This window comes from Triplophysa rosa, unplaced genomic scaffold (assembly GCF_024868665.1).
Source record: "Triplophysa rosa unplaced genomic scaffold, Trosa_1v2 scaffold211_ERROPOS451241, whole genome shotgun sequence".
Taxonomy (NCBI): domain Eukaryota; kingdom Metazoa; phylum Chordata; class Actinopteri; order Cypriniformes; family Nemacheilidae; genus Triplophysa; species Triplophysa rosa.
In genome coordinates, this window is record NW_026634228.1 from 1 (window position 1) to 72,089 (window position 72,089).

Below are 72,089 nucleotides of genomic sequence, written 5' to 3' on the forward strand. Positions count from 1 at the left end.
AAGCTACAGTTGTCATCACATTATGATTAATGCTTCGCCATATAAAATGAATCTTTTCTGAATAGAGCTTAAGTAAGCAGTGTTCACGTGTGTACTCACATTGCTGAGAAGTTCAAAGGCTTCTGTCAGTGCAACATCCAGCAGACCTATACCTTTAGCAACCAGCTTTTCCAGACGTCCACGGAGATGCTGTTGAGAAGCAGACACAGTACTGATGTTAAGTGTGTGTGGACATGATTTTAGAGTAACTTCATCATCTTTAAACACAGTACACCATCATGCAGTCTCATCCAACGACTGCCATTACTCATCACCTACACTCGTACAGTACTATCACTGGTTTGCACATTCATTCACATAATTCAACAAAACAACACATTAGTCATTATTATAGTAATACTAATGGACATTTGTTATGTCTTTGTCCTTCAAATGCTCTTGTAAACAGATTTATCACATCTCAAGCCTCCGTTGATACATTCTCACTCATGTAATGTTTGCACATTATGTAATAGTTGATGATGTGTATGAGTGCCTCAGTTGTCTTAAGTATGAAAACGTTCATCTCAACATCATGTAGTCACTGTCGAGAAGAGTATTGCTATTACTTCCCATTTTACACAACTGCGCTGAGCAGACATAATCCTCCGAAAGACTTGTGTTTATTGTGTTTCGTCTGTGTGCTCGGAGGCGCGTGTAATATATAATGATTCAATCTGTGACCCTGTCTGGGAAAACCAGGCTAAAGTCTCAAATTCTAATTTTGAAATAAGGAGCATCAAAGTTTGATCTCAAGCCTTAATTTTCTGATATGCAGAGCCGATCCTGACCTCCCTGGGACCCTAAGCAAAATTCTGCTAAGTGAAAAGTGAAAGTGACCTATTTGTCAGGTATGGTGACCCATACCCGAAATGTGACCTCTGCATTTAACCCATCCAGAGAGTAGTGATTACACGCACAGCAAGTTGTGAACACACGTACACCCGGAGCAGTGGGCAGCACCTCCTACCTGACCCATGAGCCATGTAAACCATTCATTCCTCTCTCCTTTAAACGAAAGAGTTTGCTCATCTGTCAGTCAAAGAATAAGTCGAACAATACAAAACGGAATGAAGTATACACAAATATTGATTGAATGGAATATTTTTAACCTTAAGTTGAATATTAACAAGTGAATATGAACGTCAATGTGAATAAGCAGAAATAATAAAATAACAAAATAAATCTCAAATATATAATAAAATAAAATAATTTGGCAGCATTTGCAATGACGAGGTTTAGAGTACGTGCTCCACATGGGACGAACACGGCTCTAGGATCTGTCTTTTTCTCCTTGGTGCTTGCCCTCTTCAAATGGAATCTTCAGCTCGTTCAGTTTATCTAAGATGACAGTGGACAGGTTCAAGCCTGTTGTGACCTCAACATCATGATCAGATCATCCTTGATCTCTGGCTTTCCCTTTAAAGCCACGCTTCTCAGAATAATGGACATTTGCTCCTAGTGACTAAGGTGAGGTGTACAGTCCAAGATAATGCAGAAGTACTTTGAGTCTCTTACTGTTTCAACAATTTTGTCACTCACAATCTGCTGTCCAAGGTAATGAGCATCTTTAATTCGGCTGAGATTGTTTTTCCTAATGGGGTTAGTAATTTGTGAGGTTGTGAGGTTTCTATCCATTATCTGGTTGGAAGAGTTTGTCTGAGGTTTCTTTCAGTCAGAGACTGGGCAATTCTTCTTAAACGTGGAAGGACATGGCGCCATCTCTTTCTGTCTTCCACCAAAATTGTCATTTGAACCTGGTCAAGAGTCTGTCCCCGACTTAGGCGCAGATCGAGTTTTCTCCACTGTAGCGGTTTTAGCTAACGTTATTATATTGATGAGCAAAGCTCACCAAATATGGTTCTCCACCAGATCTTTAAAGATCATATCCATGAAATGAGTTATTTAAAACATCAATTTCAGTCAAGGAATTAGTTTAGCTCAAAGGAAAATACGTATAATAATCGTGATCAAACATACGTGATCAAACATACATATTTTACGGTCTCTGATTAGTAATAGAAAGCATAACAATACTTGTATGCATTTGTCCAGCGAATGCATCACTGATATTATATACTTCACATTATCTCATGGCCATAAGTAACGTGACTTTACCAAACAGGATTTAGAGCAAAGGTAGCGTAAATCGAAACACAGTAAAAGGGACCAGGCTTGTGAGCGTGAATACAGAAAACCCATCACAAATGAATATAGTATATGGTTGTTTATTAAACTCTACTCTACGTGGTAAACAAAACAATGACGAGCGCATAAAAAACAAATAACGTTACATGAAACACAAATGTGCTAGGAAGCGCTGAGAGAGAAAAAAGAGAGAGAGAGAGAGAGAGAGAGAGAGAGAGAGGGCATGGCAGCGATTTCTGAACACTAATAAAATCATCTTTAACAAAGAGGCACAGACTTAACTTAGAAATGGATACTTGCAAGCTCTGTGCTGGACCGATATCCGTATGCGCGTGTAGAGATGCAGTTGTTCAAAAGGTTTCAGAAGGCAAGTCCTGCCGACAGTTGTGGGCCTCGTGATCGGCAGAGCCACGTGGCAGCAGAGTCCATTGTTCCTTCTTCTCCCCCATTGGGGGGGAGAGGGCAGTCTCCGAAGAGACGCCACGAAGCAAGTTTTAGCGCAGAAGAGAAGAGAGGAAGAAGAGCCGAATAGAGTGTCTTTCAGAGCAGGCTCTATATTTAACCTCATGAGAGGGCATGCCCAACTGAGTTTGAAGTGGCAGAGAAGAGGTTCTTTGTCCACTCAACAGCTAATTTGCATCTTTATGAGATATCATTCCAATTATAACATAATGAAAAGAAAGTGTTCTATGGTCACACAATGTATATAAACAAGGAGGAATTGTAAAGACAAACATTTATATATCAAATATGCTAAGGTTTGAAGTGCATAAAGACACGATTCATTCGGCGGTACGAATACAAACAAAGCCTGAATTAACTTGCCTATTTAACAATTACAGATTATTTAAAAATGGCAAGAGCGACAACATATAACCTAGATATTTAGATATATTTATAGAAAAGGACAGTTGAATCACACAAGTTCCTATTTGTCAGAGAAGTTTCTCTGGTTAGCCTCAGATGTTAAGTTTCAAATGAGACAGAGAGACTTCTCACTTCTGCTTTGAAGTTTAGGAGTCGTAAAATATCCAACAGAGAAAAAGGTTATCAATGAGGTTACCTCTCAGTGAGAGGTTTTGACTCTGGTCTTTTGATAATCGTATCAAGAAACCAGGAGAAAGGGGAGTGAAGGGGGTTGATGGCTCTTCTTTCAATGACTCCGACCATTTGGCTTATGCTAAATTCTCTACACCACTTAATCATATTGTTTGTATGCTCAGGGCTACCCTCATGGTGTCCCTGCATATGCTGGTTAGGTAGGATTCTAAGCATTGTAGCTGGGCATGAGCTGGTTTAAGCTGATCCTTAGCTGGTTTAAACTGGTCCTAAACCAGTTTATGACCAGCTTAAACCAGCACAAACCAGCTACCATGCTTCAAAACCTACCTAACCAGCATATGCTGGGTTTTTTTCATCAGGGATTTCAGACTGCCATTGATATTTGACCAGTCATTCACATCTTCCGTGATTATTTTGTAGTCTTTTGTAGAAAAGAGCTTATAGCTAAAACATTACGCAGCATTCTGACATTCAGAGTATGACAGCCAGCTCCTGGGAATCTTTTCCCCATTGGACAGCTGTCTCTGTAATAAGCCTGAATGAAACCCTCTTCTAGACTTGTCTTTAGGGTAAGAAAAATCCCGTCCTGGTTTGAATGGACCTCTGAGCACTACCTTAGTCTATTAAGACTGGGGGCCAATCTGCTGAGTCATTTGTTGGAGCAGCAACTGTTCTATTAGGGTCTGAGCTGCTTGTATCTGATGCTAGCTGTACGTCTCCTGTACTTCACCTGGGTCTGTGTTAGTACTTGTTGTAGACGGCTGTGCTGATTCTGTGCTAGTACTGGCTGATGATTTATCAGCCAATGACTTAAGCATAGCACCCAACTGCTATTAAACCATGGTCTGTCTGAATACTCAATTCAGTCAGTTTGATTACATTTGATATTAACTGACAAAATAACTGTCATTTTCACCTGTTTGATTTAAAATTACACTGTTAACATCAATAAAAGCTTTAACTTGGCAAATGACCATGGGATAAGTGGGATAATCCACAGGGATATCCCTTACTTAATGCACAGGTAGTTCTAGTCAGTTTAATCACAATTTTAATTTAATGCGCTGCCTATAATGTAGGCTAATCATATTACACAGACGCATACTGTAAACACAGATCGGACATTGATTACACTGCCAGTGCTCACTGAAACAGCATCCAAAATGTTAATGTTGCCCAGGACTGAAACTAAAAATTGGCCCTGGACATCTTTGCCAAAAGTTGCAATCTGTCAGTTTTGTCCGTTGGCGATTGTGTTCCGGCTGGATCCTCTTACGTTCATTCTTCTTCTTTCCTTTGAATGGGGGATTGTTGTCCTGAGATCATGCTGCCACCTACTGCTCTTCATAAATCCATTAAAGAATTGCTTTATTCTTCAGCAATGAGGGAGTACATCACGATTTTTGTTTTTGATCTGGACTCTCGCAGCTTCACTATCCAGAGACACGCACAGTGCAGGTAATTCACACATATCTCTCTTTCTCGTTCTTTCGCTCTCTAGCTCTCGCACCTGTTCCCTCTTGATTTGTTCCCTTTATAAGGCCCCTGTGTTTTCTGTCCTGTGCTGTTCTGAGCTTTAATCTATAATTCTCACATTTGTAATAATTTGGTCAGTTAATAATACTACTTTATGTAGTTTAATATTATTTATTTGAATGAATTAAAATAGCTGTTTCATGTCTATGTTTGAATCACTTAACTTATCAAGGTTGATATAGGATACAGAAAGTAATTAGTAATAAATAATTAAATATTTTTGGAGACAGTAATTCGCACAGTAATCTAATTACACTATTGAATATGTAATTAGTAACTAGTAATTAATTACTTTTCAGAGTAACTTGTCCAACACTGGAACTAATGAGCCGTAACTGACAAAAATAACTGTCAATTTCACCCGTCTGATAAAAGATTATTCTGTTAACATCAATAACAGCTTTATCTTGTTTTAAACTTGGCAAATGGCCATGGTATAAGCGGGATAATCCATGGCTATCCGTGCATTAAAGGATTTTAATGCACGACGTGGAGGCGAAGAACTGGTGGTCACGAGTGGTGAGGCTGAAGAACCCAAATGCAGGCAGGCAGTGATTAAGGGGTTAACAGAGGTTTTATTAAACAAAACGCAAAACAAACACCCTCAATTGGGAAAACGGAACTAAGAAATATATATAAAACAAAAGACTTCCCACGTGGGGGCAAAACGAAAACAAGAACAGCAAAACACGACCAAACGTCTCACACCACAACACGACACGACAGGACACGACACGACACGACACGACACGACACGACAGGGTAGAACACAAAACTCACAGAACATGGGCAAGGCTGGGAACAGGAACACTGGACGAGGTACATAGCACATAAACAGTACAATCCACGAGCACAAGACAAAGAAACATGAGGGCATTTATAGGCAAGACAAACGAGGGATAATTATACAGGGCAGGTGAGGAACATTAGACACGAGAGGGAAGCAATACATGAAACGAGAGGGGCGGGGCCAATGACGAGACACGAGAAAACACATGAGATGTAAAACATACACAACTCATGGATTTCTCACATAAAACCTAAGGGCTCCGTCCCGATCCTGCCACATGACTAGAAATTCATAAACAAGAAGGTAGGACCTTTACAGCCTCTGCTAACTGTGATTTTATGTAGAAAATCGCAAAAACTGGCGTTAGCTGGGTTTTCACAGACTGGGTGACATATTATTTATAAAAAGGCAACTTCCAGTTCTCCTACGGCAGACACTCCCCTTTTCCTTATTCGCCGCCAGTTTATCAGAAAATTACGATTTTGCCTGTTTGACCCACTGGATGGAAACAGTGCTCTATTCACATATGTTTTATGTGATACATTACAGCACGTACGTTAAATTCATAAAATGAAATTCACACACTTGCAAACATGATGTGCACTTACATTTTTGTTGCTGATGTCAGCTTGAACCAGAGTTCCATTCAGACAGGGTTCCACATACTGCAGCTCTTCATTATACTGTCACATAAACACACAAACATCTGCAGTCATACATTTTAAGATGACAGACATACACCAGTCTGATGAGAAGTTAAACACAAAACATGAGTCATAAAGTTTAGCTTTATAGCTTTATGCTAGTGCAGATGCTCACATGACCTGCTTTCGGAAACACGTGAATAATAAACACTTCCTAGCAACCAACCTGTAGTGCAGTGCTTCTGAATTCAGTCCTGAACATCACTTTCTAATGTATTTTCTGCCTGACTATTAAGTGTTTACAGTGACAAAATGTTGCCGACTTCTGGCTTTATAGAGGCAGGGATGGACTTACAGCAATAATGTTAAAGAAGTCATCATCACCGAGTGTATCCAGTATGGAGGAGACAGTCTGCCTGGCTATAGTCAGTCTCAACCCCTTCATACTGCCGCTCACATCCACTAAAATCACCACATCTTTAGGTGATGTCGCTGCCTGGATATACCTGTACACAACCACATACAGTATTGGATCTTCAGAAATGATCATTTACCCACCCTCATGCCATTCCAACTGGAGCTGACTTACTATTATATTAAAATATAATATCCTAATCATTTGTTTTAACAAATAATCACTGTCTTCTTTATAAAGAGATGCTGTAAATGTCAAGTGCTGTATGCCTTATATCCAGGGCCGGGTTATCCTAATGGACAACATGGGCTGCAGCCCAAGGCCCCGAACACTAGGGGGCCCCCGAGACGATTTTCTTTTGAGTTTGAAAACATGTTTTGATCGAGGCAATTATGCGAACGTTACGTAGAGAGAGCATCGTTGTCACACACCCAAATCAAGAGTCAAATTGGACACACAGTACATAAAGGACATCGTCGTCACCTGTCGAACGAAAATGTATGAAAATATGAAAGCATACGAAGAAACCTGCCGCTACTGGGGCTTTTTAACCCTCCTAAAAGGCATGCCCAATGAAGAGATGGACGCGGCCTGTCAGAGTCTCGTTAGAAAATATTTTCGATGATGAACTTGTTCAGTTTATTCCGTTTTGCGGCTCAGTGACCAATGACCTCTCGCCTATAAATTTAATGCTTATCCTCAAAGAACTCAAGACTGAACTATTTGACAGTAACTTCAAGTGAGAACGACATTCTGCGTCAGATTGATTTTAACGATCTAATTGAGGAATTCTCTTTGAAGAAGAGCAGAAAGAAGCGCTTTTAGTGGTGAGTGATATTTAATTAATTTTATTTGCTGGGCTGTTTAATTTATGTACATAATTTTTAGACTATTTTTGGGATTATGACGTGTTCGCTTTGTGTTTGTTTATTTTTATTTCACGAGTGTAACGAGCGCATCTTTATATGGTGTTTGTTTGATTGCACATTTGGTTTACCAATTCTTTGAATATAACAGGCATATACAGTAACTGGGGAGGGGGCCCAAAGCTGCGTTAGCCCAGGGCCCCGAGAAGGCTTAACGCGACACTGCTCATATTCCAACACAGTCTCAGGCAGTTCGTTGCATAGTCACAAAATTTGTAATCGTGTTCATGGACACAAATTTTGGACACCCCTTTTTTTTGTATCAGTCAGTACGACTTTTAATACACAAACCACGTGTGTATGTACATTTATATATTTATAACCTGATATTAAAAGAAGTCGTACATTTTATAGGTGGTGGCTAAGCAACTCCTTACCTCACCGTCGGGCTGACTGACACAAAAAAGGGGGGAATTCGTGTCCGTGAACGTGTTCATGACAATAAGCGGGTTTCCATCACTCTGGTTTTATTCGCATTTTGAAGTTTCGCATCAGAAACGAGTGATGGAAACGGCAAATTTTGAATTAAAAACCCTTAATTGGCAAAAAAGTTTTTACGCTCGCTTGAGGTGGTTTTTATTTTTTGTGAAAAAGGGTTAATGGGAATAATGGGAGATGGAAAGCATTTGCCGAATAAATTCCTCCAAAACTGCAGTATGAGACGGCTTAACCTGACTAACCAGAGTAATGATCTTGTTACACAGCATCAGAAATGTTGTTATGGTCATTCTTAAATGCCTGAGCAAAGTCGTCAAAGTATTTCTGTAATTGCCTCTTAGAACTGTCACGACTGTGTTTCCCAAGAGCAGGCATCCACAAAAGCACCGCATTTATTGTGTTTCGTAATTGTCTGCTTGTGCAAGTATTATGAAAATTATTATATTCAGTGACTTCTCTTACTTTTCTTACTGATATTTAGTGGCAGTTTATTAGGAAGTGACGGTTGACTAGTTGGATGGAAACGGTGCTTATTCGCAAATGTTTTATGCGATATTCCAATTTTGCGCATTAACTAAATTTGCAACTTTGGATGGAAACCCGGCTAATGTCACGAATTCCGTTGAGACTGTGTTATAAAACACATTTTGATTTCATTTAAACAACAGGCCAAACCCCACAAGTAATTTTAGTTGATGTTACACATGCCCTTCTAAAGCTTAAGAGTTAAATTTATTTTCTGTAGACCAAACACTTACCATTTCCGATTTCGACAGTCAAATTCTATAACCCCATGTTCATCTGGTGTCCATTTTATACCTGTGAAGGTACAGAAGTTATATATGTAATCAGTTATGCACATTTAGGCACATTTTTACAAAAATTCTTTCAATTAAGTATTTTGTACGATTTTTTTATATTTTGTTTCATTTTTAGTAAAAAAAAGCAGCAGCCATTATCTCGCTTATACCATGGTCATTTGCCAAGTAAAATCTTTTATTGATGTTTACAGTGAAATTTTAGATCAAACTGGTGAAAACTACCGTGATTTTGTCAGTTAAATTTCAAATGTAATCAAACTTACTCGAGCTACCTGTGTGTTAAAGGGTTTTAATGCACACCTTCCAGCCAATCAGAATCCAGTATTCAAAAAGAACATGGTATAAGTAGCTTTAAATGTACTATTTAGCCTTAACCATGTACATGTCAATGTTTTATTAATTACACACTTAAAAAAATGAAAGTAAACGACTAAGTGCATTTCTCCAGATCTTCCCTTACAGAAAACCCACCTGAATTTCACACATGACAAAATCCCAAGTCAAGTCATTGGACAGATTCATGAACAATAACACAGGGATAGTTCAGGGATACTTCACCAAAAAATGAAAATTCTGTCATAATTTACTCGCCTTCAAGTTGGTCCAAATCTGTGTAATATTTTTTTGTCAGCGTTCCTACTCCTGCACTTACTCTCCAGGCCTCTAGAGGCCAGCGGTTTCCCTATGCTGTTCTCATTAGTTATATCCATATCACCTGTACCTTGTTATCTCTAGGGTATTTGAGTTGTTTGTTTTCCCTGCTATTCACTCAGTTATTGGGTCTTGACTGCCAGTCTGATGTTTTACCCTCAGTGCTTCCCTCCATCTTCGGGTATGAGAACTTAGTCATTGTTTATGTTATCATTTATGTTTTCTAGCATGGTTTTCTCCCCTTGTAGAGTTATTTTTTTATATACCTCAGTCCGAGAAGAACCTTTGTTGGATTATTCGTTTGGGTCCTATTCAACCTTCTGTGGCCTAGCGGTTTTGTTGAACATAGAGGAAGATATTTGGAAGAATGCTTGTAACCAAACAGTTCTTGGCCGCCATTGACTCCCATAGTAGGAAAAAATACAACTGTAGTCAAAAGTTCCCCCGAACGGTTTGCTGTCCTACATTCTTTAAAAAATATCTTCTTTTGTGTTCAACAGAACAAAACAAAAGAAATGTATAAAGCATTTCTTCCTACTATGGGAGTCAATGGTGTCCCAGATCTGTTTGGTTATAAGCATTCTTCCAAATATCTTTCTCTGTGTTCATCTAAACAAAGACAATAATACATATATGGAACAACTTGAAGGCGAGGAAATGATGACAGAATTTTAACTATTGACCCACACTGCACACTGGACGGGTATTGATTTAATATCTTACCTGGATACTGTCTGAAGAAGCCCTTTGCGCTACCAAAGTACTGCCAAATAAGAGACGGGTCTTGTTGAAAGTTGTCCACAAACACTTTATTGAGTGCCTCTGACCAGTACACACCATTCACAATCGCTGAGTCTGCAACAGAAAAACACAAACATGTGTCTGATTAACTTCTTCACACTGATCCCAGATCTGATCATTGTTGACAAGCTCCTTGTGATGTGAAGTATTAAGTTGCCCTGGATGATGTGTCTGCTAAATAAATAGATGTACATGTAAAACGGAGTTTATTTACAGCGTTTTTCAGTCCGTAGAGTGGAGCGAAGCAGAGGATAAGATATGTAGGTATGTATGGTATGATCTAAGACACTTTCCCATCAGCTGTATAACGTTATGGCGATATTCTCCGTGCATCACACTCCAGAGAAAATACGCCACTTCAAATCCATGAACTGATGTCATTTAAAAATGTCATTTTTCATTTAAGACATATTGTGGATGCGGCATTAGATGAACATACTGTCATGTACAGAAGTGACAGACGGCACAAGCTTACAAGAGAACATCAAATAAAATGATTATTTGTCAAATGATTCATTATCTGATTGGTACATTTATCAGAGGGATTTGTGGTTATTGATGTCACTTTCAATTGTAAAGGCTGTAAATTGATTCATCAATGTGCTGTGGTTTTTAATAGAAAGCAAAAAATAAATTAATAGACATTAAACATGTTATCAGTGTATTACAGTGATATAAGGTTTGTCTACATATTCTTTATTGTTGAGACAGTTTATGAAACGGGTGCCATTTCCACTTTGCACTTTTGTAAATTTTCACTAAAAACAACTTGAAAGGTAAATGAATCCTCCAAAACACATTTTCCCACCTCAGGAATGAAATCATTATTAATATTACTCTTACTGCAGGCAAGGGAGACTTTCTTATACCACCCCGTTATGTACAATATGTACTTTATTAAAGTAGGAAAACATTACATTTTTAAATTGAATCCATTTTTTATTCTTTGATTTTTAATCTTGAAAAATTAATTCAACATTTCAATGGCCTCATTGTTTGTACTGAAAAAAAAGTTTTTTTTAAACATTTATTTGATTAGTCCGCACAACAAGAACATCATTCATCATAGGTCATGTACACACTTCATCTAAATTGGGTTGTCACTTCACCTTTCAGTGCTTAATCCTGTTCTGTACACACACACTTCGCTCATTTACAGGAGTCACAACCGCATTCTACCACCGAATTAACTCCCGAAAAATGCGGTTCCGTATGCACTGCGTCGAGTTTTGGTAAATGCGGATGTCACTAACTGCATTTTCGGGAGTTAATTCGGTGGTAGAATGCGGTTGTGACTCCTGTAAATGAGTGAAGTGTGTGTGTACAGAACAGGATTAAGCACTGAAAGGTGAAGTGACAACCCAATTTAGATGAAGTGTGTACGTGGCCAAAGAGTGAGTATATTATTTATATTTATTTATTATTTGTGACAAACAGACGCACAAAGTTAACATGAGGTGATGTGAAGCCATGTATACCTTTGTTGTACATGTTTGTGGGCACCTGCACAACACTGAGACTGAGATTGACTGACAGATTATTGAAATGTTCGTTGGGCTGCAGGATGAATTCTCCACCCAAATCCACACTGTTGCCCTCCTCATCCAGCTCATTGATCAACACGGCGTTGAAGTATTCGTACTGTCAGGAAAAAAGACAGAGAAAGTTATAGTGAACCGCCTACAACATGATTCGTTTATTAGAAAACAAGATTCAGATGTTTGGTGCAAGATAACATCAAAACAAAAGAAAAGCGCTCTCGTAACAATACAGACGAGGAATGCATGAGCATGGCAGCACAGACTGAAAGAGCAGAGAAACTGCAGGATTCTGAGAGCTCAGTTGAACAACAGCATGTGGAATAACTCTCTCGGGATCAGTACGGACAATTTACTGTATGCACAAACACACACACACACACACACACACACACACGCACGCACACAGGCTTTTAAAAGACGCATTATAACACACTTCAGCATTGACACAGACGACACTGTTGGTGTGGCTTTATATTTTAAGATCTGTGTGGACCGGAGGAGCTGTTAATAAATCATTCATCTGTATTACTGTATATTTAGATCAGCACCGTCCTCTGTGAGATTCCTCTCTGGAGGCATTTTAAAAGCATCTGTGGGGGGAGTCCCACAACTAAACGGAACCGCATCATTTCTAGGTAAGTAATAGCCATGAATTCACTGAAATAAATCAGCTTCTATTCATCGATACAAAGTGAAGTGTAATGCGTGATACGCAGTGCTGTGTAAAGGATCTTATGATGCTCAAGTGTTACATTTGTAGCGTCCGATGTAGTGTAGTGTCCACACTCCAATGTGTGTCAGTACCGCAGGGTCACATGGATGAAAAGAGAAGAAAATCAGGGTGTCGTCGACATAACAGGGGTCCAACACTCTTAAAAATATAGGTGCATCACAATGTCATAAAAATAACCTTTTTTGTCTAAATGGTTCCATGAGGAACCTTTAACATCCGAAGAACCTTTATGTTCCACAAAAGGTTCTTTGTGGCGAAAACGGTTCTTCAGATTATAAAAAGGTAAGAAAGAGATGGTTCTTTAGAGTCATTTGACTGAACGGTTCTTTGTGGAAGTAAAAATGGTTCTTCTGTGGCATCGTTGTGAAGATGTCAAGAGTCTCAGCTATGGACTATGGCAGGAAAGAACCCAATTGCAGGCAGCGGGAGTACAGGGAGAACAAAATACTTTATTTTAACAATAAACATAAAACAAAAACCCGCGATGGGGTGAAAACAAGAACAAGATAACAATAAGGCAATGGAGACGTAAACTAACTAAACACTAGACTCACATAGACTTGACAAGGACTAAACTAAACTAAACACTTACTACAACAGACGAAACGCAACAAGAGGTACAGGCATTACGGGGAACGAAGAACGCACACCATACACATACAATGACCGACACAGGACAATGAAACATGAGGGTATTATATAGGGTAAGACAAACGAGGGATAACGACACAGGGCAGGTGTGGGTAATGAAACACTCAGGGAAGGATAACAAGGAAACGAGATGGCGGGAACAGAGACGAGACACTGGAGAGAACGTATATTATTGTCAAAAGGACAATAATATGTTTCTCTCCACACATAACCAAAGGCTTTGTCATGACTCTGCTACAGGACCAAGAAAAACATGACTAAATGAAGCAGAGCCATGACAGAAGCCCCCCCTTTAATGAGCACCTCCAGGTGCTCACCAAGGGGTAGACGGACGAGACAAGACCGACTGGGACAGTGACAAAAACCAGACAAACATGGTGAACATGACAAGGGGCAGACAGGACAACAAGACCACAGGATTGGGGTGGGATAACAAAAATAACAAACATGGGAGGGGGGGTGGCTGGAAGGCCGGCTGGACAGGGCTTGACGCCGGCTGGACAGGGCTTGACGCCGGCTGGATCACCGGACTGGACGCCGGCTGGATCACCGGACTGGACGCCGGCTGGATCACCGGACTGGACGCCGGCTGGATCACCGGACTGGACGCCGGCTGGATCACCGGACTGGACACATGACTGGACAAAAGACTGGACACACGACTGGACACACGACTGGACACAGGACCGGACACCGGAATGGACGCCGGCTGCACCGGACTGGACACTGGACAGGACATCGGCAGCACCACCGGAGACCCCCCGGGATGCTCGACCGTGGAGCGGAAGTTCCAAATGGAACTCCACTCCCGGGATCATCCCGGTTGGCCACGTACCTGACCATATCCGCAAACCCGAGAGGAGCCAGCAGCCTCTTCTCCGACGGTGTGAGGCGTCGGGTGAGGCAGCAGTTGAAGATTGTCTTCAACTCCGCATCACTGAACCCGGTCGCCTCTGCCACCGCCGAGAATGCTCTGGCGAACTCCCGGTCCCCATAACTCTTCTGGTTGAACCCCAGTAGCAAGTGGGCCAGGCCGGATCGGGGAGACGACGCCTTGCCGTCCTTGGGAGCCGCCTGCTGGGTTCGATTCGGGTCGGTCATTCTGTCAAGAATCTCAGCTATGGACTATGGCAGGAAAGAACCCAATTGCAGGCAGCGGGAGTACAGGGAGAACAAAATACTTTATTTTAACAATAAACATAAAACAAAAACCCGCGATAGGGTGAAAACAAGAACAAGATAACAATAAGGCAATGGAGACGTAAACTAACTAAACACTAGACTCACATAGACTTGACAAGGACTAAACTAAACTAAACACTTACTACAACAGACGAAACAGCAACAAGAGGTACAGGCATTACGGGGAACGAAGAACGCACACCATACACATACAATGACCGACACAGGACAATGAAACATGAGGGTATTATATAGGGTAAGACAAACGAGGGATAACGACACAGGGCAGGTGTGGGTAATGAAACACTCAGGGAAGGATAACAAGGAAACGAATTGGTGGGATCAGAGACGAGACACTGGAGAGAACGTATATTATTGTCAAAAGGACAATAATATGTTTCTCTCCACACATAACCAAAGGCTCTGTCATGACTCTGCTACAGGACCAAGAAAAACATGACTAAATGAAGCAGAGCCATGACAGAAGAACCTTTAAAGCACCTTTATTTTTAAGAGTGAAGAAGCCATGTGCCTGTTGTTTAGATAGAGATGTCATTTTTTGGTCACTACTCTCTGTATTAATGTGTACTTAATGTAAGGCTGTTATTAAATTAAATTGAGTCAAATGAAATTAAAGTGCTACTAATATTAATTGAGTCATTCAGATGTGGTCAGGAAGTCATGTAACTTCATGTTCATTCATTTCTTATTTTTTATTTTAGGAATCATGCCCTTCCTCATAATGGGCGAGTTTCCTTATTCACTAACTGATTGGTGACACGTTCCTTTTAGCTTATTCATTTGGTCTGTAGCTTGAATAATAATACAACTTAGAATTCTAAATAGGAGGGAGTTTCTGTGCTCTTTCCAGAAGTCATACTGTTACTCAGAAGCATCATGTTAGCACAACCTGACAGTGACAGCACATCCTGAATTCGCAGAGTCAGAGTAAGAAAGCAATTCCACACACAGTTTGTCTTCATTTAAGTTGTCTCTTGCACTATCACTGTGACGAATGAGGCGGACTCCCTTTCATCCCTCCACCAGAGGGAGCCCCCAGCTGAATACTGAACATGGGTGTCTTTTTCTTTACTTACTTCCTGTTTGTAGCTAACAGATACAAACAGAAAGTCCTGTTTGTTGTGTCCAAAATGACATACTATACACTTAAACTATGCGCTACACACTCTACCATCAAGTGGAGGAATTTGAGAAGGCTAGTGTAGCGAGGAAGGCGGGACGAGAGCCGTGGGGCAGGAAGGCGGGGCCGGTGGCGTGAGTGATAATGAGTATCAGCTGTACGCGCACCGGTCTGCCTCACGGGGAGCTAGGGAGCATAAGAGGACGAGCGACGGGACTGCCGACGAGAGAGGACCGGGCCCGGAAATGTTAAGTTTTATTTATGTTTTTGTGGCCGGCAGTCGACCGTGAGGTGGCTGCCGGCCTTTTACTTCCGTGTTATTGTTTGTTTATTTTTGATTAAAGTTTATTGTTTAAATGTTCGCCGGTTCCCGCCTCCTTCCTTCCCTACTTTGAACTTTGTTACAGCTAGTATCGTCGGTTTCCCAGATGAGGACAAATGACGTCAATCATATAACACATCAATAAAAAAGAATGTGTACATTGTACATTTGATGTAATTTTTATCTGTTTTGCCCAACATGACCTCAGTCATCATCAGATTAATCACTCTGCAGGAGAACTAATAGCCCCGCCTCTCTTCCACTATGTAAGTTAAACTGTGACCCTGAAGTGTCCCTGATATTTTCAGTTGAATAAGTGCATCATCTGGGTTCTTAAAGTGCACTTTTTGGGGGGAATTTTCAACGTGAATACACTACTCACAATATTCATGCCACAACATAGTGCATACATGCGTGATTTTGGACGCACCTTCAGCCATGTTGTGCTGACTAACACTTGTAGTAGCTGTTTTCATTGATGTTAAAAAGGCTTGTGATGCAACAGTATTGGGGCGGCATCTTCTGATGGTCTGACTACTTTAGTCATTTCAGTAAGTACAAATCTTAGTGCTACAGCATATAATGATTCTTTAGGGAAATAGTTTGTGCAGAGTCCTTGATGTCCCTCTGAAAAATGCAAGGTTCAAAAAGATATGACTGATTCAGTCACTGTGGAAGAACTTGACTGGTCTGAATAAAGCCCAGAGCTGAACCAAGATAAACACCCCTTGAGCCAAACACTCATAACTCAAACCCATCAATGACTTGTACTCAGGGCTACAGTCATATCAGAGCAGGTAAAGGCCACTCTAAAACTGTTGCAAAAGTGTATGTCATGCAAGGAAGGACTGCTAATAAAATTTGTATAGGCCAAGTCTGTCACAGTCCCGTTTGTCCCTTTGTTTTATTTCCGTTTTTATTTTCTACTTTGTCTTCATGGATAACCCGGCCATTCTCCTTCTCCTGCTGGAGCAGGGGAACTTTTCCCTTGAGGATCATACGAGACTATTTGTGGAAGTCTCCAACCAAACACACTACCTGGACTACTGCCTCAGTAACTTTTTTACAAGCAAAGCCTATACAGCGCGAGCAGAGACCCAGAGCCAAGCCAGACCTCACCCTGCTGCGCAGAGAGAATGCCTGAGCCCACTGCGGACGAAGAACCAGAGCCTGCTGCATCCCGAGAGCCATCGCCATCAGTAGCGACAGAGCCAAGGATTGCCCCTGAGCCAGAGCCTCACAATGCGTCTGACCAGGTTCAAGAGCCAGCTACATCGCATCGGTGGTTGAAACGGTGGAAAATGGGAGCACGGATGAAAGCCCCACCCCCACACCACCGCTGAGGGTGAGCTAATACTGGACTCACTGGTCTTTTCAAGTGTACCCTGCCTGCAACCACTATCCCCTGAACTGCCTGTCTGCCCTGTACTGCCTGCCTGCCCTGAACTGCTGTCTGTCCCACAGCTTCTACAGAGGTAGTTCCCCTGTCCCTAGCGTTCCCGGTTCTGGGTCTTTCCATTTGTTATGTGTGGGCAATGCACACCAGCAAGCCCGAACGCTCACCCAGGCTCCCTCTCCCACCTCCCCCCCCCCCCCCCCCCCCATCATCACCACTACCGCCGCTGCATCCTGCCAGCCCCTCAGCTCACCCTCAGCCCTTCATCTGTGCTGTGGGCTCGCCACGGGTATGCCAGTCTCCATCAACGTCATGGCTGGAGGATCCCTCGTGTCCGCCTCCAGCCTCTGAGTCCCTGACTCCAGCCTCGGCCCATTGACCCTGTGTATCCACCTCAGCTCCAAGCTCCCTTATCTCCACTGTCCTCCGGTCATCCATCAGCTTCACAGATCTCCCTCTTGCTCCGCCTTGGTTGGTCGTCGACCCGCATCGCCTCAGGACTCCATTCCTCTGGCTGTGCATCGTCGCTCTGTCCCACCGGCTCCGTTGGGCTCCTCCCTCCCTCCAGCTATATCTTGGTCCTCAGTCGCTCCGGCTCCACCGCAGACTCTCGGTTCTCCATCTCTGCCTCGGTCACCTGAGCCGTCGGTTCTGCCCTGGCTCTCTGGATCCTCGCCGTCACCCTGGCTCTTCGGCTCTCCGTCTCGGGCTCCACATGCTCCGCCTGCATCGGTCGGCCCCCTGAAGTCATCAGCCTTTCCTCCTCCATGGCTCCTCCGTGGGTTGCCATCCTGGCTGTGGCCTGGGTTCCACCTGGCTCCTCTTGCTCCGGCTCCCTCCTGTCTCCACCCTGGCTCCTCCCACCATCATCGCCACCCTCGTCCATCTGGTCACCTCCCTGCCTTCACCACCGGTCATCACCCGCTGTCCGTCCCCCTCCTGAACCCCCACCCACCCTCCTCTGCTGGATATGTTATGGCGCAAGGTCGTGCCTTTTCGGGATATAGACTCTTCCAATGCATTCACTATTTGTCCGGTGTTGTTTGTTTATGTGTTACGTGTTTTACCCCTGTGTCTTCAGCATCTAGGATTGTATTAAAGTGTTCTATTGGATTATCTCTCTATGGTCTCTCGAGCCTCCTTCTGCACGTACCGTTCTGCAAGTCCTCCGTTATTTCCATCATTATGATTAATCACATATTTACAACAATTGATATAAATATGGGCAAATTGCTGTTTGCAGATAATGGAGTTTATAAATAGACATAAATATTCATTTTATTGTTAAATTCAAAGTTGGGGAGTGGTCTCATGAATGGAGATTTTAATACTCTGTGGAGAAACCTACATACCTTCATATATCTGCTTAAATTGAAAGACAAGGAGAGATCTTAATCTAAATCAATTTAATAAGGTTTAGAGAGGCATTGAAGCAGTGGAAAACTGTAAGTATTAATGCAGTCTAGCAAATATTCTGAGGAAAGTAACTAGCTAACTGAAGAATTTCAGAAATGAGGAGATCAGCAATTAACATTAAAGACACTTGAATCCAGTCAAGTCAATGACTTATTACATTAATACTATTCTTAAAAATAACACATAACTATTCAAAAGTATATAGAAAGAGTATATTTATCACTGTGGGGGAAAGTAAGTAGTTTATAATGCTATTATATAGCCCTGGTAAAATGGCGGCCACATGAAAATAAAAGACAATCAAGTGAATCAACATTTGAAATAATAAAATATCAAAAACACAAATGTTCAAATGTGTGTGCGTGTTGAAATCGATGCTTCGTTTGAAATGATTCTATAAAATGGTAAAATATGGTAAAATATTCCTTTGCTTCAGGACAGCGACAGAGATGTTACTTCAGAAACACAAACCAGCTTTGAAGACAAAAACATAAAACTACAATATCAAAGCATTACAAGACAGAAAAAGCAGTGCCCTGCAGGACAGAAACGCATAGGCAAAATAAGGAAAAGCTGTAAACATAATTCCATCTGAAAGCACAAGCAGGAAGAAGCTAAAGAGACATTTAATGTGTGAGCTGTTAAGCACTGTGTGGTGCCATCAAAACACTGAATCCCAGCCAAACAAAATAAATACATAAACTAAAATAAACAGTTTATAAAGCCATGTATATTGTGCGTAACTGGTGTTTTCTTTCTAACTAGAATACAGAACTTCTTTGGTTAAAAATAAATTATGTTTATTAACAAAGTTTGGGAGGAGCACGTGTGGATAACTAACCCGGCTGGCTTTTCGTGACTAACCTCACCAATCAGATAATCAACCCGGTTGGCTTTCTATAACTAATCTCACCAATCATCCTACAAGCTCAGGAGAAAACCCTTACAAATAGACAAGATGCCTCCCCTGCCTTCTCTCTACATTGTCGCTGCATCCCTTCTCCACCCCGACTCCTCACCATCAGCCTGATTTTACCGCAGCCTAATGGGGGAACGACCTGAGTCCGGGCACATGCCGGGCCACATACTTGACCCCGGACAAGGGTTTGCTCCGAGTTTGGGAGGAATTATCGAGCTCAGAGCTCCCTCCCTGGGACAGCACACCAAATACGCATACTATCCGTCCCACCTCATTATCTGAGAGGTGAACTTATGAAACAAAATACATAGACAGATCAGTGTCTGATTGTCTAATCTTAGCCCGATTCACAACAGTAAGCTTATAATCATGGGCGTCAGAAGCATAACAAATGTGGGCGAGTCCTCCCCCAGAAAATAATTTAGAGTGTTTAACAGTGCTATCTTACCAGCAGCTTTAGTGGTGTAGTGAGAAAGACGACGCCATTTGCAAAACATTTTCACATCACATATCAGATGATTTATTTTCAACAAAATGAAAAAAATATTTGAAAAACATAATTTTTTGTTTAATAAGAGTTCTAAATGCACACATATCCAACACAAGCATGATCCCTGCGGCTCCTGGTGACATATTGACGTCTTGTGAAGCGAATCCATCGTTATTTGCAATAAACTGAACGTCATTTATAAAATGATGTGCGGTATTCTACAGCTTCCGCTAAACGTCCTGATAGCACTTCCTCTGTCGCATAAATGATGTATCTTAAGATCTGCACACGCGTGTGTCAACAAACCAGCTCACCTTTGACATCATGCATACATCATTTAAAAGTGAAAGTGAAAAGTGAAAGTGGATGTTAACGTGTACACTTACTGTCTGTGACCTGAACCTGCCGTCAGAAATAAGACAAATCTCACCCATAACCCGCTTCACTTCTCTCCTGACCAATGACAGTTGGCACAGCCGTGAAAATCACGTTCACAGTCTGGAAATGCAGAATTCATCTGTAACCCGTCAGGAAAAGAGAAAACCCTCATCAGGACTTCTCCGAAGTTTATATTTATGGATGAAAAAAGTATTTCTTCTAAACAGTCTCTTAAGAATGAAGGGTGAGATGTGTTAACCTCTGTAGACAGCATATCACATGTTTCTCTGTGATATCTCACATTAAATGTAACAAACTCTGTCCTCCTGAAATGGCAAACATGTGGAAGTTTAGTGGACAGGCAGTCTGTGTATTATGTGTCCACCGTCTGGTTCATATCAAAACGCTTGAAGGTTCGGTGTTTATCTGTACACAAGTATCCACATGAAAATCAGTCCAAGAGTGCCTAGCATAGCCCTAGCAACAGACCTTTATTTGACTTGACACTTTGTAAATAATAAAGGAGGTTTGAAGGTTTCTCTGTGAAATGAGCAAACAATTTTAGTAAATAGAGTTTTGAATAAACTCTAAATTCATTTCTTCAAATCCCATCCCGTCCTCCTTCTAGTTTCTGAATGTTTGTGACTGTAAAAACAAGTGGCTACGATCCGCTGCATGTCATTTTTCTGCAAGCTTATTCCCATCCGGATTGGCGAGAGCGACAGCGTCAGGCGCTGAGAAAGAGCCGGAAAAGATTATGAAGGCGAGGAAGAGCTCTGTTATGAGCAGATAAGAACACACCGAGTCTCTCTCTCTCTCTTTCTCTCTTCTGTGAGCCAAAACCCAACAAACAGCCAGAAAGCAGGAGAGCGTGTACACCCTCCCCGAGGACTGCACTCTTTATTTCCTTCTACAATGTTTGACTTCACCGTATCATCTCCAAAGGAAAAACCAGACTTCTGAAGTCACATTCAGAGCTAATTCACAATATTTCCTTGACACTACAATCATGTATCACCAGTATACATCATGAGACAAGCTGAATTCATTTGCTGTACAAGTCGTTTCAATGTCGGCTTTAAAGCTGTAAGTCTGTCATCTGTATAATATGAGCAGTGGCGTCGCTAAGGTCTCCGGGTCCCGCCGCTAGATGTTACTCAGGGCCCCCTCTGTCCATTTCTAACCATCACTGATGAAATCCCTCTTGCCCTAGTGACAAGATGTGGTTACTATGGTAACTGATGTTGCTTCTCACCTGTAGCTCAGGATCCTCTTCATGATTCAGGTGAGCCTCTTCCGCTGCCTCCACCAGCCGCTAAAGACAGAAACAGACAGAGAGCTTCTTATGGATTTACTTTGACATCTGATGCTTTGGAAAGGGAAGCGGGCAGTGATTTATCACTCATCGTCTGAACACAGAGGGAAATTTAGCTCTTCGGTATAATAAAACATTCGAGCTGGCATGTTCAATTCTTCTCCATTAAACTTGAATCAATCGATTCAAAACTCCGATTTAATGCTTCATTTGCATCATCATTCAAAGGTGTTTTCAGTGTGTGCTATTCGGTCTGTCACACGTATTTTCATTTTGAATTAAATGCTCTTTATGACTATTGGTGCATTGAAAAGAAAATTATGAAAATCTGCTAATCCTCAAATCCTTTTTAGGTTGCAGTTCATGACTTCTTTGTACGACGGCACAACAACACCGGCATAATTCAAAAGAGGACACATGGGAGATTAAAGTCAAAAGTCAGAATTAAAACGATAGTTGCAAAGACTTAAGTCTAGGTAAATACATTGGGATTTCATTAATGAAGTAAACATGTCGCCGGCCATGCTGAGGTCTAAAGACAAAATGGAGCTTAAGCAGCTAGTCTGACGGTGATCTATCTATATAACTTTAGTTTGACATAAAGTGATCACATCCCAAAACAATCACGTAAAGAATGCAGACTAACACGGTTTGTCTGTCAGAACATAAAATAACAGATCTTTGTGTTCTTTTTGTATTTGTCTGCAGACATGGATGTCATGCCGAGACTCAGTTCAGTTTTATTCTGTGTGCTCAGCTGTTTGGAGATGAGCGAGGCTGCTGTGCTCGCAAAAAATATTTACTTCTTGAACTGATCGCATCATGAATTGAAAAGCAGGAAAATATAAGGCAGTTACCTGAATGGCTTGGGACTTTTTGTTGAACATCTCCTCCATGTCCTCAGCGAGTCTCTTCACAAGCTTCAGTCCATCAATCTCTTCCACCCTCACTGACTTCTCAAACTCTTTATACTTCTGCAGAAATAAAAAATTATCAGACAATAACAATGCCGCTCTGTCACTGATGAAAGAAATTGTGAAATGTGCAAACACCCGGTGAGTCAGATCTCTGTTATTTACTCCCAAACCCCTCAAACTACAGCAATCTTTAAACTACATACAGAAATAAAAATAAATTTCGACTGAGGAATAAATAGTGGGCGGGGCTTGTTTTTTTCACTCATTTGATTGGATGTATGAAAATGGAACTGGGAGCAGACTGACTGTCTGTCATTTAAGATGGATGGTCACTAGAGGGCGGAAGTGCATTTTCAGATTTTAACTGAAGATTATGAGGGTACATTAATTTTAAAAAGAAAATGACCCACATTGGTAGCTATTTATAATCAACGCTGCAATATTTCATGAAAAATAAGAATTGTCGTTTTTAATTTCACTGGGACTTTAACCACAGAGAGACCATGATAGCCATGGTAGCCTACTACTAAAATATCGACTTATAAAGTAAAAAGTGTCAAATGTTTACAATTTATTCTAGTGTTTTATTTTCTTTACGTTTTCATTCATATCCACACATATAGGTATCTTGGTTAATCCCCAAATTTATACTGAAAAATGTTTTATTATTACAGTAAACAAACATGCAGTGTAGATTTGTGTTTGTGTGCACTTTTGATGCTTTTATTCTTTCTTCCATTTTCAAAGACCATGTAAGTTTGTTGGTTTGGGGTCACAAACGTTTGGCCAGCAACATTGCAGCCATGTTTCAATACTGTTAAAAGGCCAATGTGTTCTTAATCTAAAGCCGTTCAGAAGTTTCACACACTTAAAGTGGTAGTTCACCCAAAAATAAAAAGTTCTGTCATCATTTACTCACCCTTTTGTCTTTTCAACCCTGTATGACTTTCTTTCTTCCGCAGAACACAAAAGCAGATATTTTGAAGAATGTTGTTAACTGGAGTGAATGGGGTCCAGTGCTGTTCGGTTACCAACTTCTTTTTTGACAAGTGACAAGAGGGTGAGTAAATGATGACGGAATTTTCATTTTCGGGTGAACTATCCCTTTAAGAGTTGAATTTATTTACAAAAATATAGTTATTTTACTCTTATTCTTACTTAAAAATAAGTGTGAGGTTCTACATTACGTCTCAGCTCCTTGATGATTTAAGAGTGTTAGATATAAATCCTCAAGAAGTAACAAGATGGCAGTAGAGCGGCAGAGAATACACACTCTACAATAAAGACACAGTGTGATGATAAAATAATACACACTTGATCATCAGGATATTCTGTTTGACTCCAGTGTTTGCAACATTGGTCTTTTCTTTTTTCACAGCTGTGAGTGCAATACTGTAAATGCATGCACTCATTTGTAATATTATTTTTGCACATAATGCAAAGTGAAATATTGTCGCCATCTGTCTGTCTGTAAACTGTGTTTCGCATCAAATCAAACAGCTCCACTTATAATAAATCATTATCAAAATCTTCCTTTTGTGAATCAAGGCGAGGTAAGCAGACCGTTTTCAACACTGCTTTTTGGTAAAAAAATTAAGAGTTTGGTTCCAATATGACATAACTAAGTTTCAAAAGTTTTTTATTGTGCATTCCAATTAATATCAGTCAAAATGAGTTCTCATTTTGGAACCAAACACTTCAAATATAGATAGATAGATAAATTGCAGTTTAAAACAAACGTAAACATTAAAATCATTGCAATCACGTCTTAATTCAGTCATGCATGAATGGTGCCATATTGCTAAGGGCTTCACCCTTGAAGGGTCTCTACTTGGCTGAGAGACTGACATCATTGCAAACACTTTAGTCAAACATTTATTTATCCTTAACAGCATCTTTCAGATGTTTTATAGATGTGGGCTCACTTTCCAGCCTGCTGGGATATGTGGATTTGTAAAACATGTCTCGGATTTGCTAGAGTTTCATAATGAAGTGCTTATCATCCAATACTTTGTTATGTTAACTCTATAACTTGACTCACGCCTGATTGGTTGATTTAAAAAGGCTTGCAGCAACTATTAAACAACCATTAGCCAACACTCAAAGTGTTCTTGTTGTACGCCATCAAACATCTGCTTGACAGTAACAGCTGTCCTAAAACTCAATCCAATGCTCATATGCCATTGGCAAATCATATTATTTTTGATCATTTCATTGCATTGCTTCATATTTCATACCAATTAAACATGTAAATGTACTTGGTGTTTATTTCAAAAGGGGAAGAGAGAAGACACAACAAATGATGACATTATTATCAAGTTGGTTTAGTTCTTATGTTAAGTTAACGTTAGGATTGGTTTACAGGCAAATACACCGTTTAAATCAAACTACTTGAGTAGGTTTAAGTTAAAATGACCGCAAAATAAGGTTAGAGATGAAGATTGAGTTAGAACTTGATCCTTTTGTTATTGCAGGACCTACAGGACATGCTGACCTAAGAAGATGAATTACTCAGCAAATTCAGGATGTGCTGACACATCCTTACTTTAAATAAACAGACTGCAGCATGATCACCCGTTTTTCCAGCTGCAATCTGACAACCTTACAATAACAAAAGTAAAAGACTGCAAACTGGATATTAAATATGAAACTATGAAATACAAGTCATTCATTAGATAGAAAACATGAATGCTCTATAAAGCTGCAATCCTTAACTTTTGCCTCTTTATCTTCATCTCTGTTATAAAATTGCAGTTATATGCAGTTAAGCTAAATCTGATGCTGTTGTTCTGACCAAATGAAAATGTAAATAAATCACATTAGTGATGATCACAAACTCCATATTTATATCACCATCATCTGTCAGCAGTTCATGTTTCAAAAAACGCTTTTTATTTCACATATTTCATCTGTATTCTATACCGCTGTATCCATTCTCATGAAACGGCCTGTTGAGTTCCTGATTCTATTAAGTCCCTCCTTTCAAACCGCTCTGATTTGTAAAGCTGACCCAGTCTGTCGTGATTGGTTGTTACGTGCGTGTCAAGACTACATCCTCAATAAAATAACTACAGTTAGTACAAAAGCAGCCAGGTCCAAAAAATATGATCATGAAACACCAATTTGAATCATCTCTACACTGATTACCTATTAAAGTTCAGTATTGATGACAAAGTATTGCTACTTACCTAAAGGTTCAGTGTATGAAATTTAGCGACATTTAGTGGTGAGGTTGCGAATTGCAGACAACGGCTCACTCCACCCCTCCCTTTGGAAGCACTACGGTGGCTGACACAGAACTAAGATGTCGTCACGTTTTTGCCTTTTTGCTGAAGGAGATAACGTATTTACGAAATGCGCTCTGTAGAGCAGTTTGTCCGTTTAGGGCTACTGTAGAAACAACATGATGAATTCCATGCGAGGGGACCCACGGTGTATGTAGATAGAAATAGCTCATTCTACAGTAATAAAAACACAACACTTCACTAGGGCAGTCGTGGCCTAATGGTTAGAGAGTCGGACTTGTGACCAGAAGGTTGCCGGCTCGATTCCCAGGGCCGGCGGGTAACGACTGAGGTGCCCTTGAGCAAGGCACCTTACCCCTACTTGCTCCCCGGGCGCTGCAGTGATAGCTGCCCACTGCTCCGGGTGTACGTGTGTTCACTACTCTCTGGATGGATGCAGAGGTCACGTTTAACATCGGGTATGGGTCACCATATCTGACTAATAGGTCACTTTCACTTCATTCTGTAAGATTTTTATACACCTGTGAAGACTTGCCGCCATTGACTGCGGAAAAAAATATTTGGACTTAAACGTTTACATTTAAAAGCTTATTGATATCAGTTCGAGTTCATAAGTTCGCCTACCAATGGTACGAGAGGAACACGCCTATCACTCTCAACTAAACAAACATTACTAGCCAATCAGAATTAAAATGGGGCGGGTCTTGGTTGCCGGAGTGGAGACGTCACATTGGAGAGTACGTTAGCAAGCGTTCCCTATCAAAAGCTACACTCGATGCTGCATTTCAAACGCTATGGGTGAACAGTCTTTGTTCGACCGGTTGTGAAGCACGTGTGTCAAACACGCCAAATTTATTTGGCTTTAAATAACCTCGGCAGGTGATGTGGCTAATTACACCAGCACCTGCAGGTTATAAATACGCGTGAACACGGACGCGTCATCAGGTTTCTTTGTCTTCAAGGACCGCTTTTTGTGTGTGCGTGTGTCTTGCGTTTGTGAAAAAAACAAAAACTAAAGAGTTTAACTAAAGAGTTTAACAAAAAGTCTATATATATATCGATATAAAGTGTCTAAGCACTACCATAACTTAGCCTTTTATACGTATCTTTAAGACGAGTTAAATAAATAAGTCATGTCAAATTCAGAGCGAAGATGTGTGCCTCCTTGTGAGAGGCTCCTCTCCGAACTAGACAAGCATGAACTTTGCTTTGAGTGCTTGGGGGCTGACCATGCTGCCCTGGGTCTCGAGGGAGAGTGCGAACTCTGCGATGCCCTCGGCATCTGTGTTCTCCATGCTCGGCTTTCTTTCTTTAAAAAGGGACGAGCCGCCACTCTATCGTCCCGGGGTTCTACCAGCGTTTCAAGGATTAGTGGGTTCAAAAAGAATGCTAGATGTTCGGTTGTCTCCTGCCATATTTCAGGACACCAGACGTCTGGCATCCCCCCAACGAGACGAAGTGCCAACATTGATACCCCTTTCTGAGAAGCTGGCAGCATGGAAACTACTGCCAGGTATCTCTCCATGGGTATAAAGAACCGTAGACCAGGGCTACAGGATTCAATTTGCATATCACCCTCCGCGTTTCAACGGCATGGTCTTCACATCCGTGCAACCGGAGCGAGCGCATCTGTTGGCAGAAGAGTTACAAGCTCTGCTGGTCAAAGGGGCCATAGAACATGTTCCCCTACCAGACAGAGCATCAGGCTACTACAGCCGGTATTTTGTAGTTCCCAAAAGGGATGGGGGATTGCGTCCGATCCTAGATCTTCACGGATTAAACCGCTACCTAAAGACGCACAAGTTCAAAATGTTGACAATCAAGGTGATTGTGTCTCACATTCAGTTGCACGACTGGTTCGTGACGATCGATCTGAAAGATGCATACTTTCATATAGAGATCCTGCCACAACACAGGAAATGCCTGAGGTTCGCTTTCGGGGGCGAAGCCTACCAGTATCGGGTTCTTCCATTCGACCTTGCCTTGTCACCCCGCACATACACGATATGCATGGATGCAGCTCTGGCTCCTCTGCGACTCCAGGGCATCCGCATTTTGAATTACATAGACAACTGGCTGGTTTTAGCTCAGTCTCGAGAGCTAGTGCTTCGACATCAGGATGTCGTCCTAGCTCATCTCAAAGCTCTCGGGTTAAGACTCAACGCCAAAAAGAGCGTTCTCACCTACACAAAATACAACGTATTTGGGGATAATATGGGACTCGACTGCGATGCAGGCACAACTGTCTCCTGCACGTGTCGAACAGACTTGCTGTCCAGACAAGCTGTGACAAATGGGGAATGGAAACTCCACCCCGAAGTAGTCAAACAAATCTGTGAAAGATTTTTCGAAGCAGAGGTGGACCTCTTTGCTACGCAGAAGACAGCACAATGTCCCCTTTAGTTCTCTCTGACTCATCCAGCTCCCCTGGGTCTGGACGCTATGGCCCATACGTGGCCCAGACTGCATCTATTCGCATATCATCCGATAGCTCTGCTCCCGGGAGTCCTGGCAAAGGTCCGTCAACAGGGGTCTCGCCTCCTATCGGTGGCTCCCCGTTGGCCAACCAGAATCTGGTTCTCGGACCTAGTATCCTACCTCGACGACTCGCCATGGGCGATCCCAGTCAGGAGGGATCTCTTGTCTCAAGCGCATGGGACAATACTTCATCCCCGTCCCGAGCTCTGGAATCTCCATGTCTGGCCTCTGAAGGGTACCAGCTGAGAGGTGCTGGGCTTCCGCCCGATGTAGAGGAGACTATTTTAAGTGCTAGGGCTCCCTCCACTAGAAGGAGCTACGCCCTCAGATGGTGTGCTTTTGAAAGATGGTGCATGGCTCACCATGCAGACCCCAGATTGTTTCAGTGTTGGAGTTTCTGCAAGATAAACTGGCCTCAGGCACATGCCCAGGTACTCTGAGGGTTCATGTGGCTGCCATTTTGGCTTGCCACCCCCTGATTGAGGGGGTTTCTGTGGGGAAACACCCGTTGGTCTCCCGCTTTATTCGTGGAGCGAGGCGACTGAGGCCTCCTTCTAGACAGACAGTCCTTTCATGGGACTTAGCCATAGTGCTCGAGGGCCTGGTTGGTGCCCCTTTCGAACCCATGGAGTCAGCACTTGTTAGGCTTCTGACCCTTAAGATGGTTTTTCTAATGTCAATCACTTCTCTTAAGAGAATTGGAGATTTGCAGGCGCTCTCAACCTTGCCATCCTGTCTGATTTTTGCCCCTGGGATGGTCAAAGCTATTCTGCATCCTCACCCGAGTTATCTGCCTAAAGTTCCGTTCTCCACCGTGCAGCCGGTTGTTCTTGAGGCCCTCTGCCCTCCGCTGTTCACGACATCGGAGCAGGAACGATTACACTTACTGTGTCCAGTACGTGCTCTTCGAAATTACGTCCACCGCACCAGCCAATGGCGTATATCAGAGCAGCTTTTCGTATGCTATGGAGGCCGCAGCCAAGGGGCGGCTGCCACCAAGCAAACTATGTCTCATTGGGTGAGGGATGCTATAGCCCTGGCCTACGAGGCTTGTGGTCAAGCTTCACCTCAAGGAATCAGGGCTCATTCAACAAGTGGGGTTTCATCTTCAATGGCCTTAGCAAGAGGTGTCCCTTGCAGCAAGTGTGTGATGCGGCGGGCTGGTCCTCTCCGCACACATTTGTCAGATTTTATAGTCTGGATGTCCATGCTACTCCAGGCTCACATGTCCTGGAGTCTACATCCCAGAGTCATATCTGAGGCCTCCTCTCGGATTGTGCACACACGCCCCACAACCTTGGGGGGGTCCAGACACTTCCTCTTCCACTTTCCTCACATTCCTGGCGTGTTTGACACACTTGCTTCACAACCGGTCGAACAAAGACTGTTCTCCCATAGCGTTTGAAACGCAGCATCTCGTTCCCGCTTTTTCAGGGAACAGGGTAACAGCCAAGTAACCCGAGACGAACAAGTCGGCAGGATCGAGAGTAAGTTTATAAAGCCTAAGCGGGGGGCAGCTTTTAAGTCCATTATGACAAATTTGACACACACAAATTGGAGACTGTGACATAAAGATCGATAACTTTGTTTTGTTTCGGCAAATCATCTAATCAGACCTCTGCTTCCACTTCTGTGCATCACACACACGCTTGCGAGATATCAAAGATCGATTTCTAAAGTGTCTAAATCGTTTTCATACTTTTTCACAGCTTATTGCACCAATCTCACAGAGTTAAGTCATAAACATGGTCGTTTTTGTCTGAAGTGAGCGTAAAAAGTTGAGAAAGAAATTGGATGTCAATACATTAGTGACAGCAGCCTAATATTCCTGCTATTCTGTGGTTGATATGACTCAAACAAATGAAAAGAGAACCACTCACTGCTGACTCCGTAACCTTTTGTAGCTTTAAAGCCACAATATGGAAGATTTTTGTTATGAAATATCCTAAAATCATTTACACAGTGGGATATATTTCATGCAGTTGTGTACTTACATTATCCCAATTGTTCCCAAGAATGTGCAAATCCAGATAAATTCCTATTTAAAATAATGGCCCGTCCCTTGTCTCCCTTGTATTTGTCACATATCAGTGACTTAATATCCGGTGCTCCGCACTACCCTCAGTTTCTGGTTGTAAAACTACGGCAACACGCAAATCCGGAAGTGGTTACAGCATCTGGGATGCAGCATCTGTTGTTCTGTTGTTATGGATCACGATTACTCTTTGGCGAGTAAAGGAAACCCAAAAAAGTGTAAACATAGGCCAAAGTAGGCAAGCATGCTTATGGACAAATGAAGAAATAAAACAAGGATTAATATCCTTTTTAATATTAATAAAAGCGTTTTCTAAATGGAGAGAGCTTCGCGACCAACTTGGACTCGACACAGACTCCTCTCTCGCATGTGTTTTAATAGACAGGTAAGCACATTTTTTTTATTGTACACGAAATACTCAAATTATTTGAATAGTTATGAATGCAGTTACCCTATGAAATACAGTATATGTCACACAAAAATATGTAGCCAATAACATTACTTTTAAATGCTGTGGGTTCGTTCCAATTAACTTTTTAAACGACGACTGTATGACTGTTTTAAACACGTAAAACTTTGTAGCATTACGCTACCAAATCAATTGAGAAAGTCCAATATCAGTCGTGGGCTAACGTAGCATTACATTCCACGTTTTTTGCAAGCTAATTCATTACGATGACATAAAATAAAATTAATTCATCACCTCATCCGTGAACATGATGGGCTATCTCCTTACGCCTCTGGATGGTGAAAACGACATGTCCCTTAATTCCACTCTCCTACATAACGTCATTTAACTTCGCCTTTTGTTGTTGTTTCTAAAGTGCGCCATCTAGCGGTCCAAATATTCCATATTGTGGCTTTAATAGGAATTTATATTGTTTTCGTTTCACAGTTTGTAGTGCAAAATTTGCCAGTAGGAGTTTAAAAATGGAAAATAAATCTGCCTCCCCTGATTATTATTAAAAAACGAGCTCTAAAAGGTGATCACTTTTGCTTTTTTGAGGGCTCATTTATGCTAACCTGCTTTGACCAACTGTGATCTCATTACTATGTGTTGTGGATGTGACTTGTGCCATATCATCACCATTAATACCTATGAAACTAATGATTAAATTACTACTAGAGCACAAAATAGTTTAGTACAAAATTCATCATAGATCTGGTCACTTTATTTTGCTCTCAAAATGCCACCCTCGATAGGCCAAAAAATATGTGTCTTATTTGTTTTCTTTTTAAAAAGTAGGATTTTTATTTTGATGAATTTGGTATGTTAAGCTATGTTTTTATATACCATCTATACACATACCATCAAAGTGTAAGAAACGTCTGTCTGAGAAGCTCAAAAACGACATGTTACTAGTTCGTTTCAAGGGAAATAATGTTCAAATAATGTTCTTTTTTGTTTGACAAATAACCCTGCGTATGTGTCTACTCTCGCAACCCCGCAAAAAGAAAGTTCAGGCTCAGGATTTTTTTTGCTTTAACCCCTGTATATTGCATTTCTGTCAATAGATCCTCCAAAAAATTACACACTGCACCTTTAAAGCTACCTCAGAAATCTGAAGATTTTTTCAACACCAACGAGTGTCGGTCCACCGGAGGTTTTCTAGCTGGCTTATATTATTGCAGACGTTTTTAATAACATTCCATGCATATGGTGGATTATGTTTGATTATACACTGTATATTATCTATCTGTGACCGAATAAAAATGCTCTTGTAGTCCATAGTGTTATAATGTAGTTAGAAGAATGTTTCTATCTGTATACTGGTACTGTATACTGTCATGATCCTGCCTCACCTTGTCATGCTTTTCTTGTCTTGTGGCAGGATCATGACAGTCCCACTTGTTTTGTGTGGAAGCGCATGGTCATTGTTTGTTATGATGGCCATGTGCTCTCCTGTCATGTTCTGGCCCCGCCTCCCTCGTTTCCTCGTGTAGCATCCCGCCAGTGTTTGATTCCGTACACCTGCCTATTGTAATTACCCCTTGTTAGTTCCCCTATTTAATGCCCTTGTGTTTGCTGTCCTGTGCTGTTTTGTTTTGCTTTGTAGATGTACTTACCTCATGTCCTGGTTCCTGAATCTCTACTTTTGTCAAGTTCCTGTAGAGTGTTTAGTTAAGTTGATCCTGTCTCTCTTGTTTTTGCCCCCTCGTGGGAAGTCTTTGTTTTGAAGTTCTTTGTTCTGTTATCGTTTGCCCCATTGTGAGTATATATGTTTTGATTAAAGTCTGTGTTTTGTATCCGCTGCCTGCATTTGGGTTCTCCTTCCTAGCGTTCGTGGCAGTATACTGTATGGTAGTCCAGTGATAGATAAAGTGGTCTAAAATGATCTTAAAAAAAAGCATCCGTGAAACAGAGTTGGCCTTAGAATCTCATTTTGAAATAACACGTAGTACTGAAATATTCATATTCCTCTTCTTCCTCCATGTTTCTTGTCTGGCTTCTGTAGAGCTTAAGTTTACTTATGAAACTGTGAATGTTAAAGCTCTTGTGTGATTAATTGCTTATGTTTTTCTTTTCGAAGTCACTTTGGGTGCTAAATGGTTTATGAATGATGTCATGGTTGTTACAGTTAATGACCTCTAATTGAAGCTGTATCAACTCAGAAAACTCCTGCCCGTGTGATATGTGATGAATGAGTTCAGTTGAATGTAATTGTTATCTGTGTATTGTACTCTTGACAGAGAATACAGCCCGGGCGAGAAAGCGAGCTGATAATAGAGGACAGTGATACGGCAGAGCACAGGGGTCCGTTTCATTAGCTGAACTATTTTTAACTTGGCACAACGTCTGTAAAATACAACCCTTGTGACACGAGACACTTTAAATACAGTGGGACCACTGACATCCATGACTCATGTGTACATAGACAAACAGTTAAACGTGTCTTATGTGTGGTGTTTTCAGTACAACATTCAATAATATATGAGAAACAAAAACCAAGTTTGTCCATTTGGTCTATGCATAAAACCTCATCTAGAGAATCTGAAAGTGGATTGAAACATTTTGGAACAAACACTTTTTTGGCATAATTCCTCCTTTCGATCTCAAAAGCCTATTCTTGGGTTTAGCAAGAAAATGATTGCTATCAGAAACTTCTGGACAAAAGAGAAATATTCTCACAACATACTCCGATATACACACATGGACCTCAATCTGAAAATCAGGCAGCAGCAGCTTGTGTGTGTCAGGATATACGCACGCATCCCTGACCAAAGGTCACTTTTCACTGCAGACGCAATGTTCTCTTTGACAATCGCTGGGATCAAGTCATGTACGCATGATCTCAGCAGTGTTGGGTGTAACTAGTTACTAAGTAATTAGTTACTGTAATTTAATTACTTTTCCCTTAAAAAAGTAAAGTAAGGGATTACTCTTATTTGTTCTGTAATTAAATTACAGTTACTTCTGATGTAACTGAATTAAATACTGTGTAATATATACAATAGTGGAATTGACATTAAAATTCAAAATCTAACTTTAAAATGCATGCATTAATGTATTTTTCTCACATTTTTTATACAAGTCAGTTAATAATTGTACTTTATGTCGTTTTATATGATTTATTTGAATGAATTGAGAGTCGTTTTATGTCTATCCTTGACTCACTTAACTAATCAAGGTTGATATAAGATATAGAAAGTAATTAGTAATAAGTATTTAAATACTTTTTGTAGAGAGTAATTTGTACTGTAATCTAATTACACTATTGAATGTGTAATTAGTAACTAGTAATTCATTACTTTTTCAGAGTAACACTGGATCTCAGATAGGACATTCACAACTCTCACATATAAATAATAACTCAAAGTGTTCACCAGACTCCACTTTCCATTAAACAGATGGACTGTATTACTTCTACCCCTGTGAAGGAATTTATTCCTTAAAATGAAGCCAACTCTTGCTATGAACAGAACCATAGAACACATTTAAAATGTTGCAGAGAATCATTCAGTTACATTATGTTGTCTTGTGGATTATATTAGAATGCATATTTCATCATCCTAGTACTAAAATCAAATGTAATTTTCAAAAGATGAACATTGTTCAGATTCATGCATGCAAGACAGAAATAAAACTTGACCTCTTGAACCTCTTTTTTTAGCATCTATTCAATGTGTTTGCCACAATCTTGTAATGCGTTTAATTTTTGAGTATAGGGATTTATGTTACGATACTATACCAGCTGAATCACGACACCCAGCAGTATCACGATACTGAGCAATGTTATAATGCGCCATTCAAATACAAAAGAACATTTTCTAAATATCCAGATGAAAACAGTCTTGATTTTGAATCCTTTCTTCATGAGAATGTATAATTTACTATTTAAAAAACTCAAGACCAATCATACAAATGGCATGAAGCAACCCACAAGAATAATACTGCAGTATACGTTTATATGTACTATAGTAAACTGTAGTATACCGTAATATAGTACAGTATTCCTACTGGTACTCTACAGTATTTTGTATGATCATTGTTTGTAATTGGATAAACTGTAGTAAATACTGTAGGGTACTTTAATATTTACTATGGTTATACACAACAATACTACAGTGTCTAGGAATTTTACGACAGTTTACTATATTCAATCTAAAGTATACTAGAACTATTTTTCACGTGGCAACTAGTTCGATGTGCAACACATTTGATCTATATAGCAATGTTTAAAAAGTGAAATGTTAGGCTTACTTTTAAAGTCCCTGTGAAATTAAAAATGACAATTCCCAGTTTTTCATGGAATATTGCAGGGTTTATTATGAATAGATGATCAGCGTGGGTCATTCTCTTTTTAAAATTCATGTGCCTTCATAATCTTCAAACAAAATACATCCAATCAACTTGCAATGGAAAGCACAAGCCACGCCCACTATTTTCTCATTTGATATACCGTTTCCCTCAGAAATGCACTAGAATAAAGTTCACAGGGACTTGAACTTAAAAGTGAAACTAAAACTGCCAGTAGCTCTCATTATTAGGGATGGTAAGATTCATCTATCGGAGATTCGCATCGGTGCATCCGCATAAAAGTTAACGATGTGATGCATCGATTCAAGAAGTTGTGCATCGGATGCAAGTTGCCATTTGCATCGCGATGCCTTGTTTCTAACATATTTGCATCTGTAAAAATCTATTTGTTTCTGTAATTATCAGTAGATGCGTTATACTTTTATTATTTTATGTGTAGGTTGATTTTCTGTTTCTCGCGCATTCTGTCTTCACTGCTGCTATGTGTATATGATGTATCACAACACTATGGAGACCGAGGTGTGTCCTGACAATCACACACAGGTGGCGTTTGACAGTTACAAAGCGCCTTCGGAGGCTGCATTCCCAGGCAGAAAGGCATCAAGGCACGTCCGAATACAATGTTTGTTTAATTCCTATCTCCTGAGATCAGATTTTGAAGGCAGCATAGATGATCATTTAGCTGTAGCTGCTAGCACCTCTGCTACCACTAGCTTGACGTAAAGAATGTAAAGAAATAGCACCGCTGAACCACTGCAAAGGAAAGGGGTGCGCTGTGGATTTATACCACAAGAAAAGAGAGGATCCTTTCGAAATGGAATGTGGCACAATAATCGTTTTACTTTGATTGTTTTGTTTTTGTAATTGTTGAAGGCTAAAATTGACGATTTTGATTAATTTTCGATTAATTGCACAGCCCTAACTGCGTGTGTAACTATTTACATTTATATATTTATAACCTGATATCAAAAGAAGTCGTACATATTTTAGGATGTGGCTAACTAACACCTTACTTCACCCCAAACCCTAAAATTACAGCCTCAAAGGCTAATTTCGCTAAAAACTTGAGTTTCACGAGGTGGTAAAGCAATGATAAATGGCTCCCCTAACCCCGCCCCTAAACCTAACGTCACAGGGGCAAAGTCAAAACATACCAATGAGATCGTAGGAAATAGGAATTTCGTACGAATGAGCCACCTTGTAAAATAGGTATGAATTCCCATCAGATTGCGTTGATATATATTTATACTAGGGCTGTCAACGTTAACGCGTTAACGCATGCGATTATTTTTTTCAAATTAACGCGTGAGAAAATATTTATCGCAATTAACGCAGCATCCGTTTGTTTTGACATCCTTTGTCTAGCGTTACATTATGTAATCACGCTCTTATTCGTGTACAGGCTTTTAAACCACTTAAGCGCGATTTGAAACAGTTGCTTTGACGCGTTCAATGAAGATAGACAGCTTCGAAACTGTGGGACGCGGCAAAACGCAACGAGAGGTCCAGTCTGGTGTGTATAAGTAACGGCTGCGTCGGTGAATCTCTGTCAGACAGCGCATCCGTGTTAAGTTCTCTTTCGTGCTTGAATGGATAAAACCACACAAGATTATGTCAGAAAGCCCGTTTTGTCTAGCATTTTCTTAAGCACAGACTTCAAAGTGTAAAATAAAATCTTAAATGAATGCAAAGAGTTGTGAAAATGGGAGTGCGGTGACGGTCAGATCTGCGAACTGAGACAGCTCTTAAAGGGGCCACGTTCTTAAACGTGCTGCTGTGACTCCTGTCACTAATGTTAATCAAAGAACAAAATAAAAGAAGAAATCAATGTGATTTTGTAGCTTTAATGAGAATTCTTCTGCATTTAATTTATAATTTAGCATTAAAGACTGTAAAGTGTCCTTCAATTTCCTACATGAGCTCTCAATTATACTGTTGAATGGCTATAATTAATGTTAAAATAATCAGTTTAATAGAGACATCAGTTACAATACTAATATCAAAATGTTAGCTTTCATAAAATGATGCTGTTAAAGAAATATGTTGTTTCTACATCAATTTGAAGATTAAATGTGAAATTATTAAAATGTAAAAGTATATTTTTAAATATAATTGTTGTGTGCGATTAATCGTGATTAATCACAGAAAAAATGTGTGATTAATCGGATTAATTTTTTTAATCGATTGACAGCACTAATTTATACATATGAAAGTTATTGCATATTAAAATACATTAGATTGAAAGTCGTGCTGGGTGACACGAAAAAAGGGGGAAATTTGTGTCAGTAAACACGAATTAATAGATTACAGTTCGTGACAATGTCACGAATTCCTGTGAGACTGTGTTGAGTAGACACCATTATAGTTTCCATTAAAACCAACACAATTCCCATTATAACCATTAAATCCATCAAATATTCTATTGTGTTTTGGGCAGAGCTCTATTGTTTTTTTTCCAGCAGTGGTATTGAATGCATATTGCATTGACTCACATTGTGTTGTATCGAATCGAATTGAAATCGGAATCGGACTGCACTGCATCGTAATAGGAGTGAATCGGATCGCATCGGGAGCTGCCTCATATGTCTTTTGTATGTATCGTATCGTTGCCTATGCATCGAGATGCGTATCGCATCACATCTCTAGTCATTATGAATCATTGACTCCTTCAAACTGTTCAAAACGCAGATTCAATCAGGAACGAAACACCGCTGTGTGCAGTTCTGCTCTGTTTAGAACAATTTTAATTTGAAAAGTAGCAAAACAATTGACAACATGCCATTTATTAATGTCCCTAATTCAAGTGTTGTTGTTTTTTTGCTTGTTTCAAACATAAACTTGATTGTTTTCTTAACTTTCATAAAACTTTTTCAAGTAGCTTTCCTGTGGCTCAGTGGATAGAGCATGGCGTTAGCAATGCCAAGGTCATGGGTTGGATCCCAGAGGATTGCACATTGTCAGTAACAAATGTATAGTATTATGCAATGTAAGTCGCTTAAGTGTCTGCCAAATGTATTTTGATTTAAGGATATTTGTACAAGAATACAATACAAAAATGTTTAGGCACTCCTTTTGTTCAATTCTTCCCCATGTAGTAAACTGAAATGTCATTCACCATATAGACAAGGGTGAAGGAGTGAATGGTTTTGTCAAAGCATCTCTCTCTGTCTGTCAACCTCATATAAAGCTTTAGAAGGTCCTAAACACATGACACGTTCCACCCTGTACACACCACACGCCCGCTTTCTATCACATCAAACACAAATATCACCATGTGAACTCACTGATTCACATTCACACGTGGCTTCGATGGACGAGAAGATTATCACAGTGGCTAATATTTCATTTCCACACACGAACAGTCAAGATGTATTATCTAAAATAAACGTATAGGTGTAAAATATAAGCGAATGTGTGTGTGTGTGTGTCTCTCTCTCTCATTCCCAGTAACACACTGAAGAGTCTCCGCTGATTTAACCTTGAAATGGGAGATATTTCCAATACATTGACGGCGTGAGCTTCACGAGAAGAGAACGTGAAGAGGAGGCAGAAGCTGAAACACATTTATGAAATGTGAAAATCCAGCGTTTGTTGAACATAGAATATGGACATGAGAGTAAGACGGGTCCACACCAGTCCAGAAGAACGTGAATGAAGACACGAGTTGGACGGGATGAAGAATACAGACAGACACATGAGAAGGACGACAGGAATGAGCCGTTGCTTGTGTGGAAATGAGCTGATGTGCATTTTAGTTTTCAGTTTCTCATCTCTGCTGTGTCAAAGCAGTACTGTGTCTCAACATAAACATTCAATACAGTAATGAGGGAGAACTTCACAGTTAACGGCGGACAGTGAGATATGTAGTTTGTGAATGACACTAGAAATAAATGGTTGTTAAAGGGATACTCCACTCTGTCGTGATTTACTCACCCTCAAGTTTGTCTAAACCTGCGAACATTTCTTTGTTCTGTTGAACACACACACAAAAAAAGATATTTGGAGGGATGTTAGCAAGTGACATTTCTGGGACTGTTGCTTTCCTAAATTCTTCAAAATATCTCATTTTGTGTTCAACAGAACAAATAAAATGATACAATATTTTACACTATGGTGGTCAACGATGTCCCAGAAATGTCACTTGCTGCAAATATCTTTCTCGGTGTTCATCAGAACAAAGACATTTATACAGATTGTGAACAACGTGAGGGTGAGTAAATGATGACGGAATTCTCATTTTTTGGTGAACTGTCCCTTTAACTAATAAACCGTGTGATTAATAACTGTGGACCTGTACATTAAGCTTGTAAAAGTATTTGTTTATTGTTGCAGATGTATTTATTTCTTGACTAATTTACAGTGTATGTAGACACAGTTCACCCTCCCAAAAAATCTCTCATCATTTATTCTCTGTCACGAGTTTGTAAATCTGTATGTGACTCAGATATTTTGAGAAATGTCTCGGTGGCTTTATGTTCATACAATCGAAGTCAACGGGGTTTAGTGTTGTCTGGTTATCAACATTCTTCAAAATATCTTCTTTGGTGTTCTGAAAAAGAAAGAGTGATTTATGGGTGGACTATTTCTTTAAATTCATATTCAAATATATTCTCGTTTGGATTATTTCAGGTAAATGAGGTAAAGTGACCGCACTAGCCAAACGCCTCTGAAATGTGACTAAGTGCTGTTTCACAATTGATAATGGCCACTTCACTCTCAGATCCAAAGCCGTTACCGCACAAGTGTTTCTCTCTCTGCACACATTTACACTACAACACTCTTATTCTGCAGTATTCTCGACACGCACACACGACCATCTTGTTTAATGTTTTAGAAGACTAGTAGTAGTCTTTTCCCCCAAAAAGTTAGAATGGTGCCAAGATATAACTGATTTTATGCAATACACACATCTAATTTCTTCAGAAATCCACGTTCAGAGAGTTTTCATGTCCCGTGGCTTACAGAGCACTTCTGATGGGACGAGGTCACAACACAATGGAGAAGCGAGCCAGTACATCTGTAGTGTAGCCGGAGGGCACACTTACACCCGTTCAGCCCCATTACTCTACATGCCCATCTCGAACCTCTCAGCAGGCAGACAGAGGCTCTTTCTGGACCCTCGGGCTCTCTCATCCTCTTAACATGCCCACACATGCCACCATCCACCGCGTCCCATCACAGCATGAAATCACGCATGTATTAGACGGCGGTAATGTGAAATACTGCTACAGCTAAACCACGCTACAATACGGTCAGGTGAAGTTTAGTTGTAGTGCTGTTGATTGTTAAAGCAGATGTGAGTTTACCTTCTGAAGCAGTTGAGAGCCAGAATACTTGGCTGCGATGGACTTGATCTCACCACCAAACGCTGAAGACCAAAGTTTCACACTGGAAAAGAAGAAATGATTAGAAAATGTACAACTATACCGTACATGTTTTGATGACATGATCATTTTTAAACAAGAATTTCAGTGATTGTAAATAGTTCTGTGTGAACTAGTATAAAAACTATAGGTAGTAGCATTATGATGTTTGTATAAAGCGTAAGATCTACTCACACAGACGGAGGAATGCCTGAATGAGATCCAGAGGTGTTGTGTGTAATCCACAGCAGAAGATAATAGCGTAAAACACTCTTCATGTTTCTAATGATGACGAGATGACGCTCCTCAAACTCACCTCAGATATATTCATACAGCACCGGCTATATACTGCAGGTTTACTCCATCACATGAAGTAAGCCGTCTCCTCTTTCATCCCCTCTCTCTCTCTCTCTCTCTCTCTCTCTCTCTCTCTCTCTCTGTATCGTGTGGATGAGAGGATGCTGCTGTGAAATGGAGAACAAGCACATGCTTCTACCGAGAACATCTCCACATGATCTCACAACAAAACCTAAAGAAAAAACATTGCACGGGTTGATCCAAATGTCTGAATTGTTTTTAAATAGGCTGTGTTTTATTTATGTGACATGTTTAAAGAACTATGCTTTGAGCATATTAATGCATGTTGATCATTGTACCGATCATTTATTTCATGTGTATACACATACTCTTTATAAAACACTTTATTCATCCTTTACTTTTTGAGCCAAAAAAAAGAGGTCTCCGGACTGCAGGGACCAGAGAGAAAAGTGCAAGTTTAGCAAATCCACGGCCAGAGATGAATTATTTATAGACTGGATCACAGAACTTCAAAAATGCATGAAGAGTGAGGGAGATTTAGGAGGTGCATTCGTTCCGCTCTCCTTTTTCTGCATGCAAGGTTAAACTTATCATGTTGAAGCAAATGAGCTTTCACTCAATTTCACACGTTACATGCAAACAACACCATTACTACTAACAAATGCTCACTTTTTACAACATTCCTGATTTCAGAAATATATGTGTTTCTTTGGCATTTAAACATAATTTATTTGTGTGTGCATTTGTGTTTCTGAAAATGTATAGTATTCAATTAATGCTTTGAGTCCGGTCTGAAATGATCCTTAAAATACATTTACAAGTATAGTGCATTTAGTCAAATGTACAGTATATATGTATATACCATATCTTGCCGACTGACATGAGACCACACAAGAGGACTGAATACGTTTATTTGTATGCATTTAGTTCAGTTATGTTTGCTAATGAATGCTGTAGAAAAATGCATGTTTAACCCTATTACATGTGATACAATAAATGTCAAACTTCAATACAGAGATATCTATACATTTATTATGTTGTGGCTCCATCTAGTGGACATCATTCTTACTGCATCTTATTGACTTAAATATCTGCTTGATCATTTTGATTTGCTGTGGAAATATATATTTTTCTAACCCTTACCCAAATGTTGTCAAGACACTGTTGAGTGAATAATTAAGCCGTGGTGTTGCCTACAGCTATAAAAAAACTCTCAGAATATACTGTATTTTGATCAATGGAATCACACAATTCTGGCTCTGTATAGCTATAAAAGAAGTGGTCTGTGGATGAACGAGGGATGTCGGCACCTAAAACCAGTTGTGTTCAACATATAGTTCTGTGTCTTTCTAAGGAAATAATCGTGTTAATATGAAGAATACAAAGATGCATTTCAGGCACTTAGTAATCATGTTTCTACTGCTTAAAGGTACAGTTTGTAACAATTTTGCAGTAAAATATCCAAAAACCGCTAAGCCAGTGTTATATTTTGTTCCGCTGAGTACTTACAATATCTCAAATGTTTCCAACTAGCCTACTTGTAAATCGTGAGAAAATCGCAAGTCTACACAGTGACACAGGGCTGTGCAGTCGTCAGTCAATGGCATCATATCCACGTTCCTCTTTAAGCTTGTTTGAGATGCACCTCGCCTCGCCTGAAAAGAAGACGAGAGTAGGCGGCTGCAGTGAGGGGGGCAGTGAAAACAGCGCAGGCAAGACGGACACTTCCCAAATCGCGCCGTCGAGTCGACTGGAAACGTCAGCAATGGAATAGATCGCGTTCACGTTTTTTAGCGCATTATTCTTGGGCCAACTGAGTTTAAAAGTGAGAAACGTTCTAAATCGTATATTAGACAAACTCTCAACCATGTCAAGGCTGTACAAAAGAATTTAGACATGTTCTTTGACAAACGAATGCTTAAACTTAGAACCTCCTATTTCAAGTTTCCAGTGTATCCCCCAAAAATATATACATTTCAAAATTGTATGTGATATTTATCTTGCTGGGGAGTTCCTATATTGTGTAAATTCTGTAACTCATTTCCAGAAAACACAGACCCTATTTTTTCAGAGCATATTTTTCTTTTATTCCTGGACAAAGTGCAATAATTGTGGTTAAATTAGTCAAATGTTGTGAATTTAAAAAAAATGTAATATGGAAAGTGTGAAAAAGGAGGTCAAACTTTTTAAAAAATATCAATAACTTACCTTTGTTAGCTAAGAATTTAATTCCCAAATGTATTTTTTTTAATTGTTTGTAGTATTTAAGAACTATAAGTGATGTAATACAAAAAACGATGAGCTGACTAGGCTGTCTAATAGGCGGAAATTAGCCGAATCTGCTCGCAAATTTACCTTCGTGGCTCACGGGCTTCCTTCTGCACCGAAGCATTACAGCTATCGATTTTTAACAAAACAGACCTACTCAAATGTATCTAAACTAACTATTTTCACTCGTTATTGTCTAAAAAACTTCCAATCAGGAGACGTAATGCCGAGAAGCTCCCGCGGAGTGAAGAGGTGGAGTTACGAGACTTCTCAGACAGTTGAAGTTTCCAATGGAGTTAAGAGATTTGCTCTCAAGCTATTTTCAACACTTTAGATTGGTAAATAATTTGTCAGAATAACAGACCCACATGGGGACTGACCAATAGCATCGATTTGTGAAAAATATGAAATTGACCAAATTTGGACATAGGAGGTTTCCGCCCGACGGCGACGTCATGTTTATTGTTTTCTGTAAATAAAACATATTACATTACTTCATGCATTATGTCATTGCTTCACTGAAAACGAATGCATTCACATTTTTGTAGTCTGTATTAGATGGCATATGGCAATACAATTAAATTTAGTAGCCTATTTTAATACAATATTTAAATATATGGATAAAAGCGTCTGATAAATGACTAAATGTAAAATGTAAATTTCATTTTCAGGAAAAAAATAATAAGTATTGGTCAGCACTTATCAATAATATTGTGCACAAGTGTAGGTGTGGGCTAGCAATGCATTTCTAGGGTACATTTAATTTATAAGCAATAATACTTATATTCCTTGACAATAAAATCAGCAGTGCTCTCCTAAGGCGAGATCGTCGAGCAGCTACCCGACGTCTCCTTTGTGAAGGAATTACAAACATGTTGCAAATGCTGGAAAACTCATGGAAGGTAAAGTTAGCATTACGGATGTTAATGCACCTGTCTCTCATAACTTAAGTTGTTGCCCTTGTTATTACGTCTCATGGTTAATCTCTGGCCCGTGTACACTCCAGTACAGTAGGTGGCGGATATGCACCACAAAAGTAATTTGCTCCCCGCCATAAAAAAGGAAAAGAAGATCATCAATATGGCTGACAATGGCCGATCGCATTCATACTACACCCATTCAGGGAAAACAGTACGTACCCATTTAGCCCCGTTGAGTACGTACCTACTGAAATGGAGTACCTACCCATTGAGTATGCGATTTTGGACTCAGCCAGTGTCTAGCGTCTAGAAAGCTTGCTTTGTTTCCAGCAGTCACTTATTTATGGACCACAATTATTAGCAACATTTATAAAACTTTACCTCATCCGCTAACATGATTTCTCGTTCCCGTCTGATTGATGGCCATCAGCGGTGGAGTTGAAGACAACAGATCCCATCATTTCATGCTCCTTCACAGCGTCATCAAGCTACGCCATTGTTGTTGTTTTGATCGTGTGCCCCATAGAGGCAGTTTTTACAAACTGCACCTTTAATAGAGAACTGTTTAATTGCATTCATGTACAATGTATATAGTCTAGCCTGAACCGGCTTCATTGGTTTCTCTCAAGCCACTGGTTTGTGGGTGATGGTCACACTGATGTACACCAGTCATGAACATTGACTTTAACCAGGTATGACGAGTGCTATTCTCCCACCCCAAATATGTATGAGTCATTATGATTTAATAGATCTAAACGCTATACAGACGGGTACAGAGGGCAGTGATTTGTTCTGATTAAGATCCAGGACCTTTTGGGTTTTGACAGTCTGTGTTCCGGTACCTCATGTCACAGTGCAGCAAGGGAAGACAAGAGACCGGATCCAAACGCAGTTTTGGTTTTTAATATAATCCACAAGGTAAACACAAAAAACAACATAACAACAATCGACACTAGACAAAGGAAACACTGGGGTATATATACACAAACTAAAGCTAGACAGTAGACACACCTCGGAGGCAATCAACAGGGAACTAATGAACAAAAGAACTACAAATGACTACAAAACAGGACAGGAAACAGGAACTCAAAAGAAACAAACTAAAAGTCCAAACTACCAGGGAAAACACAGACAGTCTAAAAAATGGAATATAAATGAAATATTTAATGTTCATTATAGGTTTTTTCTTAATAAGAAGGATTCCAACTTAAAGAAGAGTTAGTTCAATTAATTATCATCTTTAAAAAGAAAAGAAGAGGAGGATGATAAATATTTACGAGAGCGATTGCAGTTCCGAGCAGGTGCAGGAGTATGGAGTCAAAGTAGGGTCACATATATTTACGAACGAAAAAAAAGTTTTGCAAACAAAAAAAGTTTTGCAAACAAAAAGAAAGTTTTGCAAACAAAAAGAAAGTACTGAGAGATAAAATGTTTTTTTTTCCAAAGAAAACCTTTAGCAGCAATGATTTTGCAACACATCTTTTCCTTTGCAGTACCCACTAATTCATTTGCACCGCCCCTTTAATTCTGCGTTTCAGCCACCTGTGCTTTTGTGACTCGGTTTTTCCTTTGCGCTTGGCTTTGTGACCCTGGTTTGACGTGGGGGCGGAGTCAATGGATTGGGGCGTGTATAACGGGTCTGGGCATGCCTTCCTCGTTACGTCATCAGTGTGAGTCACAGTAGACAACAGTGCAACGAATCGATCGTCATGGCAGAGGAGGCAGATCTCAAGTATGTCTAGGTGATTGTTTTTACAATTAAACCTGTGTTTTGTTTCTGTTTGTTAACTAAAATGTATATTAACACGTTTGCTCAAGTTAAAGAACTTTTTTAAGCAGTATGAATGGCTGCTACATGTATTCTACAGGCCAACAGACAACGCAAGTGGTAATCAATCTGCCAAAAACGAAATGGTTATTACACTTTCACTGTATAAAATGCTATATGTTTACCTGTTGTATTAGCATAGTTTAAACTATGGCTCCTGTAGTAAAACCATGGTAAATGGGTCGTATAACTTCACTCACTAGACTTATAAAATATACCTTGCTTTAACTTGCTGATTCTCTGTACTCAATGCACATCCTTGTAATTGTTGTGCATGTTTATAGGAACTGTGTTATTTGCTCTTTCCTCTGTGTCTCATATGCAGATGCCTCTGTTCAGACACAAGACACTTTACATAGCTTAGATATTACAGTAAGCATCTTTATGGTTAGAGAGGTTGCATGATTTGTGTAAACATTTTAACGCTCGTATAAGGAGTTAATAATTCTGTTGTTTTTCCTTTGTTTTGGCTACAGGTGTTGTGCTCTGGAAGAAATGCAATGAAACATCCAAGGCTCAACTCACACAATCATTCTGTTTGATTATTTTCATACACTGGATTCTTAATATACCGTATCATTTTACCTGATTGAGCATAAGTGAATGTTTGTATCTTTTGTAATAGTTGTGTATAAGTTTCTTAAAGTTCTTTACATCATACAGTCACTGTTAGAAAAGGCTTAAATTATTAGAACATTAGGCTGAAAGCCTACGCTACTATTTTGCACAAATGATGGAACAAAATACAGTTGGATGACATGCTTTAGTTTAAATGTTTTTTATTATTATTATGCATTTTCCACATGTGTCTGCACAGTAAGTAATCAATAGTCAAAACTTTTGTTTGCAAAACTTTTTTTGTTTGCAAAACTTTTTTGTTTGCAAATATATGTGACCCTACTTTGACTCCATACAAGAGGCCATCAGCTATAGCCAGGTCAAACAGCATCATAAGGACCAGAAAAGAATGTACAGTAGCCTGCTTCAGATATTAAAAACAGTAATGGACACTCAGATAAAAAGTCTTTGAACATGCCTAAACCAGAGTTCATGTAGCAGTGGCAGACATTCTTCAGAAGGGGAAAGGACACTCGACAGTCGGTCTGAACAGATAGCCACTACAGCTCCAGCACAGATTACAGGGAGGCTACATGGCACCTGTATACGACTTTGAACATGAGATTGATGATGAAGTGTTACATGTGTTCAAAATGAGAAGAAAACATCATACAATGCGCAGTAAATCAAATAAAGAGTCCCTTCATCATATACACTCACCTAAAGGATTATTAGGAACACCATACTAATACGGTGTTTGACCCCCTTTCGCCTTCAGAACTGCCTTAATTCTACGTGGCATTGATTCAACAAGGTGCTGAAAGCATTCTTTAGAAATGTTGGCCCATATTGATAGGATAGCATCTTGCAGTTGATGGAGATTTGTGGGATGCACATCCAGGGCACGAAGCTCCCGTTCCACCACATCCCAAAGATGTTCTATCGGGTTGAGATCTGGTGACTGTGGGGGCCATTCTAGTACAGTGAACTCATTGTCATGTTCAAGAAACCAATTTGAAATGATTCGAGCTTTGTGACATGGTGCATTATCCTGCTGGAAGTAGCCATTAGAGGATGGGTACATGGTGGTCATAAAGGGATGGACATGGTCAGAAACAATGCTCAGGTAGGCCGTGGCATTTAAACGATGCCCAATTGGCACTAAGGGGCCTAAAGTGTGCCAAGAAAACATCCCCCACACCATTACACCACCACCACCAGCCTGCACAGTGGTAACAAGGCATGATGGATCCATGTTCTCATTCTGTTTACGCCAAATTCTGACTCTACCATTTGAATGTCTCATCAGAAATCGAGACTCATCAGACCAGGCAACATTTTTCCAGTCTTCAACTGTCCAATTTTGGTGAGCTCGTGCAAATTGTAGCCTCTTTTTCCTATTTGTAGTGGAGATGAGTGGTACCCGGTGGGGTCTTCTGCTGTTGTAGCCCATCTGCCTCAAGGTTGTGCGTGTTGTGGCTTCACAAATGCTTTGCTGCATACCTCGGTTGTAACGAGTGGTTATTTCAGTCAAAGTTGCTCTTCTATCAGCTTGAATCAGTCGGCCCATTCTCCTCTGACCTCTAGCATCAACAAGGCATTTTCGCCCACAGGACTGCCGCATACTGGATGTTTTTCCCTTTTCACACCATTCTTTGTAAACCCTAGAAATGGTTGTGCGTGAAAATCCCAGTAACTGAGCAGATTGTGAAATACTCAGACCGGCCCGTCTGGCACCAACAACCATGCCACGCTCAAAATTGCTTAAATCACCTTTCTTTCCCATTCTGACATTCAGTTTGGAGTTCAGGAGATTGTCTTGACCAGGACCACACCCCTAAATGCATTGAAGCAACTGCCATGTGATTGGTTGATTAGATAATTGCATTAATGAGAAATTGAACAGGTGTTCCTAATAATCCTTTAGGTGAGTGTAGATAAAGGTTCAGTTGCCAGGGGCCGGTTGCATAAACTGCTTAGACTAGTCTTAGAAGTTAGTCACCTATTTTTTTCTTCAAGACTGGTCACAACTTCTTTAAATCAGTTACTGTATATAAAAAAGGTCATTGAAATTTGAAAAGTAAGACTGATTAGCCCTAACTAATTGCTAGTCAGTGAGACTACTTGTTGAGACGCAGTCTTAACTTAGCGACTAAGTTTATGCAACTGGGCCCAGATGTGGACAAGCTTATGTACCGATGTTAAAAAGCACATTTAATTTAAAGAGTGTGAATTCCGTCAGGCATTTGGTTGTTTCATCTGCGTTCGAAGGCTCCCCTCTTGTGGCTGATATTGGTACTGCAATTTCATCTGAAAGTTGTCATGACATAAATTTCTTTGTTCTGATGAACACAGAGAAAGATATTTGGAAGAATGTTTATAACCAGACAGATTTTGCCCCCATTGACTCCCATAGTAGGAAAAAAACAATGGCAGTGAAAAGTGCCCCAGAACTGTTTGCTGTCCTACAATCTTCAAAACATCTTCTTTTGTGTTCAATAGAACAAAAAAATGTACACAGATTTGGAACAACTCGAAGGTGAGTAAATTATGACAGAATTTTCATTTTTGGGTGAAGTATCCCTTTAACACACATGGTTCACACTTCTCCATTGACTGAATGGCTTGTCAATTTCATTTAAATTTCAAATATTATATTATAATATTGTTTCTATTTGCATTTATTTTAGAAAATGAAAACTGGAGAAACAGGTGAAAATAACAGAAAAGATGCTCTGTATTTTTTCAGACCTCAAATATTGCAAAGAAAACAAGTTCATATGCACTTTTAACACATTAATACGTGTACATGTATTTAGGAAAGGAAAAAAAGGTATGTTTTTTATGTGATAACCTGGATCATCTAAGTTGTCATGTGTCATGCTGTCAGTCTTTCACATTACTGTTTTTACTCCTGAGATAGCTCCGGCCCCTGGCTATACAGTTATGGTTGCAGAAAAAATGAAGAGACCATTCCAAATGTTCATTTATACAAGAGTTTGGAGGAAATTCCATGATTTTCCGTTGATTTAATTAAAATCTTTATTAAAGACTTTATTTAAGTGAACAAAAAAATTAATGGAAGAGAACTTTTTTTTTTTTAATTGTAACATGTTTATGTCTGTTTCTGCATGAACTGTTTATTTCACATGTGACCTACAGTTTAACTTGTGTGAAAATAACACAAAACAGTGACTTCATTGAACAAATTGACTTTTTGGAGGTCAAAACACAAACTTTTATCAGTTACATCAATTAACATTCTGTGTTTATGTTTCTTATTTTAAAAAAATCTGAATAATCTGTAAAAGGAATAAGATTTTATACATTTGTGATAAAAAAGGATAAGAAAATATTCATTTATAAAAAGTAGGCTATTAATAACTGTCACACTCCCCAGCTGGAGTGCCCTTGTGCTCCACTAGAGGGCACTCCTCACATCACTCTGACTGCCATCTTACACTACAACACCCATAACCAGTGTTGTGCAAGTTACTTCCAAACTGTAATACAAAACAGATAACTTGTTACTGTTATTTAAAAGTAATCCCTTACCTTACAATATTACTGTCTCAGAATTGTAATACGTTACATGCAGGCCCGGATTAAGAACTCAGAGGCCCCTGGGCACAAGTGTGTTATGGACCCCCCATACACACACATGCGCACAATAAAGTTTTAAATTAGCCTAGGGTACTATGCGTATGAAACACCTCTATGTTTCAGGATTACAGGATTACATTGACAAGTTACAAACTATGATCACAACCTGAAGGACAATATCAACACCTGTACACATCCCCCATCATACAGGATTTACAACAAGATTGCAACAAGGCCTTCCTGGACCAGCAACAACAATATTAAGACCTTTCCCTGCATACTGTAACTCACTGGCATATTCAAGCACACACTACCACCTCAACCTTTTAATTCAGTTCTATCAGATTCTTCCATAAATCAACACAAACATGCCAGATTCACAAAACTGTTCTTAAGAGAAAATATAAGAACTTTCTTCAGATAAATTACAGAAAGTTTTTAAAAATATTCTTAAATGCAATTCTAAAATATTTCCATCTTCATTTTTTCAAAGACTAAACGGGCAGGGCAGTCTTTGTCAATGATTATACTACAAGAGTAATTTGTCCATTTGTTAAACTTTATTTGTGTAACAAGCACCTCTCGACTCACGTTATTATGTAAGCGTGTAATGTGTTACAGTAAACGACATTAACAAGTATTATAAGTATTATTTAGCATATATATTATGACATCTTTTTTTTAAAAACATTTTGCGATGTATGTAAAAGCACTGTGGATTACCAATATTTAGCCTTCATTATTAGATAAGTACTGATCAACATTATATCAATATAAAATAATTCACAATTGGCAAGGAAACACCACCAAATGTAAAAAAACCTCTAATCTTTTAAGATTTAAGACAGCCACGAGGGTATATCAACTCATTATATTTACAACAATAAAATCGTTCTCATTGACATATTTTCAGTTTCTGTTGTCAGTTCATGACGCGACATCATCTAACAACTTAGAATAAAAAGCGGTGATTTCGACTATTTGTTCTTTCACACAGCCTCATGGTAACCATGTGCATATTTACCGACGAACTTTGTTCATATTTATATATCCAAACAGTCGATAACAGTAAGCGGGTTTCCATCACTCTGGTTTTATTCGTATTTTGAAGTTTCGCATCAGACACGAGTGATGGAAACGCCAAATTTCGAATTAAAAACCCTTAATTCGCAAAAAAGTTTTTAAGATCGCTTGAGGTGGTTTTTCATTTTTGCGAAAAAGGGTTAATGCGAATAATAGGAGATGGAAACGCATTTGCCGAATAAATTCCTCCAAAAAGTCACGTAACTGCACTATGAGACGGCGTAACCTGACTAACCAGCGTACTGATCTTGTTACACAGCATCAGAAATGTTGTGATGGTCATTCTTAAACGCCTGAGCAAAGTCGTCAAAGTATTCTGTAATTGCCTCTTAGAACTGTCACGACTGTGTTTCCCGAACAGCAGACATCCACAAAAGCAGCGCATTTATTGTGTTTTCTAATCGTCTGTTTGCGCAAGTATTATTATATATGAAAACTATTATATTCAGTGGCTTCTCTTACTTTTCTTACTGATGTTTAGTGCCAGTTTATTAGGAAGTGACTAGTTGACTAGTTGGATGGAAACGATGCTTATTCGCAAATGTTTTATGCGATATTCCAATTTTGCGCATAAGCTAAATTGGCAACTTTGGATGGAAACCCGGCTAGTGACAGGTTGTTGGAAACGCTGTTTTGTACTCATTTTATTGACGAGTTACCTGTCGTATGGTGCTGCTTCTTCCTGCCTGGAAAGGGAGACCTTGCGCTCATGGGGCAGCACTGGCGATATTTTCCCACTGAATGAAAGCTAAGGTTTATCCAAGAAGTCCCTAGATTTGTCGCTATGCGCTTCTTCTAAACAAAATCCGATTAAATCAAAAGACAGACTTCCTAATTTAGAAACACTGTTTTGTGTGTGCACCTCCGTGTGCGCGGGAGAGAGAAGCGCACGGCAGAATGAATATGGCGTAAACGCTGTTATGTGAAAATGTTTTCTCTTGCCTGGGCCCCAAGCGCGCATGGGCCCCTGGGCCTGTGCCCATAATGCCCATTGGATAATCCGGCCCTGGTTACATGTCTCCTGTATTACTTTTGAGTTACTTTCACCAAAATAACTACAGAAGTAGAATTTAACATTCTAAAATAAGTCTTTGTATTTTTGTATTTTCAAAATACAAAATACTTTTTGCCAATCAACCTCTTTAGACTGCCGATTTCTTGAATTAACTAGGCTATACACAAATAAATACAAAAAAATACTAGATTAAATGCATTTAAATTCAAAATACTATTACAAAATAATAGTATTTTGTATTTCAAACGGATGTATTTGAATACACTGCCCATCCATGCAGTCTAATAAGGAGGTTGATTCGAAAAAAGTATTTTAGTTTGAAAATACAAAAATACTAAGATTAAACGCATTTAAATACAAAATACAATTAATTGTTTTCAAAGGTATTTAAATACAAAATAGTCCCATCCCATCACCGAACTAGATTATATAGAATTCTAGCTAGTCATCATGTAAACGTTAGCTTACCTTGTCATTGCTGCTGGTCACAGGGATCTTGCTAACTAGCTTCCTGAAAGCAGCCCAATGACCCCTCAAAACCCGCCCAAAGGGAATGAAAACTAGCCCAATTATTTTCCGGTGTCAAATCAAAGTTAACAACTGCCAAAAGACGTTTATATTGCTATATTTACTTATCTGAATAGATTCCTAGGTATTGTATATATTTTTTGTTCTGATGAACTCAAAATATGTTTTGGGGGATTTAGGAAAGCAAACAATTCTGGGTCACCTTTGACTACCATTATATTATTTTCTGCTATGGTAGTCAATGATGCCAAAGAATTTTCAGTTGCTAACATTCTACCAAATATCTTATCCTAGTGTCCCTTTAAAAAAGATCCCATGTGTGCTTGAGGCCACGCACGGAAATGGACGAGAAACGTGTTTTCTCTTCGTAAGACGTGCAAAAACTTGCTTAAGAAATAAGCATGGTTAAATATATTGCATATGTATAATGTGTACAAGCACGTCAATGTTTTAGTTGTTCTAGACTGCGTATAGCGCTGCTCAAGCGTGATATTTGGCAGGCGGAAGAATCAACTGTTTAACACTCACAAGTGATTTCTTTCATTGTGCAACGTGACATGCACCTTACGAAACATTGGTAAATGCATAATTCAGATGCATTGTCTAATACCACCGCTATTTTTTCCTCTTTGGTTGAGCTGAGCTCCCGCGTCCCTCCCTGTACTGTAGCCTGCCTGTCAGACGCTCGTTCCCTACACTTAATGTCGAGTTCACATTGCCCGATTTTCAAAGTCGTTGCATCACTGATCTTTTCACACTGCATGACTATGTAGCATTCAGTTGCCGCAGTGTTCACATTGAACGATGAATCGGCGACAGGAGATTACACACTGCATGACTTTACAATAGGTCAGAATCGCCGAACACTGTCTGGTCCGCAAACTACGTTTCACAACAAAACGCAAAGGAGAAGTGATACGTGATATCAGAGTTCTCGCGTGACATTGTAAGCCATGCTTGCTGATGTGGTCTCCTCCCCAACCTCATTTTGCCTTCTATCTTGCCTTCTCATTGGCTGTAGGTCATCGCCATTGTAATTTCAGTCAGAACTCACTTCACACAGCAGGATTTTGAGTCGCCGACAGGTGCAAATATTTAGCATGCCAAATATTTTGCGGGCGTCTGCGATGCGTCGCCCACTCTCTCAGATCGCGTCTTTAATCATTCACATTGCGTGATTGTCACTCGCGTGAACGAGCACCGATTTCCCTCCGATTTCGGAAATGTGTCTGTGATTCCTCAAAACTTGTCGGCGACTGGAAATCGGGGCAAAAATCATGCAGTGTGAACTAGGCATTAGAGAATGGGTCCTGGTCCTGGAGTTGCCAGGTATTCATATGAGTATGAATACACATTAACAATCTCATCAATTAACATTTATCCTTAGAATATAAATAAACATTTTGGCGGCCGCAGTACATTATGAAAGTAGCCCAAAAACCCGCAACCCGCGGCTCCATAATTTTTCCCGCAACTGCATTTTCAAAATAGCCTAATTGTGCAGGAAAATCGCGACCCTGGCAACACTGGCACTTACAGCGAACTGGACGGGGCCAATAGCCTCGGACCTTTAGCTCAGAGACTGAAATCATGCCGCATTACAATACAAAATAGTTCCACCATCCAGAGGGAGATGAATGACACCACACGCGTCTATTCACGAACAGGAAATAGAACTTACTTGCGGGATTTTTGATTTGTTAATGTCTCTCGGGCGAAAAGTTTGTTGTAACGCAAGCGTTACTGAACATGTACCAAGTAAAATATTACTGAAAATTGATTAGTAATGCCTTACACTACTGCGTTACAGAAAAAAGTAATACGTTACTGCAATACATTACTTTTATACTTACATACAAAGTATTGTTTGCGTCACACTGCATTTCTGAGCATTCTATCATTGTCTGTGTACCTGGTTCTTAAGTCGAGCTGACACTACGGGACTGTGAGACAACATGAATTGCTATGGTGCTTACACTACACAACAAAGTTCCTTCTCATCTGTCTTTGTCTTATCATAGCTGCGCGCATACTACACAACACACCGCTGATGAGGTGCACACACCACAAAACATTCGGCGAAGAGGCGGGCCCGACCATCAGCGAAAATACGTTTAATTTCATCTTCCTTCCTCCGTTTATATCATCTGCACTGTGATTGGCTGGATTAGTTAATCGCGCACACAACGAGATCACTAGGCTATAATATCAAACAGGTTTGAAAATATCGTAGCGTCTGGGATAGCTCGAGACAGGTCCAGATCACGTTGCACACCTGCTTATACTTAACGAGCTTCGGCGACCGAAACGAGCACCGATTTGGTCGCGATCCGGAGGTTTTGTCGCAGACCTTGGAAATCTGTCTGTGACAGCATAATCCAGCCAAAAGTCACGTAGTGTGAGTTTGCCATTAGTCTTGCCCGTTTTTGGACTACCCTGTGTGCCATTGCACTTCAGATTTGTTTGCATTGTATGAAGTTGTATGAAGGAAGGCATTTATACAGTGCTTTATTGTGTATTGCTGTACACCCAAAGCACTTTACAATCATATGAGGGGGGTCTCTCAGCCACCACCAGTGTGCAGCATCCACCTGGATGATTAGGGTTAGGGGCTTAGGGTTAGACCCAAATTAAACCCTAACCCAAATTAGGCTTAGCTTCAGTGGGCATCTATTCTTGGGCTATAGGTTGATATGGCTGCAATCCCTTGAGTTTTGGATCAGTCCGTGACAGAAAACTTCGTCATACACGGATCCAGCAGCTGTTTCAAAAGGAATAACCAGTCATGAATCCTACTGCACAGATAATGCGTCTTTGCCAGTGAAATCGGCCAATCGAGGGAGCTTTTCCCAGGAATTTGGGACTTTGTGGCGGTACTTGGTGTGTTTCCACCGCAAGAACCAGGATCAAATCAAAGTTCTGTGTAAAAATATGCGAAAAGTAGACGGAATGCACTTTTTTTCTTTTCTCTTGTTTGTGGAGATTTTTTTTGGCATATTTTAGCATCATTGCACAATTTTATTTCATATACTTAGTTTAAAATTTGAAAGGTTTTTTATAACTATTTTGATATTGAACGCCTTTTTCATTTGAACACTTACGTATAGGTTTGAAGTGCTGGTTCATTGTTACATTTAACTTATGCCATGCCAGATATTTCAGTTATATCATTGTGACGAGGGAGACACAGGGAGTAGGCACAGTCCTGTGGGTACCCCCCGGCCTGTGAGGGGCGATGGGGGTATGTGACAAGGGAGGCGTGACGAGGGATGCGTGACGAGAGCCGTGGGAGGAGCAAGCGAGGCCGGTGATGCGATTGATAATGCGCCACCGGCCTCGTATCTCCCACGGAGGAGATTGGAAGCATAAAAGGCCGAGCGGCAGGAGCATACGGCGAGAGAGGACCAGGCCTGGACATTAGTTAAGTTTTGTTTACGTTCGTGTGGCCGGCAGTCGTCCGTGAGGGGCTGCCGGCCTGTTTTTACTGCTGTTTATTGCTTATTTATTTTTGATTAAATGTTTTGAATGTTCGCCGGTTCCCGCCTCCATTCTTCCCATTTTATTGAGCTTTATTACAGTGAAGCCGAAACCCGGGAGGAAGGAGGGACATGCTGTCAAAGAGTCCTCGCCGCTGAGGGGGATCGCAGTGCCGAAGAGTTCGGGCAGCGCGGCCGAGAGAAGTGGTGGTGCTGGCGCGTGTGCCCAGACGGGGAAAAGACTTCGCGCAGTGTCCTGGGTCTGAGGTGGGGTGGCTGCCATCCGCGAGGGAGCGGAGGGGTCAGCCCTGCTTGCCGTGGGCCGGAGCCTGCTACCGTCTGCCGGATTGGGGAGGAGCAGGAAGCGGGGGACTTCCTGTCGGCTGCCCTCATCCGGAGGAGCCATCGCCGGCCGCCAGGGGGCGGAGGAGGAGCGAGGGAGCGTCCAGTACCACCGCATGGCACCGCGAGGAAGAGCCTCTCGGCTGGTTGAGGACCGAGCGACAGCGTGTCGGGGAACCGGACTATTTTTTTATTCCTCTCTCCCCTCTCCCGCCAGTGTCGCCCCTGGTGCTTCCATCTCCGTTCTCTCATCTCGTCGGTCCATACCCCCAGGCGCTGGGGCCATTGGGACTGGCCCCCCGGGGGGAGTAGGCACAGTCCTGTGGGTACCCCCCGGCCTGTGAGGGGCGATGGGGGTATGTGACGAGGGAGGCGTGACGAGGGATGCGTGACGAGAGCCGTGGGAGGAGCAAGCGAGGCCGGTGATGCAATTGATAATAAGCGTCAGCTGGGCGCCACCGGCCTCGTATCTCCCACGGAGGAGATCGGAAGCATAAAAGGCCGAGCGGCAGGAGCATACGGCGAGAGACGACCGGGCCCGGACATTAGTTAAGTTTTGTTTACGTTCGTGTGGCCGGCAGTCATCCGTGAGGGGCTGCCGGCCTTTTTTACTGCTGTTTATTGTTTATTTATTTTTGAATAAATGTTTTGAATGTTCATCGGTTCCCGCCTCCTTCCTTCCCGTTTTATTGAGCTTTATTACAATCATATGTAGGGTGATTTCGGGTAATCTGGGTTCCCTTTCTGTCGGTCTCTCGACGTTGTGTCGAACCGACAGATTGGGGTTTGTCTTGAGAACCTATCATCTTCTGAGTATTTTTGAAATCTGATGAGCATCTGATGAGCGATACAGCGATCTTCAGTGATCTACTTCTGCTGGAATTTACGATGTGGTGCAGCGGACAGTCCCTTCCTGCAGTGACTGTCCCTTGGGCGTCTCGGCAGTTCCGGAGGTGTTCGAGCAAATTTCCTTTTCTAAAAGAGCAAATTTCCCCAGCGTGGCATGGCCCGCTGTTCTCGTGGGTGCAACGCGCTCATTGAGGAATGGGACGTACACAATGTCTGCGTCAGGTGTTTGGGTCTCTGGCACGCTGAGGCAGCCTTTGTGGATACGTCCTGCCCGCACTGAGGGCGGATGGCGATCCAGACGATGCGGTCACGGGTATCTGTGTTCTTTATGGACACAGCCGCCACCTCGTCTGCTACCCGTTCTGAGAGCGCGGTGGCTACGGCCCTGCCCTCCGCTTTGGCTAGCACTGGTAACCCATCAGCCACAGGTTCACGGACCGTTCACGCCCCGTCTCGCTCGTCTGACTTTTCCTCAAGAGACGGTCCTACCCCATCTTGTTCCTCGGCCACGTACTCATTGCAGCATCGGAGGGCGACTGTAGCGAGGAAGGCGGGGCGAGAGCCGTGGGGCGGGTAAGGCGGGGCCTCACGGGGGAGCATGCCTCACGGGGGAGCTCGGGAGCATAAGAGGACGAGCGACCGGACCATCGAGAAGGAGGACCCGGGCCCGGAAACAGTCAAGTTTGTTTATGTGTTCGTGTGGCCGGCAGTCGAACGTGAGGTGGCTGCCAGCCTGTTATTTGCAGTTTATTGTTTATTTATTTTTGAATTAAAGTTTTATGAATGTTCGCCGGTTCCCGCCTCTTTCCTTCCCTTCTATTGAACTTTGCTACAGCGACCTATTGGCATCCGACCCCGACGATTTCTCGGAGCTCCCTCCCCTGGGGTTCGAGCCCAGGAAGAGGCGGACGTCGAGATGTCAACCATGCTCTTCCGGGCCGCCGCGAGCATTGGGCTGCAGTGCACTGCACTGCCTCTCCCCCAGCGCTCGCGGCTGGATACGTGGTACCTGGGGTCTGAGCGCGACTCCAAGCCGCGCCCAGCCCCGGTCCCGTTTTTCCCAGAAGTACATGAGGAGCTCAGTAAGACGTGGAACGCGCCCCTCACAGCCCGTTCCAGTCAGACCGGCTCTGTCGCCCTTACTTCCCTCGATGGTGGGGCAGCCCGGGGCTATGTCGAGATTCCCCAGGTGGAGCGTGCCGTCGCGGTGCACTTATGCCTGCAGATGGTGGCCACCTGGACTCCCATCCAAGGCGTGTAAGTTTTCGGCATCCTTGGTGTCGAAAGCTTACGCTGCTGCGGGCCAGGCTGCCTCCTCCCTCCAAGCCATGGCCATCCTGCAGGTCCACCCGGCCAAGGCATTGAAGGTGCTCCACGAGGGCAAGACCGACTCAGCGGTGATGCGCGGGCCCTGGGTCGGGTGTTGTCCACTATGGTGGTCCAGGAGAGACACCTCTGGCTTAACCTTGCGCAGATGCGGGACGCCGAGAAGGTTCGCTTTCTTGATGCCCCCATCTTGCAGGGTGGGCTGTTTGGTGATACGTCGAGGACTTCTCCCAGCAGTTCTCGATGGTGAAGAAGCAGACGGAGGCCATCAAACACATCCTGCCCCGCCGCGACTCGGCCGCCTTCAGGCCTTTGAGATCCCGAGCAGCGTCTGCTTCCCGGCAGCCCTGGCCCTGCCATCAGCAGCCGTCGTGGAAGCAGAAGCGGCCCTGAGGTGGAGACTCCATCGCTGGGGGGTCGGATAGGGACGGTTCCTGCCCGTCTCACCAGCTGCTGGTCCCCCCGGGGGCTGGCGCCCACCTACTCACAAAAAGAGTTTCCTCTCTGTCTGGGTTATCACAGCCGCTCCCACCCTTGAACCGATGGTGGACGGCAACTCGACGTTGCGTCACTGCGAGGCGCAATGTCGAGTATAAACACCAGCCCTCAGCATTCTCAGTCAGACAGTGCGTTGAGCTGCGTAATCGCCAGGCAGGAAAAACAGCAGAGCCGATCTCCTCCCTGGGGACCTCCCCCGGCAAGGGATCCGTACTGCTAGCCATCGAACCACCCCCTGGGGGGACGATGAAGAAGATCGAACCCTTAGTCCCCCTCTCACGGTTTCTGGGAGCCTGGCTTCGGCTTCCCAGACCGTCAGGCTGGCTAGGGAAGACGATCTGTCTCGGCTAAGCGATCCAGTTCGCCAGACGCCCGCCCAAGTTTTGGGGCATCCTTTCTACCTCAGTCAGAGGCAAGGATGCGCCCGTACTTCGGGCCAAGGTCGCCACCCATCTGGCGAAGCGAGCGATCGAGCCCGTCCCACCAGCCGAGATGTTCAACGGGCTTTACAGCCCGTACTTCTTTGTCCCAAAGAAAGGCGGGGGGGGCTGCGCCCTATCTTAGACTTGCGTGTTCTGAACAGGCACCTGCACAAGCTGCCATTCAGGATGATCACGCAGAAGCACATCCTGACGTCTGTCAGGTGTCAGGATTGGTTCATGGCAATCGACCTGAAGGACGCGTACTTTCATGTCTCGATTCTCCCTCGACATCGGCCGTTCCTACGGTTCGCGTTTGAGGGGCGGGCATATCAGTACTGGGTCCTCCCCTTCGGTCTGTCCCTGTCTCCACGTGTCTTCACGAAGATCGTGGAAGCCGCCCTCCTTCCCCTCAGGGAAAGAGGTGTGCGGGTACTAAACTATCTCAACGACTGGCTCATCTTGGCTCACTCGTGAGATCTGTTGTGTACACACAGGGACCTGGTGCTCCGGCACCTAGATCGTTTGGGGCTACAGGTCAACTGGGAGAAGAGCAAGCTCTCCCCCGTGCAAAGCATCTCCTTTCTCGGTATGGACCTCAACTCTGTCTCCATGACAGCGCGACTAACCACAGAGCGCGCTCAGTCAGTGTTAGACTGCCTGAAGCATTTCAGGCAGTCAGCGGTCCCCCTGAAACAATTTCAGAGGCTCCTGGGACACATGGCGTGTCCCTCGGGTTGATGCACATGCGACCGCTCCAACACTGGCTACAGAGTCAGGTTCCCTGGAGAGCGTAGCACACCGGCAGCAGGCTTATGGTCATCACGCCTTTCTGCCGGCACACCCTGACCCCCAGGTCTTCAATGACCTTCTTGCGGACAGGGGTCCCCTTAGGGCAGGTGTCAAGGCACGTCGTGTTGATGACGGATGCCTCCCTGCAGGGTTGGGGTGCCATGTGCAACGGGCACGCAGTGTCGGGGCGGTGGACGGGCCCCCGCCTGCATTGACATATCAACTGCCTAGAGTTGTGGGCTGTGCTATTTGCACTGAAGAGGTTCCAACCTCTCATGCAAGGCAAGCACGTACTGGTCCGGTTGGACAGCACAGCTGCCGTGGCGTATATCAATCATCAGGGTGGCATTCGCTCACGGCAGCGAACACGACTCGCCCGACGTCTCCTCCTCTGGAGTCAGCAGGTGATCAGCTCCCTGCGAGCCACACACATCCCAGGCGACCTGAAACAGACAGCCAACGCGCTCTCTCGTCAGTCGACGCCTCACGGAGAGTGGCGACTCCATCCCCGCGCAGTCCAGCTCATATGGAAGCAGTTCGGCCAGGCGCAGGTGGACCTGTTTGCCTCCCCGGACTCCACCCATTGCCCGCTTCGGTACTCCCTGACCGAGGGTCCCTCGGCATGGGTGCCTTAGCTCACAGCTGGCCGCAGGACAAGTGGAAGTACGCCTTCCCCCCCCCAGTGAGCCTCATTGCACAGGTTCTGTGCAAGGTCAGGGAAGAGGAGCATAAAGTGTTACTAGTTGCGCCCTACTGGCCCAACCGGACTTGGTTCTCAGAGCTGGTGCTTCTGACAACAACTCCCCCCTTGCCGATTCCCCTGATGAAGGACCTTCTTTTTCAGGGGAAGGGCACGTTGTGGCATCCCAGGCCAGACCTCTGGAACCTCCATGTCTGGCCCCTGGATGGGACGAGAAGATCCTAGGGCCCCTGCCACTAGGAGGCTGTACGCCTTCAAGTGGTGCCTCTTCTCGTCCTGGTGCTCTTCTCGTGGATAAGACCCACAGAGATGCTCGATCAGGTACGTGCTGTCCTTCCTACAGGAGAGACTTGAGGAAAACCTCTCCCCTTCCACACTGAAAGTGCACGTTGCCGCGATTGCCGCACATCACGAACCAGTTGCTGGCAAGTCTCTAGGACAGCACGACCTGGTCATCAGGTTCCTTAGGGGTGCAAGACGGTTGAATCCGCCTCGCCTGCGCCCCGTACCCTCTTGGGACCTCGAAGTGGTCCTGGCAGGCCTCCAGAGGCCCCCCTTCGAGCCTCTAGGAGAGGCAGATCTTTCTCGCCTCACGATAAAGACGGCCCTCCTGGTGGCGCTCGCCTCCATCAAGAGGGTAGGGGACCTACAAGCATTCGCTGTGTCCACGGGTTACCTAGAATTCGGGCCTGGAGACTCTCACGTGATCCTGAGACCACGGCCCGGCTACGTGCCCAAGGTTCCCACCACTCCCTTCCGGGACCAGGTGGTGAACTTGCAGGCGCTCCCCACTGGGGAGGAAGACCCAACCCCATCCGTGTTGTGTCCAGTACGCGCATTGCACCTCTACTTGGACCGCACGCAGGGCTTCAGAAGCTCTGAGCAGCTCTTTGTCTGTTTTGGAGGTCAGCAGAAGTGGAGGGCTGTCTCCAAACAGAGACTGGAGCACTGGATCGTGGATGCCATTGCCACGGCATACCGATCACAAGATCGCCCCTGCCCATTTGGAGTGAGGGCACACTCCACTCGGGGTGTAGCCTCCTCATGGGCACTGGCTCAGGGCGCCTCTCTGGCAGACATCTGCAGAGCTGCAGGTTGGGATACACCAAATACCTTCGTGAGGTTTTACAACCTCCGCCTGGAACCGGTGTCAGTCCGCATCCTGCAGGGCAACAGGTAGGACCGGCAGCCGGTAGGGCGTACGCCTGCGAAAGCCCTTCCCCCTTCCTCTAGGGGGAACAGCGGCTATTTCCGCCTCCCTTCTTTCCACACTGGGTAAAGAACAGGCATTCCATCCATCACTAAGCACCTTCCTGGGGGAAGGCTGGGCAGAGCAGCCCTGCCCCCTTAGGCCGGGGAATAGTTGAGCCATCTGCATAGCTCTAACCGGACCTAGTGCTCCAGACGTGGTAACCCCCCGCCAACTGGGTGGTTCCATCTGATGTATCCTCATGAATGGTTCCCACCTCGGCAACCCATGACCTCCCTAGGTGGACTTCCACCTTGCGGTTAACTCCTTTAGTCCGCACATTTTCCCATAAGTTCTCCCCTGATGGTGAGACCATGTGGTGTCTCCACTGGGGGGAATAATGCTTACCCAGTGGCCCTTGCGGTGCCGGGCGGCTTCTCGCTGTTAGAGAATTAAGGCCTACGCCCGTGATGGCCGGTGGCAGGGGCTTCCCATCTTTTCGCAAAAAGCTCTGGGACCCCTTACCTCTCCACTGGACAGTTACAATTTCGCGCTAGCGCTTACGTCTGACTCGCCCAGGCCAGTCAGCGTTGCTCCGCTAGAGATTGTGACGCGGCTCAGCACTGTGGCATTTTCCATAGGAACCCCAATCTGTTGGTTCAACACAACGTCGAGAGACCAATGTAACCAAGACGTTGTGTCCTTTATGCCACAACATCATCTTTTGACCAGGAGCTTTAAGCTTACTGTTGCATGCTGTTCATCTTTCGTGCTGAGAAGAGAAGCTGCTTGATTCTGACTGGCACACAGCAGATGGGGAAGATGTGTTACGTAACAGACTGGAAGATGGCTGAAAGCTTAGGAAGAAAAACCTAGTTTAGTAAGCGTGTCATGTCAATAAAGCTGCTACTAATCTGCATTCAGAGCTCATAAATTGTTTCAGTAACTTTACCATTGAAGCTTTTGGTATTATAGTAGATTGATTTGAGGTAAAGCATATTTTGGCCTTATCATAGGTTTGACACAATGTTTTTCATTATAAAGACCCTGGAATTTTCAATGACTTGATAAAAGCAATTTGTTTAATGTATCGTCTCATAGACAGTGCTTTTTTACAGTTTAGTGTCAGAATTGTGACGTTTAACTGTTATTTGCACTGACCACTTAAAGGTTTGTATTGTGATGACAATACTGTCTGGACACATTTAAGTTGTACATGTGTCTGAAGTACAGTACTTATAAAATAAATTGTAGTTGAACAGTTTCTTTTTTTGTGATAGAGACCTACAGCAATGAAGAACTGGATCCTGTTACCACAGATGAGCAGGTGGCGGAGGTCCGAGGATACCTGTCCAAAGTGGCAGGAATAGGGGAGGTCCTGTCTCGCAGGCACATGAAGGTGGTCTTTTTTGGCAGGTACACTGCTCTTGTATTACTTAAAGCATGAACACAGAATGGTTGCATTAAATATAGCACTCAGCCATACTTCCTGTTTTACAGGACCAGTAATGGGAAGAGCTCTGTCATTAATGCCATGCTCTGGGACAAAGTCTTGCCATCTGGAATCGGACACACCACTAACTGCTTCCTGCGAGTGGAGGGTACTGATGGCAATGAGGCATTCCTGCTCACCGAAGGATCAGATGAAAAAAAGAGTGTTAAGGTAAAATTTTGTTACCTTCTTAGTTGTCAGAAAACCATTTCACATTGACTCTTTTGTTTTTGTTCTCGTGACTCATTGGGTGTGCTTAAAATGTTGAGTCAGGTCGGTACCTTGTGGTATCAGGAATGGAAATTGGCCCCTTGCGTAACAGTGCATCTCCCTATAGCAACAATTAATAAGCTTTGCTTGCTGAAAGTGTTAACGAGGCTGTGTAATCTCTACAGTCCGACATGTGTGGGGATCACCCTGTAGAGCGAGACATGTGTTTTCAAAGACAAATGTGGAGATGTAATTGCCTGAAATGTCGCTGTGAAGTGTTAATAGGTAAAGGTTTAGAACTGTATTTCTCATTCAGATTCATTTGTTTAGATAGATAGTCTGCACAGGGCTCTACACGCTATAACGCGCATCTATTACGATAAATACTGGAAAGAGTATACATTTGAATCGAGCACAATTTGCACTTTATTTTCTGTAAAAAATTGGCTTATGCTTTTAAGGCAACTTGCTGCACAGCTTTTTTTGAGTTTACTTAACTTGTGGGACATGTAGTTTACCTAAATTATTGAAATTACTAAACTTTAGTGAACCAACCTAGTATTTACCCAAATCGGTTCAATCTTTGTCAGAATAATGTAGAGACATAGCGGATTTAAAATGGTAAAATAATTTTTTAGGCTTTTCTTTTTCTAGGCTATTCTTAAAATGTCAAATTTGGCGTATACATTTTTGACATCTCCAATGGTTTTGCAATGGTGATGCAATAAGTTTATGGCAATTAAGAAAGCAGGAAGTGTCTCATATCTACAGCGTATATTGAGTGAGTTGACTGTGACAGTGACAATATATAAAAACCATAGAGTCGAAAAGGATTTGAAGGGAGTCGATTCCTGCCCTGGAGTCTTTTCCGATTTTAGGGACATTAACAGTCGAGGAGTCGATTTTTTTTTTTGGTCTTGACTCCCCATTACTATTTCAGACCTGTTTAGCTTCTACTCTGAACATTCTATTATACATTTTAATACAGCTTTTTGCCCAATAAAACCGTTCTCAAGTACATATTTTCTGTTTATGTTGTCAGTTCTGATTTATAACCGCAACATCTGAAACATTACAATTATAAAATATAAATTATGAAAATTACGAAAACAAAGTTTAACACTGATAGCTTATTTAATTTACACAAACAATGCAGCACCAGAAGTGTCTTTATATTTAACATCTGATATGCTGCTCTAAAAGTTTACAGTATGTATAAAATCACATACTCATTACAGAGGACTGCAAGATAACAAGTTCATGGGTTCGATCCCAGGGATTGCACGTTCTCTGAAATAAATGTATAGGATAATGCAATGAAAGTCGCTTTTGAGTCTGCCAAATGCGTAAATATAAATAAGTGGCAGGAAGAAGCAGCACATTCAGTTCACTGCACCACAAGTGAAATAAATGAGTACAAAACAGCCTTTTGAGTGACCTGTCACTGTTACTGACTCCTTGGATGTAAACATGAACACACTTTGTCTGTAAATATGCACATGGTTGGTTACCCAGGCAGAGGCTGTGTGCAAAAATATATAGAAATAACTGCTCTTTAAGTTGTTGTGTGATTTTTGTACGGTTTCATCTTAACAAAATAAATAAACGTCACTGCACCTGCGCACATTTGTAACCCCAACTGAACTTCCGGTACACATTCACAAACAATAGAGCGCCTGTAGATTATTTCTGATAACAAGCAAAAGAAACCGAAAAGAACCTTTACTTGGCTAAACTTGCCTCTCCAGTATTTTTAATTTAGACTCTGATACCAAGCTCAGCCGCTACATGTCAGTGTACCATACGGGTACCATACCAAATATTTTAATACAATTATTATACAGTAAAATAATAATACAATTTAATATTAACATAAATTAAATAACATATACATAGTTATATTATTAGACAGGAAGTTAATGGGGGTCAGGCTGCACGCGTCTGATCTCAGGACTCCTCAGACCAAACGGTGAATGAATGAGCACGCCGGCTTCCTTTTATACCCAGACATCCGGGGAGGACTCCAGCATGCAAATTTCATTCGCCAATTTTCATTAGCCTTTTCAAAAATACTCAGAAGATGATAGTTTCTCAAGACAAACCCCAATCTGTCGGTTCGACACAACGTCTCGTTCCCTCCTTCAGGGAACTGAGGTTACATACGTAACCAAGACGACATTGGGTAATGTGGGACACCTAAGCTGCAGTGTGTTTATTTCCTGTTCTATGAAACTTTTACTGTAATTTTAATACTTTTTGTAATTTTGACTGAAATCACATGACTTCATGTGGAACCACAGCTGCAGTTTCTGAACAGCGGTCACAGAATGAGGGGGCGGAGCTTTCATTCTTAGACGAAGTCGCGCCACCTAGAGTCTTGGAGTGTGATTTACTATTGTTACACGCGAAAACGTCATATTCTTAAATAAGGCTGTTTTTCAGGTCTTACATGTGTGAGTTATAATAATACATTAAGGTATGGTACAAAAATCCATTTAAAACATCAATCTTGTGTAGAATTATTGTATAATGAATGTGTTTCATTATATTAGCTTATTGTGTTCCTGTTGATGGTGTTAGAAATAATGTTTCAAACTTGAGGGCATTTTGTATAATTGTATTAGTTTTATTGTTTTATGGTTAAAAAAAACTGCAATATTATAATGCAAAACTATAATATTATCATATGACACATATTAAACGAATAACACAACATATTAACCTCCATGTACAATTGCCTTGTTGAAATGGCTTTGAATGTGACTTTTTAATTTGACCAGTTTGGCTGGCTTAAACACACTGGCCGAGCATAAAGGACAGTGGTAATTCCTGCAACAGTTGGTACATTGCTGCAACTCAGGTAAAGAATTACCTTGCTGAATCGTTGGATGTCTCTACAAGAGATAAATGCAAAACACATATATATCAGCAGTGACAAATTCAATTAAAAACCTCGACGATAAGTAAAATCAACTCACAAACAATGCAAATAACAAAGGGAAGTGGAATAAACTATTTATGGGTAGTTGATAGACTAAAATGCTATTTTTTAAAATAACTATATGAGTAACTATGAAGATAAATCTGCCGCTATATACAATAAATAAAGCCATTATTAAAACAATGCAATGTTAACATCTTGTTTTCTAAATTTTGCTTTGTCACACCATAGGACACATGTACGATTAATCCACCAACTACCCTTATATTTCTTAAAATAAAGGTAATGCCCAAATACAAGATGTGCTCCAAAAAGTAATCAAACCGTCTACAGAAAAAAATGCTCTTTACAATAAAACATGGCAACAACTTTAAGCTTCAGTAAGTTGATTAAATATTTAACAAAACGTCATATATGATCATTATTTAATACAAAATTCAAAAGACATTGCACAAAACTCACCGTTTTCTCCACCATGCTTGTCGTCAATAACTCCGCCATCACTTCCGTTCTGTAGCCGTGGTTCAGAAACTGCGGTTCAGAAAATGTCAAGTGGTGCTGCGGTTCCGCAGCTGGACATGTCTCCCGCGTCCAGACTACCATTTTTTAAAAGTTTCTCATCCACACTGAAACATCTGAAAACGCTTACATCCCTCCCTGTACTGCGCATGTGTAAAACGTAGGACGCTTCAATGTACGTCATTTCTGTCTGGCGCTTATTTACTTTCCGGTCTTTGAAACGTTGCGGCAATGTTGAGGAAAGGCACCAAGTTTTTTAAATGGACCGACAGTGAGGTGGAGTTGCTGCTGCGAGTAACTCAGGAGTATAAAGCCGTGCCAAAACAAATACGGCGAAATATTGGACTGCTTCAAAGAACACTATCCTGCTAATGACAAACCACAAACGTGGCAAAAATGGCAAACCGTGGAACTCGGCACTAGGGTGATGACACTTTAAGTACTAATGAATCTAACCAACCCCAATGAGTCGAAGATGTTCTGATACAGAGTTATAGGTCTTGCTAAATGGTTGCTAGGCTAATGTGTTTGGTTGCTATGGGCGTGGCTTGGCATCTGCACTTGATAATACTCCAACCTATGAGTGAAACAAACTAACCCCCGTGTCTCTACTATGTTCTGATGCAGAGATATAGGTGTTGCTAAATGGTTGCTAGGCTAACCTGTTTGGTTGCTATGGGCGTGGTTTGGCATCTGCAATTGATAATACTCTAACCTATGAGTGAAATGATCCAACCCGCGTGTCTCTACGATGTTCCTATGCATAGATATAGGTTTTGCTAAACGGTTGCTAGGCTAACCTGTTTGGTTGCTATGGGCGTGGCTTAGCATGTGCTAATTGATGATGCTCTAAGCTATGAGTGAAACGAACCAACCCCCGTGTCTCTATGATGTTCTGATAAAGAGATATAGGTGTTGCTAAATGGTTGCTAGGCTAACCTGTTTGGATGCTATGGGCGTGGCTTGGCATCTGCAATTGATAATACTCTAAGCTATGAGTGAAACGAACCAACCCCTGTGTCTCTATGATGTTCTCATGCAGAGATATAGGTGTAGCTAAATGGTTGCTAGGCTAACCTGTTTGGTTGCTATGGGCGTGGCTTAGCATATGCCAACTGATGAAGCTTCAACCCACAAGTGAAACAAACCAACCCCCATCTCTCTATAATGTTCTGATGAAGAGATGTAGGTGTTGTTAAACGGTTGCTAAGTTAAGATGTTTTGTTGCTATGGGCGTGGCTTCGTGGCTTAATGAACTTCCTGGGCCACTGATTGGTTGCCTGAGTAATACGTGCCCACTCCCTCGTCTCTACGACACTGTACTGCAAAGCTATCCATATGAACTTTTGATAATGGGAGTCAATGGGATCGGTTGCTAGGTTGCTGTAAGTGGTTGCTATGGGCGTGGCTTAATAGCTTTAAGATGATCCTGTGACACTGATTGGTTGTCTGAGTGAAATGAACCCACCCCCTCGTCTCTACGACACTGTTCTGCAAAGATATCCATATGGACTTTTTATAATGGTAGACTATGGGATCGGTTGCTAGGTTGCTGTAAATGGTTGCTATGGGCGTGGCTTAATATCTTCATAATGATCATGTGACACTGATTGGTTGTCTGAGTAAAATGAGCCCACCCCCTTGTCTCTAAGTGGTTGTACTGCTAAGATATTCAACACGGGACATTTTACGCCTTATATGGCCATGCTTCCTGTGATTGGGAAATTTTGGGAGGCTCTCACACCCCAGGGGTGCAACTTACACCCCATTGTGAGTGATGTTCTTATAGAGCCTGATAACCCCTTCAAATCGTGTATTATTTTCATGTTTCTACGATATCCTCGCTCGGAGCTACGATCCCTCAAAGTTGGGCGCAATGTTAAGTCAATGGGATTTTTCGGGTTTTTATTCGCCCCCCATTCATAGCACACCATTCCCGAATAGGCCCGTCGATGTGATGTATTCATTCATGGGTCTACGTCAAAAGCTGCGGGACAAGTAGCGTGCCAAACTTTTGGCAGAATAAGAATAATTATTATAAGTATGTTCGAATAACAATAGTTATGCTTTTTCAAAGCATCACTGATTAAAACACTGAAATTGACCGTTTTTGTGAATTACATACTTTTATCTAACTAAAGTTTTGAATGATTATTTCTGATGTGGGCGAGTGCGCCGAGCTCGGAAACGGGGAGATGAGACGGGGAGGTGGAGGGGTGTTGAATTACTTGTAGAGATGGCGCAGGTGAGATTTCTGGTCTTATTTATAAGGAGTCTCGCTTGAGCTGATAGGATTGCTGATAGGGAACCAGCCGAGATGATTATGTGCTCCGGCTTCTCCCGAACTTTGTTAATGAAACATCATTTATGCTTCATACAAAAATAAAAAACGCAGCTTCCTCGTTTACTGGTTTTATGACATTTTTCATGTTTTTAACATGATTTTAATCTTCATGTACTGTCCATAGTGATTCGGATATGCATAATACTGGACAAATATGTGTTATGTTTAATGTAAATATGTGTAATGTTAAAATGCAAATGAGAACTCTCTCGGGATCCCTTAGTGTTCGGGACTCTCGGCAGCAGCCCATGTTGCCCATTGGGTTGACGGCATAATACATATAATTTTACAAATGCACACATTCTTGAAAAACGCGTCGGCAGTTGTTAAGAAAATTTCGCAAAGCCATGCTTTCGATGGTCTGTCTATACCGCTTGTATTTTGAAATGCCCTCTTCTCCCCTGTCGTAAAATCACGTATACACTGACGTATTCATTACTAGGACCATATGCAGTGCCACGCATGAGGGAGCATCACGTTTATATGTATAATTCATGAATGACACGTGGTTACGCTAATGATGACGTCACGACTATATGCTTAATCAATTTTATGCAAATCTTTCCGTTTTGTGACTTTCCATTGGCTAAAACCAATACGTCTGTAGACGAAATTACGTCTTTAGGCGCAACAACGCGTCCACGCGTTATATCGTCTGTACACGTTACGTCTGAAGACTTTTTTGATAAAACGGCCTTCCATATTAGACGTAACGTGTACAGACGTTTATGGAAAGCCAGGAGGGTCAAAAACGCGCGAATTCTAACACGTCAACAACGCGTAAAGTACGTGTTGTTTGCGCGTAGAGTACGTGTTGTATGGAAAGGCCGTTTGATCAAAAATGTCTTTAGACGTAACGTGTACAGACGTTAGACGCGTGGACGCGTTGTTGCGCCTAAAGACGTAATTTCGTCTACAGACGTTAGACGCGGACGCGTAATTGCGTGTAGACGCTAAACCTTAGCGGCTCCGTTGTCAAAATAAGAGTCACATCCAGCAATGCAGAACCTACTCATATTTTATCTTTGCTACTCTTTTCTGTTGGCTGTTCAACTTATTTTATTAAAACATGGCAATGATACGCTTAATTTAATGATTAAATCAATAATCATTAAATTATTAATATGCAAATTTGTCCTATGGTGTGACAGCAAAAATGTAGGAAAAAACCCAAGAACGAAAATAAATCTCTCTTATGCTATTTTATATGATAAAATCCCTGTTATGTTATTTTATATGATAAACATAAATATTAATTATATAAAATAATGTAAAACTAACCAATTTATTCGTCAACTACCAATATCCTGTGCTGTGATCCAAAAATAAAATGTTAAATATAACAGGGCTGCGTTTCCCGATAATGTTGTCTCTTAGCTATGAAGACTCTGAAGTTACACCTTAACTCAAGTTATTCCTTTTCTAGGCGTATAGCCTACTTCCTAAACTATACCTATAAGAGGTTACTTTCTTACGTCCCACGTTACCAGGTGCTTTCCATGGTGGTGGTGCTGAATAAATACTGATCGTTCGACAATCAATTATTCACTCTATACAAGTACTACTTTACTGCGTTATTTGAGGTAGCGGCGTTCTTTATAAAATAAGCACTTTAGAAATAGTTGAAGTTGCATTTATTAGGACTCATAGGATAAAAATAAACCAAATTGCAAATTAAATCCAACCATCGATATTATTTAATTTTGAAATGAGTGTGAGAACCCGCAATCTCATGCCCAAATGTATCAACCCCGCTACACTAACTGGCAGTATGGTCATATCAAAGGATCTCAAACTTTGGGTCGTAGGGTCACGCAAAGCCACTTGCTGTTGCAATGCATTAAAAAAAGTTTATTCCAGTAACTTACAATTACTTGTATAGTTCACACATTTCTTGTGCTTGGACACTGAATGCTCAAGCGGCGTATTTACAGCGCGAAGCATGTAGCTTATGGCCGCGTTTATTAAAGCATTAAAATATAATCAACATTATTAATCACACTTACAATATCAAGGGAATGAGATTAACAAGTATGCCATTATTGTGCAGCCCTACAATGAGGCATTTTGATATTGAAATTAAACATATTCATTCATGACAAGAAAAAGAAAAAGTAAAGTGAGTGAATGTGTGTTGTTTCCCTATTTTCTATTTAAAAGGTGTGCCATGAGATAGCCGATTATACCTGTGTTTGGGAACCCCTTATTTATATTATCATATATGTTGCTATAGTGTTATTATTTACTCAACAAAAGCGCAGAACCCGGAACATAATCAACAGCTATAGCAGGAAAAAAGAGCTGAATTTAGGGGCTTTG

The 72,089-nt window shown here is 41.7% G+C and overlaps 1 protein-coding gene and 1 long non-coding RNA gene across 2 annotated transcripts; one reads left to right on the plus strand and one right to left on the minus strand.

Annotated features, from left to right (window-relative positions):
* Nucleotides 1–99: 99 nt before the first annotated feature.
* On the minus strand, nucleotides 100–40,974 carry LOC130550006 (voltage-dependent calcium channel subunit alpha-2/delta-3-like; the record flags this gene model as incomplete). Its single annotated transcript, XM_057327337.1, has 10 exons — nucleotides 40,748–40,974; nucleotides 40,496–40,577; nucleotides 22,613–22,729; nucleotides 21,696–21,755; nucleotides 11,750–11,912; nucleotides 10,194–10,325; nucleotides 8,757–8,817; nucleotides 6,575–6,725; nucleotides 6,184–6,258; nucleotides 100–189 (listed from the first exon to the last, which is right to left on the minus strand). Coding segments are annotated over exons 1-10 (1,014 nt in total), but the record flags the coding sequence as incomplete, so codon positions are not given.
* Nucleotides 40,975–45,477: 4,503 nt separating this feature from the next.
* Nucleotides 45,478–46,407, plus strand: LOC130550004 (uncharacterized). The gene is made up of 3 exons (XR_008962306.1): nucleotides 45,478–45,972; nucleotides 46,212–46,258; nucleotides 46,363–46,407. It is a non-coding gene; the product is annotated as an uncharacterized LOC130550004 (long non-coding RNA).
* The last annotated feature ends 25,682 nt before the right edge of the window (nucleotides 46,408–72,089 follow it).